Source organism: Ctenocephalides felis, unplaced genomic scaffold (assembly GCF_003426905.1).
Source record: "Ctenocephalides felis isolate EL2017-DRISC unplaced genomic scaffold, ASM342690v1 CF-g0.4_SCAFFOLD_03570, whole genome shotgun sequence".
Classification (NCBI taxonomy): Eukaryota; Metazoa; Arthropoda; class Insecta; order Siphonaptera; family Pulicidae; genus Ctenocephalides; species Ctenocephalides felis.
In genome coordinates, this window is record NW_020539724.1 from 25,214,240 (window position 1) to 25,286,328 (window position 72,089).

The following is a 72,089-nucleotide window of genomic DNA, read 5'->3' on the forward strand; positions in this document are numbered from 1 at the left end:
CATACACAAGGCTTACGATAATGTTGATCATAGCATTTTACTTAACAGACTTAAGAAGTTGAATATTCCCCATAATATTATAAAAGTGATAATTCTTTTACTAACGAATAGGTTGCTATATGTAAAATACAAAAATAAATTAATAGGTCCCAGAGTAGCTCTAACAGGCTTACCACAAGGATCGATTTTGAGTCCATTATTATTTAATATTTACATGTCGGATTTTTCTGCAGGAACCCAAGACGATGTTAGGAAACTACAGTATGCTGATGATTTATTTTTGTATATTTCTTGCAACTCGCTTGAGGAATGCATTCACAAAATGAAGCGGTCGATCACAGGTGTCTCAAAATGGATGAGGTCCAACCACCTAAACCTTTCCTTGATCAAAACAAAGGGCATCCTGTTCACTAGGCACAGAAAATTCCTTTACCCTCAAGAAATCAATATGGGAAATTGGAACTGTAAGATATACGATAGTCTGAAAATTTTAGGGGTTATCTTTGATAAAAAGATGACCTTCCGGGCGCACGTAGAAGAGGTGGTCAAAAAATGTGAAGTAGGTAAGAACATCATTAGAAGATTGGTTGGAACTGACTGGGGAGCCCACCCAAGTTCATGTTTGGCTATCTACAAATCCATAATTAGATCTCATATTGATTACGGATACATCATTTACGGAGGAATCTCAACTAATATACAAGGAATGTTAGATAAGGCTCAACTCTCGGCTTTAAGATTGTGTTTGGGAACTATAAGGTCAACTCCTCGCATTGCCGTTTTAGCGGAAGCCGGGGAAGCTCCATTGAATATTAGGAAACAAATATTAACCAATAGATTTTTAATTAAAAAACTCAACTCGGATTCAGCTCGAATCCCGAAGCAATTGGAAGATTTAGCTGTTCTGCATTTTAGAGCAAACTATTGGAGAAACAGACCTACACCTCCGTTAATAACTGGTTTTTATAATTTGAAACCTTTAGAAGATCTAATAATTACAAATGACAAACTTCCGTATCATAGTCATTCTTGGAAATACTCATTTCCCAAGAAATATATAGGGTTGAATGATTTCAATTATACGACACATTATTCTAACAAAAATATAATAAACTGGGAGTTTGACAATTGGTTAGATACGGAATGGAAAGATTTTACGGTTATCTACACTGACGGTTCCAAGTTAGAAAACAAAGTTGGATGTGCTGTGTATGTGCCTAATAGAGATAAACATTTACAATTCAATTTACCGGGTTTTGCCTCAGTCTTTTCGGCAGAACTTACAGGTATTAATGCTGCCTTAGACTTCGTTATACAAGAAAAGACTTCAAAAACCATAATCCTAACTGACAGTAAATCTGCACTTCTGGCTCTAAACCATCCTAAACAAAATTGCAATTTTTTAATATTTGACACTATCCACAAAATAGAAAGCATCTTAGCAAATAAATATGAGTTCAAATTAATATGGATAAAAGGGCATTCCAACATTCGTGGAAACGAATATGTGGATGGACTTGCAAAAGAAGCCTGTTTATCAGATTTTCCTTCAAGAAAGGCTCCTGCGACTGATCTTAAAAGCTGGGTAAGGAAACAAGGATTAAGGTTATGGCAAAATGAATATGATATGGAAGACAGAAAAGGAACCTTATTTAAATTTTGCAAACCAAAAGTGTCTTTCAGTACATGGTTTGCCAAATCCAGGTTTAACAGAAACGAAATAACCATCATCAATCGTATTAGATCTGCACACACATTTTGCAAATCTCATCTTTTTAGAATAGGTATGGCAGAAGATCCCTTCTGTTCGTGCGGTTTGGAAATACACAATCTTGACCACATCTTCTGGAAGTGCAAACTCTATGCTAGTCAAAGAACATCCCTACTACAAGAACTGTATAAATATAATTTCATTTTTCCTATTAACACCACAATAGCCTTTTCCTCTAATGATGAAAATATATATAAAATTTTTGTTAATTTTTTACAAAAATGTAACATTAAATTATAGTTATTAAGTATTAGTTATTAAGGTTTTATGAATTAAATCACAATCTTATGTTGTAAACAATTTGTAAAATATGTATATTTCTCTGAAAGTTATAAATTTGTAAAATATCATTTTGTAATAAGAGGCTAAATGACCACACGGTCAAATGCCATTAATAAAAAAAAAAAAAAAAAAAAAATAATGACATGCACACTTATGAATGGATTGCAGAAAGAGCAAGTTTGACAAAAAACATGTAGAGAGAAAAAATAGAAAGAAAACAGTTTTTGAGTGATAATTCGGTACCGTACAAATCTCTGCCGAAGTTGTAATTTTTTTCATACAGTTTTTATGTTCAAAACAATTCACGAACAATTCAAAAATCAATTTTCCAAATTAAAGAACAAAGGCCTTATTAAATTTTGTGTTTTGAACGGAGTTTTGTACGCCCATTTATTGCAAATTTTATATAACACATGTGATGAGTATCCTAAAAGTTCTGGCTTATGACTGTTGTTTGTAAGGCATTGGACGAGGGCCAATAAGTACCGGAATATCTGATCGTCCATCAACGTCTTAAATGAATGAAATTGTTGCTTAAATCAATTATGGTGGGGTTGTGTATTTAGAAATCGTTCTAGTTGATGGTTTTGCGGTGAATAAAGAATATCATTTGGAAGTTAAGCGTAATTTGCGTAAGATTGTGCTTAAAAAGCGATTAGGCACTGTCGCATAAAAGGCCCGTATTGGTAACTCTTTTTTGACCAAGAACTAATAAAATACCATGAGAACCTACGTATTTTCACCAGATCTGTCCCCCTGTAAATAATATCTTTTTCCAAAACTTAAATTGCACTTGTCATACATCGATTTGGGTCAACAATTCCCAGAACTTATGTATGTGCTCATCCAAAGTAAACCATCCAAATGATGTAGAAATAGTTTGTATGGCTGAAAAAAATCACATATATATATATATATATATATATATATACGCATTATGTCCTCCCTTTCTTTCTAATTTCCTAAACATAACTCAAAAAATTTATTAATTAAAATAGATATTAATGAATGCAAAAACTTGGTTCGCCTCCAATTTCATATTATTTATTCAATTAATGATTTACTTCTTCGTAATTGTCATTAAAATAAATGTTTAAATTTTAATTAAATTTTCAGGAAGTTTTAATTCCATTTAATTCCCGTTTTAATCTAATTTATTTCCGATTTATTGACCACCGCGGCCGTGTAGTAATAAGCACAAGGTTTCCGACTAAATCTAGTGATTCATAAGTTTAGTCATCGCACTATTATTTATTTTACGATTTTTTTTAACTTTCCGTAGGGTAAGTCACAGTAATCACCGGAACATGGGAATTAGACTTTATTAACTTTTACAGGATTTGCCCCAAAATATATAGCCGTTATATTTTGGACTATTCGAGAAATAGTCTCAGAACGCTTAGAAAATGCATGAAAGCTATAATAATAATAGAAACAACAAGCACATGTGTAAAATTTATTTGTTTCATTATATGACGAAACAAATAAGCATTATATTCTTTCAGAAAGATAATATTGAAGAATTTTATTTGCCATTGACTAAATAAATGTTCCGAACACAATTATATGGTTACTTAAAGTATTATTATCCTGCAAAGCAAATTCTTTTTCGATATGTGTATATTTTATAAATTAACACATAAGATGGATGGATCGAAATCATCTTAAATGTTAGTAACAAAAAGATTTACATGATATTTTATCTAAGAAGAACCATTGTTTTATATTTATCTTAATTATTAAACAGTTATATAATTTTGAACGTTCTAATCTTTTAAGGAAAAGAATGCCGACCCACAGAGGCGTAATGTGGTTGTTTTATCAATATTTTTGTAATGTTTTTATAAATCGCAAAGAAATGTTTTGCAAATTTTGACTTAGTTTTTAACTTAATAATCCACCAATGCTTTTCGTATACCTATTTCTATTACAACGGGTCAAATGATCAGACTTGCTTGAATGTGTGAAATATGGAAGTTAGATTGGAAATATATATGAAAATTCGATTTATTCCAAAATATTCTTGGAATGAAACGTAAAGATACATAAAAATTTTCATTTTCGATTTTTTGCGATTATTTTAACTTACACTACGGGAAGTTAATATTAGTATTAATTTTTTCTCGAGATAAATACCAGTAGTCCAAACAGTCTGAATCCTAACACTCACTTTTCATTGTGCAATGTGATCGTAAATGGTTTATAATATGTTCATAAATTATCAATGAAAATGCTGATTATAATGACTACGGCGAAGACAGATCCAGCTTTTTCGAAGATACGGGTCAAAAAGTGCCAAAAATAGTAATTCAGATTTTGAGCTAACGGAGCACGCGATTTGAATAATTCAAAGAACATTTTACTTCTAATGACAAAATGAACAATTGATTAAATTTTTCCAAAAGCAAATCTAGTGGTTTCGGAGATGAAGAGGAAAATAAAACATATGCACATCAGATATTTTATAGAGATTTTAAACAAGAGTACTAATTTTGTCACGAATTTTTTTGTTCCGTACCAAGATTTTTAATTTTAAAAGTTTACTCATACGGTTCAAAATTTTCAGATTTTTTTCTCAAAGATTTGCTCGACAATCGGCACAGCCGTTTCTTTATATTAAGCAGATAAGTGCAACAATTTTCCTCGACGGTTTCGCTAAAAATCCTGAACCAATTATGAAAATTTAAGAACTTAATGAAAGAAATCAATTATCATGCCGATTATTTTTTTGCATGGGTTGGTTAGGCTATTTTTTCGTAATTTAGTGTAAATATATTTTTTTACCTGTTTTGCGTAACCTAAGTAGTCTGAATAAATATCCTAAAATAAAATAGGTCTACAATATTTAGCTTAATATAAGAAATGTACTAAATTTTGAATTAAAGGACCGTTTTAAGATTACATAGTTGAATGGTTACTATTTTTAAAGTTAGTAAATTCTTTAAGATTAAAACAATTATTTACACATAGCAAGAAGTTCTTGCCACTTACCTTAAACAAAATGCCACTTACGCCTAGTGCATATTATCTTCGTATCATACATAAAATAATGATGGGCATTTTTGTGTAATGTATGTGGGAGCGGCGATCATTATCATAATACTTATGTAAAGTATGTGTTATTCGCATATTTAAGTCAATAATGATAATAAAAAACTCTATTCTAAGAACAATACATTAGAACAACACAAATCTTATATTTGTTTTGCCATTTTTTTACAATCCTTCTGGAATTTTATTGTAAAGATTTAGTATTTGAAGAGTACTTGATAAAAATTGCAAATTCTTCAACTTTCTATTGACAACTATGACGCCATTATGTAAAATTATCTACAACGTTTTTACAGTTAGGCATTTGAAAATATTCTAATATATAGAAAGTTATGAAAACAATTGATTATAAATTTTAAGACCGAATTTTAACTTTTCACTATCATCAAGATATGTTGATAAAAATATGAGACCAGGATATTTTTCTTTATTACCTTATAAAATAGCAATCAGTACAATTTTATTGGTAATTATCTATTAAATTTAGAAAAACAAATTGTAGTTTGCAATTTACAACCAAAATATTCGAACTTATTTTTTACGACAATGGTAACCCAATGGATAACGTATCTATATTTGATAGATTTTTTTCTAATTAGTATTTATCTAACATAGCTCTCACAGTTTTTACTGTCCCGGAAGGACTATTTACTTACATTTCCCAGTGAAAGGTGGAATTCAGAGAATAAAAGTCATTTAATGCTAAAATGCAATATTCCGGCGATCTTACTAGACTGCTTTTATGTATTGGGATTAAGAGAAGCTGGTGCATTAGTGCAAATACTAATGTATTACAAGAATTTATGACGTACCTTTAACACGTCACAAATAGCCCAAATTTCAAATCAAATTCAATCACATTAGGACGTAGGGGAAATACGGACAAAATGGTATGTAGGGACAAAATGACACAGTGACCTTATTAAATGGTCAGTTTCAGTAACGTTTCAGAAGTTCATTGTCACAGACTTGTTGCAGTAATTAATTTGAACGTGTATCGCGTCTTCTAAAGGTTATTATGATGGTGGTTTTCTCATGTTTTTTGGAGTATTGATGTTCGTAATTATTTCTATTAAAATCATTAAACTTATGCCAGTACTAGTAATTTGGATCAATTTTATTGCAATAATCAGGCGTTTGGTAGAATTTTGGTTAATATGTAATTCACCTTTGTTTACTTTTGGTTAAAATACCATATTTATATGATGGACATAATGACATAGTTGGACATAGTACTGGTTTGCAAGCATTACAGGACCAAGAAAAAAAAATAAATTTATCGAAGATGTTTGGTTTTTAACTTCTATTCCGAGTATGCAAAAATAATTGCTAAAAACAGACAAAAAGATCCAACGGGTATAAAGATGAGACTTGCATTTGTTGCAAATGATCTATTTTCTTTGGCTGATGTCCCGAAGAGAACCAAACCATTTATTTGTGAACTGTCTGCTTCAAAATTAGTATTTTAGTATGTCCATACTATATGGACAAAATGGTTTTTGAAATTGTTTGCATTTTTCCTTAATAAATATGTTATTCATAGATAAACAAGTATACAATATACAATAAATATACAATGTATATGTTACTATAGTTTCTATTTAATTAAAAGACTGGTAGTTATTATTGCTGGTAGTCAATGAACCATAGATGAGTAAAAACGATCGAGATAGCTTATTATCAAATAAATATCATTAAAAACTAAACACTGTGTCATTTTGTTCGTGGTTTCTCTACTTTCTTTTTATATTTAACAAAAATGCAATTTGGATAGAATTATGCAATTTCAATCTAACTTAACTAAGAAAACAAAAATGAAGTTAACTATTTATCTTCAACTATTTTATTTCTTATCTGGCAATTAAAAAATAGATTCAAGGACAATAACGTTGCTTAATGCTGAAAGCGTGAAACAAAGAGGTAATTGTTTCTTTGCGTATGCAGTAGTATGCACAAATATTTTATACTTGTTTAATTAACTGACAAACTCATTGATTATAATCATGATCATAGATCAGGCGAATGTTTACTAATATACTAGTCACACTTTTAATTATTTTTTTTAATTATTTATATTTATAGCTTGTGAAACTGGTAGTTATGCAAACTATCAGGTTGGAAACTATATAAGTACAGTTCTTTGTTGAAAAATCTAAGACATTTTTTCACGGAACTAAATAACTAAATTTTGTAATGTTTTGCTCATTTTGATCAATGACAAATGTAATCTTTCAAGCAGCATCATAATCCCACATTCATAAAACTTTCGGTTTTTATTAGCAAGAAACTAAACCAAGTTCAATTTGATACCATCATCATTAATAAAACTTTTAACATTCGAAAACATTTCTAAATCAATTTTTACACTATAGCTTCTTTAAAGTCATCTCAGAGAGAAGGCCGCACTTGGTTCAATATCATCATATTTTTTAATGATTTTATTCAATAGAAATATCTATTACAGATGCCAATCAGCATAAAGATTTATATCTTTTGTTCTGTATCCCCAATATAAACCGCATATATATTCTCTATTTTACATCTGCAGTTTTAATTGAATTGCATTGCAAAGTAATCAATTAAAAAATTGAATCATCGAACAAATTGAACAAAGTTCTAATAAAATTTAGAAAGAATTATGGAATGACGTGGTACAACGTAAAGCCTAATGCAAAAAATAGCTATTAATAATAAACAGATTTTTTTAAAATTCATTACATTTACAATTTTTAAATTCATATTTTAATCTTAAAATATTTTGGATTAGGTGGTAGATTTCATTATTTATTCATATTTATTCTGATTCATTATTATTAACTTCTCGTAGAGTAAGATATAAAAATCGAAAAAAAAATGAAAATGACATTTTTTACATATCTCCACGTTTCAGAAGTTTCTAAACATTTTCGCATACTTTGAAAAAAAAATGGGTGTATATATGTGTAGTGTGTATGTATGTGCGAATACAATTGTTTCCGACGTTTTTGAGAACACCAATTAACCGATTTAAATAATTCAAAAAACATTTGAAGCCTATTGATGGAAAGACGTCCTGAGTAGTTTTTAGCAACGGCAGGCATAGGTGTTTTTGAAAAATTTGAAAAATTAGAAATTCTGTAAAAACTAGATTTTTTTTAAATACATTAGTTTTTTTAGAATTTAAATAAAAATGTTAAATCAAATCAGATCAAATTGATTTTGTATTGTTCGCAGATTCAGAATAAATTAAAATTCAAAAATTAAAGATTAAATTTCGTTTTGAACTTTCTTCTGTATTAATTAATAGATAGAATTGTTAATGTATTACCTGGCAATAGTATATTTTTCATTAATAAATACAAGCAAATATTTCATTTATTTTAAGGTTCTGAAAAATATCATTTGCTGTTTGTTAAAAGAATAGAAAATTAACAATTTCATACACCTTCGTGCAGTGATAATTCCAAACAATTATTTATGATCATAAGTAATCTAAAGTTATTTTTGGAAAATACGGAATAGACCAATGTCAAAATTTATTGATTCTTGCGTAAATCGAGTGCAAAATAATTTATCAATGATTCATTTTATGATGGGTATTTTCTAATTCACTAAAATCAGATCCGGGTATTTCGGAAATATTATCGTCAAATCTTATCAATTTGTTATATCTACAAAAAATTTGCGACCTTTGTCAAATTAGTCTATAGCGATGACTCATTTTGCGAGACGATCGACCGAATAGTTTTTTTTAGAATAAGTACAAGAGGACAAAATTTTTCGTCTATGTTAATGCAAAAAATCCTGAATCGATTTTAATAATTTAGCTAGTGGGGCGCATGGCATCGTGCCTTAAGGCAAATTGTTGGAACTTCCGTACCAATTAACATTTTTAAAAAATTTGCTTTGATAAAATAGATTTTTGAGAAACTATAAATTTTTGACTAAAATTTACTTTTTTTGAAAAAAGACTCTTTGATAAATGATGTTTTGAATATTTTGAAATATTTTGGAAATTCTAAACTTTTTTTCCACGTCGCCGTCTAACGGATAAACATTGATACAGAACCCATAGTAATGTAAAAAAAATTATATTAATTGTTAAAATCTCTATATAATATCTGATAATTTTATGTGCATATGTCTAATGATCATTTTTAACCGCCAAATAGCATTTTTTTCACTAGATCTCCGAAACCGCTAGACTGGGCTTCATGAAAATTTAATCAGTTCTTCATCTTGCTAATACAAGTGCAATGTTTTTTGAATTATTGAAACCTCACGCTCCGTTCTCTTAAATACTGAGTTAGTGTTTGTGGCACTTTTTGCCCCGTATCTTCGAAACGGTTAAACCTGCCTATGCCAAAAACTAATCACTACGTCTCCTTATCAACAGGTATCGAATGTTTTTTTGAATAATTGCAATCGGTTGAACCGTAGTCCCGAAATTGTCGACGAAAATTTGTATCCGCATACACATACACGCACGCACACATACACACACACATGCATCTATTTTTTCGAAAGAATGCCAAAATATTCAGAAACGTAAAGATGTATAAAACTTTTCATTTTCGATTTTTTTGCGATTACTATAATTTACCCCACCGGAAGTTAATTACAATACGGGAAGTTAAAAATTGTTTTGCCGGATCATTTGTTCGTAATTAATTGTTCACATTTTTGCATGAATTTGATAAAACTTTGAACGATGATTGAGTTTAAAGATTAATAATAATATTCCTGAATGTTCATAATATATTTTACTCACAAAAATATAATAATTATTTATTTAAAAATAAAACATATAAATTCAAAAAAAAACTACTTAAAGAAAATGAAAGAATTAGAAAGAAAATACTTTTAATTTCCAGAAGGAGAAGTTTGTTTTAGAGTAAAAATCCGATTTGCTAATTTCATATTTTCTCCACGTCACTCTGAATCAAATGAAAAGTATGAGCGTGTGTATGTCAGCCGATTTTTGTCCTTTCGTCGACGTTTTATCTAAAATGGCTGGACCGATTTTAAATATTTAAAAGCCATTCGCATTTCAATTTGCGCGAGAATCAACCAAGCCATTAGCAAAAAAGTGTAAATAGTTTTGTCCACGTAAATAGTTTTTAAAATTTCAAAAGCTGTTCTAAAGATATTTAATTCATACAATAATAGATATTATAAGTACGTCTCAAAGTATAAATTTAAACTCGTTTTTAATAAAAACAAAGTCTTTATTTTCAAAATAACGAAATACCAAATCAAATTAGCTAATTCTAATTCTTGAGATTAAAGATGCAGCAGTTTTAGGGAAACAAACAAAAATGTTTGAAAAATATGATCATTAGATATGTACACGTTGATTTATCAGATATTTTATAAAAATTTTAATAATGAGTACTGATTTTGTTTTAATTTTTTGGGTTCGGCGCTTACATGCTTCTATATTTTGAATGTGAAACAGCTTCAAAACTTCAAAAATCAAATTTTCAAAATTTAAAAAAAATTAAAATTTCAAATTATTCAAAGTTTTTACAAAATTTTAAATCTTTTAATATTTATAGGTATTAACGGTACGGGAAGTTCAAGCATTTGCCTTAAGGTACGATTACTTTAAAGTAATAGTTTCATTTTATGCAATATTTATGTATGTATTAAGAAAAATTTGTTTGTATGTTTATATGTATATATGCACGACCAGCAGTGACATTGCACGTAATGGTCACGATTCAAGGATGACTTTTTCAATCAAAGTCTTTTAAGCGGCGGTCGTGTTTGTGTATCTTATAACTACTTTTCAATATTCACATCTTACATCAGTCTGTCTGGAACATCCGCACAGATATCATATATCACAATCGGATATTCTTTACAGAACAGAATTTTTTAGATTTATAATATTTAACAAGTTTTGTACCATAATTGTACTCATTATTTTTCACATTAACTTTGTTATATGATATATCAGAGTGAAATTTTCTTAAAGTCTACATCAGTTAATTTATAAAATAGTTGAGTGATTTGTTTTATATTGTGAAGTGATGTAGTGCAAATTTTGCAATTTTAGTAAAAAATTTAAAAGAGTGATATCATTTATTTATTTTGTAGCATATTATTAATTGCATAAGGTAAGTTTTATTCAAAATAATATATTTAATATTAATGCATATAATTTGTTTAATTTTGATAAATTATATTTATTGAGTATTCATAATTGATTGATTAATTGATTTCTACTTGGAAAGACACTTATATATAAGTATCTTTCCACGTAGAAATAAATCGTGGCGCAATATAGTTGCTTTAATAGTTTTTCAATATTGCCCTAATATTTTTCTGTTAACGTTTTTCTATATAAAACCAATATTGAAACCAATAAGGGCGCCATGTAATCCCAATATAACTATATAATATGAAACTCCCATGCAAAACTAAAAAAAATGAGCTCTTTAAAAATAATTACAATCAATACAATAATCAATGTTACAATCAATAATTATAATCAATATTTAACACACATTAGAAATCATCATAAAATCTATATAAATCAAAAATATTTACTACACATAAAAAACCAATATGAGTTCAATAAAAAAACAATATTTACCCCAAATTAAAATATATTATTTACCCCACATTAAGAAATATTATTTAATTTATATTGAAAAACAGCATGTAGATCATTTCTGAGTTTAGTGCGACGATCGGCCGATCTGTAAATCGCAGACAAATAGAAAAAAAAATCGTCCACGTTTAAGCCCGCCATTCTGAATCGATTTTGAAAATTCAAAAACCGTTCGATAGATATTGGTTGGGAATCGTGCTGATTAGTTTTTGCTAAAGACCGGCCGGGTGGTTTTCTTGTAATAATGTTAAAAAAAAATTCAACGATTTTAACTTCCCGTAGGGTAAGTTATTGTAATGGGCCGAAAATCGGAATTGAAAATTTTAACATTTCTCGACGTTTTGAAGGTTTCTGAACGTTTTGGCATACCTCAGAAAAAATGGAATTGTGTGTGTGTGTATGTATGTGTGGATACAAATTTCCAGTCACGTTTTAGAGCGCACGGATCAACCGATTTGAATGGTTCAAAAAACATCCGATTCCTATTGATAGGGAAAAGAGCTGATTAGTTTTTGGCAAAGGCAGGTCCAGCCGTTTCGGAGATATGGAGCAAAGAGTATTTTTGAGAGAACGGAGTATCCGATTTGAATGATCTAAAAAACATTCAATTAGCAATGATTGGGAGAAGTGTTTATTAGTTTTTGGCAAAGGCAGGCACAGCCATTTTGAAGATACGGAGCTAAATATGTAAAAAATGACAGTTTTTGAGAGAACAAAGCGTCCGATTTAAATGATTCAAAGAACTTTCTGCTTGTCTTAACAAAATAATCGATTTTGGAAAAAAAAAATTTGTCCCTTTTTTTTTGTATATCGAAAATTTCTAATTCTGACTATAGTTCTAATATACTTTACAAATAATATACTTTACAAATAATTTCAACTCTGCAATTCAGTTTATATAATATTTATAAATATTAGACAATGTTACAATATTTATAATAATCTATTTGAAAACATTCAGTAATCCTCGAACATTTCGTTACGGTACGGGAAGTTCCAGCAATTTGCCTTAAGGCACGATGCCACCCACCCCACTAGTTTATTATTTTTTTGACAGTAGATACCATAGTCTTCTAGATTATACTAAAATATTATGGCCCTACGACAACTCGTTTAGCTTTAAAAATTCGTCAAATTTTGCAAAAATTGGTATCGTTTTTTTGGCATTTGTCAAAATTAGACCTTTCATCGGCGTTTGCTCAAAAACGCCTGAACCGATATCAGGAATTTAAAAGCCATTTGATGTATCTCGATGAGAATTATCGTTTCTCAGTTTTGAGCGACGATCGACCAAGTCGTTTCTTTGTAATTTGTCCACATTTAAGCTCATACTACCGAATCGATTTTAAAAAATAAAAAACTGTTCGAAAGATATTATTTGGGAATGATACTGATTAGTTTTAGGTGAAAATCTTCTTGTAGTTAACTGTTTAAAAAAAATTCAAGCCGATTTTTATGGAACTTTTTTTGGTGATATATATAATGGTCTTATTGGATCTATATATATGGAGCTTACTGAAATATTACGGCCTTGCGACAAGTAGTTTAGTTTTAAAAATTCATCAAAGTTTGAGAAAATGAGTAGTTTTTTTGACGTTTGTTAAAATTAAAGTTAGACAATTTACTTGGTATAATGATAGAGTGCTTGGTCTTAAAGAACATACTAAACCATTAAAGTCCTACGGAAACTGGTTCAATTATGAAAATTGTTGATTTTTGAAAATTTGCTTTTAGAAAATACTCAGTTAACGTGATTGTTCGTTTTTAATGATATGTAATAAATGTACTCGGAATACTTTTAATCACTCAACAATTAATTTTATTAACTTCCCGTAGGGTAAGTTATAGTAATCGCAAAAAAATCGAAAATGAAAATTTTTACATATCTTTACGTTTCAGAGGTTTCTGAATATTTTGGCATACCTTAGAAAAAATGGATGTATGTGTGTGTGTGTGTGTGTGTGTGTGTGTGTGTGCGTGTGTGTATGTATGTGCGGATACAAATTTTCGTCGACGATTTCGGGAACACCGATCAACCGATTTGAATAATTCAAAAAACATTCGATTCGTATTGAAAAGGAGACGTGCTGATTAGTTTTTGGCGAAGTCAGGTCTAGCCGTTCCGAAGATACGGGGTAAAAAGTGCCGAAAACGGTAACTCAGTTTTTAAGAGAACGGAGCGTCCGATTTTAATAATTTAAAAAACATTTTACTTGTATTGACAAGGTGAAGAACCGATCAAATTTTCATAAAGGCAGGTCTAGCGGTTTCGGAGATCTAATGAAAAAAGTAAAAAAAAAATGCCATTTGGCGGTCAAAAATGATCATTAGACATATGCACATCAAATTATCAGATATTTTCTAGAGATTTTAACAATAAGTATAATTTTGGTTTACATTCCTATGGATTCCGTACCAATGTTTACGCGTTAGACGTCGACGCGGCGCTTACGCGGTTTGATATTTTGTCTTTATGCAGTTAAAGCAGTACGATTGCTTTGAAAAAAGTTTAGATCTTTCAAAATATGTCAAAATAAAGAAAACATTTTTTTTTTCAAAAAAAAAAAATTAAAAAAAAAATTAAAAAAAAAAAATTTCAAAAAAAGTAATTTTTTGTCTAATTGTTTTTCAAAAATCTTATTTTTTTGAAGTAAATTTTTTTCAAAAATGTTAATCGTTTTTAAAAAAATAATAATTTTTGGTACGGGAAGTTCCAGCAATTTGCCTTAAGGCACGATGCCATAATTGCCTTAAGACAGAATTCCACTTACAGCTAGTTTATTTTTTTATTGATTTACTTTTTATTGAATAAGTCGATTATTTGCACATATTGGAAAGTTGATGTAACTTGCCTCAAGGCAAAATACCAATACCAACTAGTTAACTTCCCGTAGGGCAAGTTATAGTAATCGCAAAAAAATCAAAAATAAAAATTTTTATATATCTTTACGTTTCAGAGGTTTCTGAACATTTTGGCATACCTTAGAAAAAATGGATGTATGTGTATGTGTGTGTGTGTGTGTGTATGTATGTGTGTGTATGTATGTGTGGATACAAATTTTCGTCGACGATTTCGGGAACACGGATCAACCGATTTGAATAATTCAAAAAACATTCGATTCGTATTGATAAGGAGACGTGCTGATTAGTTTTTGGCGAAGGCAGGTCTAGCCGTTCCGAAGATACGGGGCAAAAAGTGCCGAAAACGTTAACTCAGTTTTTAAGAGAACGGAGCTTCCGATATAAATAATTCAAGAAACATTTCACTTGTATTGATAAGATGAAGAATCGATAAAATTTTCTTGAAGGTAGGTCTAGCGGTTTCGGAGATATGGAGGAAAAAGTAAAAAAATGAGCCATTTGGCGGTCAAAAATGATCATTAGACATATGCACATCAAATTATCAGATATTTTATAGAGATTTTAACAATAAGTATACATTTTGTTAACATTCCTATTGGTTCCGTACAAATGCTTATGCGTTAAACAGCGACGCGGGGCTTACGTGCTTTATATTTTGTCCCTATGCAGGTAAAGCAGTACGATTGCTTTGAAAAGAAAGTTCAGATCTTCCACAAATGTCAAAATAAATAAAAAAAATTTTTTTTTCAATAAAAAAAAATTATCATTTTTTTTTTTTTTTTAATTTTTTTTTTCAAAAAAAAGTAATTTTTTGTCCAATTTATAGTTTCTCAAAAATCTTATTTTTTTCAAAGTAAATTTTTTTCAAAAATGGTAATCGTTTTTAAAAATATAATAATTTTTGGTATGGGAAGTTCCAGCAATTTGCCTTAAGGCACGATGCCTTAATTGCCTTAAGACAGAATTCCACTTACAGCTAGTTTTGTTTTAATTCTGGATAAAAAGAAGAATCGGATTTGATTGTATAAAATAAAACCTTTATCTGTTATAAATTAGCTATTTGTGTAAATCTCTAGATCGATAGCTTCTCTATGCCTAATATGTTAAAAAAAGCATGTAGAGCGATAAAACATAATTACAAATAAAAAACTTATTTCACGAAAGTCATTGACCGCAATGGTAAATCTAAATAAAACTGATTATTTAAATCGTCATTATAAAATTATTAAATAGATTTATATAAAGCATGCAATGTAACCTTAATGACATTTTACAAACAAATTTGATACAATTTCATTTATATTTTGCATATTAAATGCATAGTAAATGATATTTTTTCTATTAACGCAGGATATTGGAAATAAATTTGAAATACCTTAAAATGTTAATTTTTTGTTATTATAAAGTTTCATTATTTTAACATTTAATTTTAACGATAACTGAAATGATATCAATCAACAGTTAATATATATGTACCTTAATACCATTTTATGAACATGATTAATAAGTCCATTTTCTGTCAATTTCAAAAATAACTAGCTGAAAGCGGAATTTTGCCTTAAGGCAAATTGCATAAGCTTCCGGATACTTGTTAAATTTGACTTAATCAACTGAAATTGAAACTTAGATATTAAGATAAATTTTTCAACTGTTTATTTCGAAAATATAGTTTTGGCTTTCATTTAAATCTAAGCATTACGAATTTCAATTGAAATCTTTCAAACATATTTAAATCATCGGTAATTATATTAATTTGCACAGACACGTGCTTAAATATCCTAAAATTTTAGTTTATTATTCTACATTTGAATGAATTGACAATGACAACGTGTATGCTGTAAAAATTTTTAGTGTGTTTTTAGGCCAAGATATACGGATAATTACAAAGACAATGCTTGCCCAATCATTGTCCAAAATTAATCACCACAACTTCCAAATAATATTTTTCAAAAAAATTTTGGATTTTTAAACCGATTCAGGATTTTTGGCTTAATCGTGGACGGTGATATTTGGGTATGTTCTAGAAGACTATGATATCTATCGTCAAAAAAAATCATAAAAATTGTTGAATAATTTTTTTCAACAATTAATTAGGGTAGAGCGGGGCTAGTTGAGCATAGGGGCAAGTTGAGCAATCGAAATATCTCGAAAACTATTCGCCGTTCGTTTAGGCATTATATGGCGGAAAGATAGATGTTCGGGAGAAATAAACATCCGAGTAAGGCTCAAGGGCGTTTTGTTTCTTTTGAGACCAAAAAGTAAAAAAGTAATTCATCACGAGTTTTCGCCTGGTTTAGTCAAATGTTATTTATTTTTAATCAGGTAAATGTTATTTTTCCATATAATTATAGTACTTTTAATATGCACAGAGATTCTGGGTATAATTCTCACGTTTTCTTTTATAAACTCACTTTTATTTTGAAATTCCGAGTTGGGGTTAGTTGAGCATAGTTGCTAAACTTGTTCTGTCGCTAAGACAATTACCACTAACTTCCAGAAATTAATTATTATTTTTAAGATTTAAGCTAAGTCTATGAGTAAATATAAAGAAATAATGATCTTAAACAAAAATACTGAATATAATGGTAAAACAATATCGTATTGTTTTGTTGATTCTACTTTTGGTTAATTATTCAAAGAAAATTACTATAAGTTTTGTTTTCTCTGTCCATAAAGACTATAAATATAGAACTGGTTATTAAAAACTTATTTTATTTTATCTCTAATCGACATTGAACCTATAATTTCATTATACTTTCTTAGTGCTCAACTTGCCCTACCTATGGGGTACATTGAGCATACTTGACTTTTTGCATTCAAACAGCTGTAGCTTTTAAATTTTACTTATTACCAAAAAATAGTATTAACACTTTTGTTAAGCGATAAACTGCAAATCCATTAAGCCGTATAGAAACTTATTGAGACTTTTCTTTGAGAAGCTACATCCGTTTAAGTAAAAATTTGCTCAACTAGCCCCGCCCTACCCTACAATAACTTGCGCTAGCGAATTTTTACCAAAAACTGATCAGTTAAACCAATAATAATACCAACAATACCAAAAACCAATAACTCTCGTATGGTTTTTGAGTTTTCAAAATCGATTCAGAATTGCAGACTAGAGCGTGGTCAACATTGTTTTACTTTTCTGGTATTTACAAAGAAACGGCTTGGCTGATCGTCGCGTAAAACTGAGAAACGCTAGTTCTTATCGAGTTACATCGAATTAATGAAAAGATAAATTCAAATTGTTTATACACGGTTTCGTAAAATATCTTGAACTAATTTTGGAAATTTAAAATCTGTTATTTGTTATCGGAAAAATATAAGATGAAGATTGTCTTAATCAGTTACGAGCATAGATTGTTCTGACCATAATTGTGTTATGGTTATAATGCAACTTGTTAGTCGCTAGAGTTCATGGTTTTGTCTAAACAGAAATATAATGGTACGAAAATTGTTTGAATTATAAAAAAAATCATTAAAATTAGAAATATGCCATGCTTTTTGGACAAGCAACATCCGTTTGTACACTTTAAAATTCATGCAATTAAAGAAATTTTATTAGATTTAGTTTAGATTAGATTAGTTTTTAACTAAAACAGAAAATTTATTATTAAAACAATTGTTTAAATTTTGTTCTGGATAGATACATATTTTAATTATTATTGAATATGTCGACAATTTACAATTATCGGGCAGTTGCAACTCGTCTTAAAACAAATACACCTTTTTGTCTTCTGGTACAATTATGTTTTAAAAATTAGTACGTTAGTACATATATACATACTAAATAATTACGATCTTAATGACATAAGTTGTGATTCATTTTTGTTCCGGTAGCCGTCGTTCAACAATGATCAACATTGTAAATCACATTGAATTACATGTTAACATGTTAACATAAAATTAGCATTTTTAGCATCTATCTAAAAATTTCTTTTGCCTTGAAATAATATTTTACATATTTGCCAATGTAATATTGATACTGTAGATATATTTGTACTCGTGGCTAAGGCATTTGTTGATAAATTATTTAAAATTTGCGATTATGGGATAACACTGCAACTAGTATGTGATACTGTGAATCGTATTTTTTTATTATAGTTTGATTAGTATATTTGTAATTGATTAAACTTTCTCAATTAAAAAACCTGTCTAATTTTTAATTTCCCATAGGGCAAGTTATAGTAGTCGCAAAAAACCGAAATGGAGCTTTTGAAAAATTTCCCGATATGTGTAAATGATCGAAGTAATCAATAAAATATAAAAAAATAATTTGAGTGATTAAAAGTTTCCCGAGTAAATTTATTACACATCAATAAAACGAACGAACACTCTATCGTTATACCAAGTAAATCGTCTAATTTTAATTTCAACAAACGTCAAAAAAACTATTCATTTTCTTAAAATTTGATGAATTTTTAAAATTAAACTACTTGTCGTACGGCTGCAATATTTCAGTAAGTTTTATAAGACCATGATATATATCGCCAAAATAAGTTCCATGAAAATCGGCTTAAATTTTTTTCAACAGTTAATTACAAGAAAACGGCTCGAGGTAATCAGTATCATTCCCAACTAATATCTTCCGAACAGTTTTTGATTTTTTAAAATCGTTTCGGTAGTATCAGCTTAAATGTGAACGAAGAGTTTAACACTTTTTTTCTAATTATGAAGAAACGGCTCGGCAGATCGTCTCATAAAACTGACCGAAACCGATAGTCCTCATTGAAACACATCAAATGATTTTAAAATTTTTGAAATCGGTTCAGGCGTTTTTGAGCAAACGTCGATGAAAGGTCTAATTTTGACAAATACCCAAAAACGATACTAATTTTTGCAAACTTTGTCGAATTTTTAAAGCTAAACGAGTTGTCGTTGGGCCGTAATATTTTAGTATGATCTATAAGACTATGGTATCTACCGTCAAGAAAAAAATCATAAAAGATCGTGATAACACTATGGAATGCAGACTGCAAACATTTTTAACTTAAAGCAAAAATTTGAAATCAGTTCGATAAAGTCCTATTCATTTACTTATTTATATATTACTATAAGATATGAATGATTTAGAGAAAAATCAATTAATTACGCCTAATAGCATGGTAATATAACTAAAATATTTATGTATTTTATATTATTTAACTATAAACTTAATCTATTTTTACTATATAATATATAAAAATTTTGCTTTCACTCTATATTAGTTTTACTTACTTAATTAGCTCACCTAATTATAATTATAAAATATATACCTAAAAGTAACTTTATAAAGATTTTTTTAATTAATTAAGTTTATTTCAGACTTATAAAAAGCGAATTAATCTGGCAAAATCTACTGCTCTTTTTTATATCTTTTACTCAATAAACGAAAAACATTTTATTATTATAATTGAACGTAAACAATGCGTAAAATTTGCTCATCTTCTGAATAAATAATGAGCTCTGAAGAAGAGTGATTTTTACATTATACAAAATCAGGTTTTACTTAATAATTAAGTAGTATGTATGATCATTGTTTTTGTTATTGATTCGAGCGAAGATATACCTTGTTAATTTATTCATAATTATGTGTAAAATGTTTATTCAGTCATTAACTGGATTTTTATAAAATTTATGTATAGTAGTATTGCTTACGAGTAAAGTTTTTTTTGACTATGAAACTTATGTGATAATTTTAATCTTTTTCTATTCTTTCAGGTCTCTCACAATGAATTTGTGGTCTCTTTTTCTTGTGATCCAGTCGATAGGTTTTACTTCTATTTTAGCACAAGGTAATCTTATTAAATAAATTGATCACAATTTTCAAAGAGCCCTGCTCCCTGCTCTGTCTTCTATTGTAAAATGCCTAAAAGTTTGAAACAGATCTTTGTTATCCATGTTTCAATGACCCTGGTTTCTATTACAAAAACTTCTAATATTTATTTATACTACCTTAATTGCAAAAATTTAAAAACAAAATAGAAGCATTAGTATTTTATATAATTTTAATAGGCATGCTCATATATCAAGTAAGAAATGAAAAGCACGCGTTTTATACAAATAATAAACATTTCGTGTCGAGCTGTAACCTCAACCTCAACTATTACATTTTGACTAAACTTTATAAAAATATCATATTTTGAAATTTATGAGCCGATTCTGCCGTAAAATAAATCAATGATATGGCAGTACTATGTTACACTCCAGTTTTCAAACAAAATGATACCGAAAACTGTCAAAATTCCATGTAGTGCGATCAGGCGTTTTACACATAAAATGCAACTTTACTCATATGTTATCAAGTCATATCTCAAAGATGCAGTTATGATAACATCGTTTTGTTTTTGACATTTGCGCGTTTTCTAAATTAGGTTTTCTATCTAAAAAGTCTGACTGCACAGTAACCACATTGGATTTTGATAGATTTTAGTACTACTTTATATGAAAACTGCTACATAACATAGCCTTGCCATAACATTGGTCTATTTTACGGTAGAATCGACCCCTTAATAATAATCCAGATCATTAGTAATAGAACGAGCGAATTATGAGATGTTTTTTTAATTAAATATAATATAGGGCTTGAAGGCCCGCGGGCAAAAAGGTAGTCCACCATTATTTCAAAAACAAGTAAAGTTAGGAATTTACCTAAGATGTGAAAGATCAGGCGACTTTGCTAACACGATATAGAAAGATCGTCATATTGTCAATTTTATACAGAAAGCAATGTTGTTGCTTTGTTTACAGAAAGCGAGGTTGTTTAGATTATAACTGCATATAAGTTTTAAGTACACTTTATTTTTTGTTTTATAACATATAAGTTGGCCAGGTCCTTTCTTTGAAATAATTGTTGAAGGATTTCTAGGCTATATAAATTTTCAAACAAACATTCCAAAACATCATAGGTTTATGACAATAACAAAAGCTTTTAATAATTTGGAATGAAAAACTGCGCCCTTTGGCCATACACGATATATGTTCTAAGCCAGTGTTTGAGCACTATAATTATTATTAAGAACTATTGTGTTCTTATATTATATTAAAATATTATAATATTTTATGTTTATCACATTTTCATTAAGATAAGTTTGTATTTTTATGTTGTAAGTTGGTACCGACAATAAGGGTCGAATCAGGTAAAACTGTAGATCATTGAGCGTGGGTTAACCCGCTAACAAGTACAGATTAAAAATATCAACACTCAATAATGTAAGTCACAATTGAAAATAATATCAATAAATCTTAAAAATGTTTGTTTTTACATATCAAGACGAGAACCAATAATTAATATCTCTTTATTATATATTAAAATATATTTATATAAACAATCACAGATATTATAAATGTGTTTGTGAGATATCAATTAGAAATCAGACGGATTAGTTTTTAATGAAAGTTTAAAATAATTATTTTTGGAATAGTTGTAAACTTTATCATCATTTTAAAAATTACTTAAACCCACTTCTTGGTGAATAGATCAGTTATATACACATGTTGAAAAGTTCATGCAGCTTGCCATAAAGCAAAATGCTACTTACTTATCTAGTTGAGTTCCAGTCGTTCAAAGCGATTGCTTTTTTAAAAAAAGTTTCCAATTTCCAAAACGATTCAAAATACAAAAAAAAACATTTTTTTTAAAAGCCTCTTTTTTTAAATTCTCAAAAATCTATTTCTTTCAAGTTTTAAAAAAGTTTTGAATTATTAAAAAATTCAAATTTTCGGTACGGAAAGTTCCAGCAATTTGCCTTGAGAAACGATGTCATGCATCACTATATAGTTTTTTTTTTTATTTTTACAATGTTAATCCTGTCAGATGTTGATCGTCATTGTCACAGTCTTGTCGAAGTAGTCAGTTCATACGTGTATCGCGCCTTCTAAAGTTTATTTTGAAGGTGGTTTTGTCATGGTTTTCTGCGTGATTTATTGTTATTCGCAATTAATAACTTCCCGTAGGGTAAGTTATAGTAATCGCGAAAAATCAAAAATAAAAAATTTTATATGACTTTACGTTTTATTTTGGCATGCCTTAGAAAAAAATGGATGCATGGGTGGGTGTATGTGTGTGTGTGCGGATACAAATTTTCGTCGAAGATTTCGGGAACACGCTTCAACCGATTTCAAATATTCAAAAAAAAATCGATTACTGTTGATAGGGAGACGTGCTGATTAGTCTAGCCGTTTCGAAGATACGGGGCAAAAAGTGCCACAAACGGTAACTCAGTTTGTAAGAGAACGGAGCGTCCGATTTTAATAATTTAAAAAGGATTTTACTTGTATTGACAAGATGAAGAATTGATCAAACTTTCATGAAGGCAGGTCTAGCAGTTTCGGAGATCGAGTGAAAAAAGTAAAAAAAAGCCATTTGGAGGTCAAAAATGATCTTTAGACATATGCACATAAAATTATCAGATAGTTTATAGAGATTTTAACAATAAGTATAAGTTCTGTTTACACTCCTATGGGTGCCGTACCAATGTTTACCCGTTAGACGGCGACGCGGCGCTTACACGCTTCGATATTTCAACTCTATTGCTTTGAAAAAAAGTTCAAAACTTCCAAAATATTTCAAAATAAAGATTTTCCAAAATATTTCAAAACAAAGAAAACATTTTTTTCAAAGTCTTTTTTTCCAAAAAAGTATAGTTTTGTCAAAAATTTATATATTTCAAAAATCTAATTTTTTTGAAGCATTTTTTTTTTTCAAAAATGTTAATCTTTAAAAAAAATTTTTGGTACGGGAAGTTCCAGCAATTTGCCTTAAGGCACGATGCCATGCGCCCCACTAGCATCTATTAAAATTAATCAGAGCTTATTAGTACTAGTGATTTTAATCAGTATTTGATAAAAATTTTATTATTTATTCATTTTTGTTTACTTTTGGACTACAAGACGGTTCAATCGAGACCAAGAAATAATAAAACTGAAACAGGTCAAAGGTAATTGGCTTTTTACTTTTTGTCTAACTACAAGGTAAATATTACTTTTAAAAACAAACCACCGGTTAAAAGAAGAAACTTGCGTTATTGCAGAACCCTCTTTTCCCATTATGAGCCTGGAAAGCGTTTTTGTTTTTTCCACTGTCAAAACTATTATTTATATGGGTATTTTCCGAAGTTAGATATTTTTTGTACGCAAATTACCCAATCGTATTTCCACATTTTCACGTGGCACGAATAAAAACAGCAAGTGCAAAAACCATGACATTGTGTGTCACATTAAGTTTATCAATAAAATTCGAGGACGCCATAGTTCAAGGTTCATTTATTACGATAATAAAACGTGAAATTAAATAAATATTGCTGATGAAGATGTTAATTATTGTTTTTATTATTATTTTATCTGCTTTTCATCGAAATTGCCAATTGCGCGATAATTAATTTAATATGCTTCGCGAAAACGATCTGTTATAATTTGTTATTACATTTGAATAATAAAAATGCTTATGTGATTGACAATTTCAGTGATAATAATATATTTATGACTAAAAATCCATTTACTTGTTTTTTAGGTGAACAATCTCTATAATACATCAGCTAATACGGTCATATTTTAAAATTCATTTTATTTTAGAATTTATTGAAATTGTTTGTTATATTTTTTAATGAGTATTTAATGTTTATTTTATGATCCGCATTAAATAAATTGTTTGATTCAAGTTTTATCAACAAGTAGTCTGGCAGAATTGATTTATTTAAAAAATACTTATAGATGATTTTTACGTAGGTATCTTTAGTACATTTTATTTCTACTTGTACTTATGATATTATTCAATAAATTTACTAGCAGGGGGAAGTCCCGTAATGCCGGACGGCACTTAGCGCCGGACACTCTATTTAACACGTATTATTTAAGCAAGTATGAATCGTTTTATTTTAAAATACAAGTGTAAGGAGCGCGGGGGGCACACAGGTGCTGGATAACGCGCCAAGACTCACCTGTGACGGCGGGAGGAACCCTTTGCTGTTTTAGGCGCAAAATCACGGCGTCACCTAAATATCAATGGAAGTAATTCTAGTATTTTCATGCATTTACATTTGAGTGGTATGTAAAGATAAAAGTAGTACTTGATTGTTAACCGTAAGATGGTAGAATATTATTAGATCTTTTACGGTACTAGGTGCCACTTTTTAAAATCATATTTTGTGCTACCAATGTTTGATTGATAGTATTAATTATTCTTTAGCATAGGTTGCGTTTTTGTTATTTTAATTTGACTACTACCTTTGTTATTTAACACAAATCATAATTTAATAAACATTTCGTAAAATATTTTTTGATTTATTTATAAATAATCTTAGGTGTCCGTCCACTTGGGGACTTCTCCCTAACATTATAGGATTTATTTAGTTACAATACATTTGACTACTATAATAAAAGTTTTAGTATTTGTTGAATTGTTTGTCAAGCTTTTCTGGACATTTTGGCCAGACATTATCATATAAGAAACAAACACTTAATTAAATTATATATTAGCTGTCGCGGTCCAATAATTTTTGCAATCACTTTGGTAGAAACAATTTTACGCTCATAAAATCTTTGGCATTTGCTGACAAAAAATCATCTCGATGGGCTTTGTTTGACCTTATCATTTAAGGTGATTACTTGGCCATCTTAAAGTTTTCTAGTGACCATAACAAATAACAATTTCATGAAGCAATATCTGGAGCATATGGTGGGTATGAACAAGTTGTAGAAGATTTTGGCGAGTGACTGCATTTAGTTTTTCTAGCTGATGATAGTAGACTTTTCAAATAATCGAGTGTAATCTGGTGAAAGCTTAAAGCTTAAAGCTCAAACGATTTTTTTAAGTTCAACCACACAGACTATATATATATCACTTTTTTGAAGAATATTGTTTCCGGAAGTAGTTTGGGCTGGTTTATCTTTTTTGCATGACCTTTATTGCATTTGATGTTATTTCATACGAGTAATATTTTGTCACCAGTGATAATGCCCTTCAAAAGCGAATTATTTGCAGATAAGAATTTAGTGAACCATTTTTCATAAACTAACCATTCTCTATGAACATTGGTCATTTTCTTGCTGGTTTGAACTGCATTTATATCCTTTCCTCAATTGCTCATATATCTTATTAAAACAATGAAATATATGGGCAATTACCAAAGAACACCAATCAAGAAAAAAATAGTTTTTTTCAGGCACAAACCTTTCTATATAAGTCCGCAAAACATAAACATCTTTATACTATCTGAAAACAAAAAACAAATTAATTTTCCAAACAAGGTATTTTTTATACGTTTAACAAAACATATTGTATAAAATGATATCAATTACAATTTTTGAGAATACATATTTTTTAAAACGCAAATTATCATGCACATGTCACAATGTCTTCTTAAAATTTATAAAAATATTTACAACCTCGTTGTGTTAATGACCTATTTTGCATATATCATAATTACAAAAAAAATATTGTGACATTACATATTGAACCTTGCTATAAAATTTTCATGAGTGTCGATGATTTTTATTATCGCACAAAATAATTTATTATAGTGTAAAGAGTTTTTATTTGCTATACCGACCTTTTAGTACGATAACAAAAGATAATCTATGGACAACGCCAACAGACCATTACAAATCTGTAATTATTAGTAATTATTAGTAATTAATTACATTCAGAGCGTAAATACCTGGTAAAAGGTATATGTGTGAAATATTATCCTTCGTCTGTGCAATAATAAGAATTTTGTTAAAATACTGGAATAGTTTACGTAAATCCAACGAACATATTTTCACAATTGTCATTATCTGTAACTCAGTTTTTAAGAGAACGGAGCGTCCGATTTTAATAATTAAAAAAACATTTTATTTTTTTTTGATAAGATGAAAAACTGATTAATTTTTTGGGAAGGCAAGTCCAGCAGTAATGTACTCTCAAAAAAAAAGTTATTTGGCGGACAAAAATGTTAATTGGACATATGTACCTTAAATTATCAGATATTTTATAGAGATTTTAATAATGAAGGAAGATCCAGCAATTTGCCTTAAGATACCATGCCATGCACCTCACTAGTTATATTTTGAGATTCACCGATTATATTTCTTTCTAAATGCTGTATATATTCCTCTATCTAATCAAGTAAAATTATCTCAACCAATGCTCATTGTTTTACAATGAATCCTACAAACCCGGTTTTGGGGCTAAAATGACAAAAATTACCTCAAATCATTCAGTTTTAGTTTATTTTAAAAAATATGAAGTAAGTGTAATACATTGCTCCTTTAACATATCCTACATGTGCCCACAACTTATAAATGATGCACTTTACCTAACCTACGTTATATTCACCATAAGCCAAAAAATACCACTCTTCTGATTCAGTTTCTGAATTTGAGTATTATCTTTTTTCCTTCTATTTCTTTCCTATTATTGTTGAGTCAAGTTTTGTTGAGTCATTTTATTTCCTATTTTTTCTTCACCTTCTGTAAAACATCTTTTTCAGGAAAATCCATCAATACTGTAAATATTGTATTTATAATAGATTTTCTTTTCTTTCATTCGCCCACTAAGACTAAAGTAGTCTAATCTTCGATGCCAAATAAGTTTTTTTATAGATTGGAGCAACTAGGAGTTGGTTTGTTCATAATTTCAATCAAAAACGGCTGCACCAATTTAAGTTAAAAACCATTTGATGTGGTCTTTGCGTATCTATTATCTAGGATATAATTTAACCTTTGAAGCTGCGGACTGTATAAAACAATGATTTGTTGGTATAATTTATGTCTTTGTTGCAAGTTCTTATTACACTAATGATTTGTCATTAAGTTCTATTTGAAAAAGATATTTGTTTCACTTCTAAAACTAAAGTCAACAGTAAATATAAGTGCGATCCAAATCCACTACCCTCTCTACTAGGTAGCAATCATCCGGTGTAAAAGCTCAATGTCATGAAGATTGCCGCCTTCATGGCCAATATAATAGAATGTACGTATATATAATAAATATAATAATATAATAAAACGTCCAAAGAGATGCAATTCGAGACAATCGGGCAAACTGTTTTCTTTTTACAAAAAACAGAAACCAAAAAAAAATTGTCTACGTTTTTGTAAAACATTGTGAACCGAAATTAGAGCTGGTTGACAATTTCCAAAATTAGACTTTTGGAAATTAGACATAATGTATAATATCCAAAATATTTGTTAGAATTAACATGTAGGTGCATGCAGTGTTAGAAGTATCGAGGCAAAGTATCGATACCAAGTACTGAAAAAAGAATCGAGGCAAAGTATCGATTCCAAAAAGTATCGTGGCAAAAGTATCGATACTACTCAGTATCGAATATTGAGTACTTTTCACCAAAATCAACAAAAGTGCAAGAGAGATCTAAAACTCTCTACAGATCGAATTACAATATTATGATAAATTCTATTGCCTGGATTTGATGCTGTTAAATCAGCATCATTTTCAATATTTTGAGAAGTCTTAAACAATAATTTTTCGATACTAATTTCAAACTCGATTTACATAGAAAAGAAAACTGCTCATTGATTAAAAATAGTATCGTTTTGTGACGAAAGTATTCATTTATAATTTAGTATCGGCTAATTTATATCAAGAAGAAAAATACTCAATAATTATAAAATAGTATCGTTTTGTGACGAAAGTATTCATTTATAATGATAGTGTCGGCTAATTTATATAAAAAAAACTCATTAATTAAAAAATAGTATCGTTTTGTGACGAAAGTATTCATTTATAATAATAGTGTCGGCTAATTTATATAAAAAAATATTCATTAATTAAAAAATAGTATCGTTTTGTGACGAAAGTTTTCATTTATAACAATAGTGTCGGCTAATTTATATCAAAAGGAAAAGTACTCATTAATGAAAAAAAAGTATCATATTATAAAAAATAGTATTATATTATTTTATGAAGTTGCAAAAGTATCATTGTTTCGAATTAATTATGATTCACCAGAAATATTTGACGATTAAAAATATTTACCTATCTACGAAAGTGACGACTTTCAATAGAAGTATTCAATGATTTCATTGAACGACTTTAATTTAGAATTGAAAATATAACTTTAATAGAAATACTTAATGAATATAAATTAGTACTTATTTTCAACAAAAGTATCAAATTTTGAATATAGAAACGAAAATATAATAATTTTAATAGAAATACTCAATGAATATGAATCAGTTTTATTTTTTTATAAAAAAGTAGCGACTCTTAAATAAAATTACGCTATATTGTTTTGAAATAGTTATTTTTATTCAAATTAATTACAAAAACTATACAATTATAATCAGAATTTTTAACACCGCGCATAATATATAATGCAGGCTTACAAAACTAATAAATATTGAGAATAGACAGAGAAACAAAATAAAATTTAACATTACCATAATTACTTCTATTATCATTAAATACGCAATATAAAAATTAAATTTAATAATATTGTAGGGTATGTATCTTTCGAAGCATTCACCCTATATAAACTAGGCTTCATAAAATGCAATCGAACTTTTGGTGGGGTCAAAAATATAGCCGATACTTTTTGAGTAGAATCGGCGCAAAGTATCGATACCGCCAAAGAATCGGCCTGAAGTATCGATTCGAAAAGTACTCAGTATCGAAGTCAAAGTATCGATACTTACTCAGTATCGATATTATCGTTCTAACACTAGGTGCATGCACATAATTGAATAAATAGAAATAATACAATTGCTCAAAGTAAAATTGGATCTTTGTGCCCCACCCTACTATATATATATATATATATATATATATATATATATATATATATACATAAATAAAAGATGTAAGATGTGTTAGTCTCTGTTTGTGAGTGCGTATAATATATTGTAAAATTTAATGACGCTAATATGGGGAATAACCATCTGATATTAGTACTTCTTCATAAATACCTGCGCAGCAAATCACAAATGTTATGGGAACTGCCAATATTTAATTTGATGATTTTCAATTCTTCTGACCGAGCGATGCGTAACCAATTCTCGCGAATGCCTTCTAATAGACTCGATTAATAATTATTTGAACTTCCGCGCGGTAATTAGATGCTGGGAAAAATATTTAATACTTTTAACGATATGACGCATTTTATTTAATAAAAAAATTAAACATATGTTTTAAACAATATGTGTCGCATTCCGATTAACTTTACACCCTCAAACTTTTATATTTTTGTTAATTAACTTCCCGTTGGCGTAGGGTAAGTTATAGTAATTGCAAAAAAAAACGAGAATGAAAATTTCTATATATCAAAGATACCTGAACATTTTTGTATACCTTAGAAAACTAGTGGGGCGCATGGCATCGTGCCTTAATTGCTGGAACCCCGTATCAAAAATTGACAAAAATTTACGTTTTTAGAAAAAAAAAACTTGAAAGAAGATGTTTTCTTCATTTTGAAATATTTTGGAAATTCTGAACTTTTTTTCAAAGCGACAGTACTGCTTTAACTGTATAGAGACGAAATATCGAAACGCGTAAGCGCCACGTCGCCGTCTAACTGATAAACATTGGTACGGAATCCATGGAAATGCAAACAAAATTTATACTTGTTAAAATCTCTTTAAAATACATGATAATTTGATGTGCATATGTCTAATGATCAGTTTTGGCCGCCAAATAGCATTTTTGTTTTACTTTTTTCACTTTATCCCCGAAACAGCTAAACCTGCCTTCATGAAAATTTAATCAGATCTTCATCTTGTCAATACAAGTTTTTTGAAATACTAAAATTGGACGCTCCGTTCTCTCAAAAACTGAGTTACCGTTTGTGGCACTTTTTGGCCCGTATCTTCGAAACGGCTAGACCTGCCTATGCCAAAAACTAATCAGCACGTCTTCTTATCAACAGCAATCAAATGTTTTTTGAATAACTGAAATCGGTTGAACCGTGTTCCCGGAATCGTCGATAAAAATTTGTGTCCGCACACACACACACACATACATCCATTTTTTCTAAAGTACGCCAAAATGTTCAGAAACCTCTGAAATGTGAAGATATACAAAATTTTTCATTTTCGATTTTTTTGCCATTACTATAACTTACCCTACGGGTATATATCCGGGTATATCTTCTATATATATAAAAATAAGTCGGGTTTTCCTTCCTGACGAAATAACTCCAGAACGCACGAACCGATTTCGACAATTTTGCATTCGTTGGAAAGGTCTCGGTCTCCGCAAGGTTTATAGCTAAGAAAATTAGTTGTGCATGGCATCGTGCCTTAATGCAAGCTGCTGGAACTTCACGCACCGTAATTAAAAATTCGAGTAATAAAAATAATCAATAACTGTTTTAAATAATTTCAAATAGATTATCTTCTATATACATAAAAATAAGTCGAGTTTTTCTTCCTGACGAAATAACTCCAGAACGCACGAACCGATTTCGACAATTTTGCATTCGTTGGAAAGGTCTCGCAAAGCTCAGCAAGGTTTATAGCTAAGAAAATTAGTGGTGCATGGCATCGTGTCCTAATGCAAATTGCTGGAACTTCATGCACCGTAATTAAAAGTTCGAGTAATAAAAATAATCAATTGTTTTAAAACATTTCAAATAGATTATCTACATATATCTACATATGCAAAAAAAATGTAGTTTACCAAAAGGCTCTTCAATAAAACATATAATTTGCAGATTCACTTTCATTTTCTCAGAGAAGTTCAACTCATTTTTGTAATCGAAATAAATTCATTAATGTTGTGTAATAAAATCAAATTTCTTCCTTTTCAAATATAAACCAAACAAAAAATTTCTTCATCTTTCTCACGAAACCATCTGGTGGCGAAAAGGAGTTCGTCGGGTTTGCTAGTATATGTATATAAATAAGTTGGGTTTTCCTTCCTGGCGATATAACTCCAGAACGCAAGAACCGATTTCGACAATTTTGCGTTCGTTGGAAAAGTCTCGAGCTCCGCAAGGTTTATAGCTAAGAAAATAAGTGTGCATGGCATCGTGCCTTAATGCGAGATTGCAATTTCCAGTTTGCCTTGCGTTCGCAATGACAACTAACATGCCGCAAGGCCAATCGCTTAGTGTTTGCGGGATAAATTTCAAACAGATTATTTAGAAAATCATTATCTATCACATGGGCAGTTATACGTTGCCTGTTCACGAGTTGGAAAACCATCCGCTTTTTTGTGTTAACGTCAGACCAAAAAACAAAAAATGTGGTTTACCAAAGACCACTTCCATGAAACGGATAATTTGCGGATTTACTTTTATTCACTTAGAGAAGTTCAACTAAAAAGTACTTCATTTTTGTAATCTAAATAAATTCATTCCTGTTGTGTAATAAAAAAAATTCCTTTTCAAATATAAAACAAACAAAAAAAATCATCATCTTTCTCACGAAACCATCTGGTGGCGAAACGGAGTTCGTCAGGTTTGCAAGTATCCCTATAAAAAAAAACGATTCCTATTGATAGGGAGATGTGCTGATTAGTTTTTGTCAAAGACAGGTCCTGCCGTTACAGAGATACGGACCAAAGAGTGCAGAAAATAAACATAGAGTTTTTGAAAGAACAGAACATTCGAATGACTTAAAAAACATTAAGTTTGTAATGATGGTGAGAAGTGGTGATTAGTTTTTGGCAGAGCTGTTTCGGAGATACAGAGCTAAATGTGCAGAATATGTCAGTTTTTGAGAGAACTAAGCATCCGATTTGAATGATTCAAAAAACTTTCTGTTTGTTTTGCCAAACGATTGGTTTTAAAAAAAGATTTTTTTTTATTTCAAAGTCTAATTATTTTTAGTTTCTAAAAAATATTTTTTTTTGAGTATCGAAAATTTTAATTTTAATTTTAATTCTAGCTAAAGTTCTAAAGCTCACTTATATTCTTCAAATAAATAATATTGACTTATCAATTCAGTTTATATCGTTCTTTTAAATATTAGACAATGTCCTTCATTTCAAACCCGATTGATTAGGTTTTGTTTAATTGCTTTTCTGGAAACATATATAATTATCGTCGTCCAATTCATAAGTTCTTATATTTTATCTATAAAATATGAATAATGAAAGTTACAGTATTTATAATAATCTATTTGAAAACATTTAATATTTATCCAATATTTCATTACGATACGGTAAGTTCCAGCAATTTAACTTAAGCACGATGCCATATACCACTAGTTGTAATATTTTGTTGTTAAATTAAAATTGAAATCTGATAGTAGACATGTATTGTGATTTAATTCACATACCTCGATAATAAACGCGATCAAACCATTTCGTGTTCGTAATTGGATCTAATTAAAATCATAACAATGGTTTTAATGGATACATGGGAGAAATTTTCGTTGAAATCTTAATATTTCTTGGTATTGATTAAAAATTTAAAGTAGAATGTGTAATTTTTATTTACGTAATGCCTACCTTTATGTTTGGAAACAAGTATTGTTCCAACATACAACATATAATTAAAACATACTAATTATAAATAAATAGCACTTCTTATTCATGAAACAAATGACAATAAATGTTAAATATATACTGAAAAAAAAGATTTTGATTATTTTATGTAGGTTAGAGCGGGGCTTGAAGGTCCGTAGGTATAAAGGACCATGCGCCGCCGTTATCGCAAAAACAAGTAAAGTTAGGAAATATTTGAAAGTAGAGGTCCAATGATGAATAACCAGCCAAAACAAAAATATTTTCTGTCGTAGTTAGTTTTTTTGGTTGTGAGCACTGTTGTTTAGTTTTCCAGACCTTAATATAATTTTTAAGTATATGTTATTTTATTGCTTTATCAGATTGTTATTCTATGGTTTTATCCGTATTGTTATTTTTAAATTAAACAGTTTTTATATGACCTCTATAAATGCTTACATGTGGGTGGGGTAAAAAAGACCAACTAAATATCTTTTCAAATGTGTAAATAATGAAACATAGTAAATAAAAAAGTGAATTAATTTAATAAAGCAATTTTACAAGAGAGAAATTAAATTAATAATTATTTCAAATCTGCTGATAAATAATTCTGACTAAATACTAGATCAGGATTATATGAGATGTGATCTCTTAAAAAATGAGCTTCTGAAATTTATATTTTGCATTTAATAATGTAGCAATCCATGGTAGCAATTATTTTATAAAAGCTCGTCAAAATTGAAAAAGGATCTGTTTGATCCCTGGCTGTCCCTTTTTACCCCGTCGATATGGGATAAAAATGACAAATTTTTGAAAAAATATTAAAAAATTACATCTCTATAATCAGTTGAATCAGGTTGAAGCTATAACCATTTTTCTGTCTTAATATCTTTCAATAGGGTAGGGCCGGGCCCAAAGGTCCAATTTAGCTTTGAGCAATCATATTGTAAAAATCAAATACATAAGAAATACAAATTTTACATATCAAACAAGCAACTATCTGACTAAATTCAGTAAAACTCCAGCTAATTCTACATTGTAAAAATCTGTTTTTTGCTGTTTTTTAAAAACTGTCATCTGATCCTTTTTACCCCACAGGCGGGATAAAATGGCGGTCAGGGATAAACAGGTACAATGTTTAATTTTTAATTTTAATGGTTATTAAATAAGGAAGTAATTGCTACATTATTCAACCAATGCAAAATATAAATTTCACGGGTACATTTTTTACAGAGATATCAGTGTATATAACCTCAATCTGGTACTTTGTCAGCAATATTCATCAGCAGAGTTAAAATAACTATTCATTTATTTCATCTCTTGTAAAATTGCTTTTTTACCTCAATATAATTTTTTATTATTATTTTACCTTTGCCAGAGTAAAGGTTCTGTCGGTTCTTTTTACCCCACCTACGTTTAAGCTTTTATCCACAACCTAGAAAAAACTGTTAAATCTAACTTAAAATTAACAATACGTTTTATAAAACAATTAAATAACGTATAACGAAAATTATATGAAGATCTTGTAAACTAAACAACAGTGCTCACAACCAAAAAAAGTTACAACAAAAGAAAACACCTTTATGATGGATTTTCAAACATTGCCATTGACCACGATGGTCAGAATCAAGGTCGCTGAATACAACTTTTTTCCTCTAAGTTAAAATTTTTAACATTTTGAACATCTGTATTTAAAAAAAATTCTGAGATACAGGTGGTGGATCTTTTTACCTACAGACCTTTAAACCCCACTTTACGCTATCGCAACTTAATTTCAAAATAAATTCGACCAAATCGAGTTTAGATAAACTTATCTGATGAGAATTTCTTTCCAAATTACGTTTGATCATTATATGTAGTTTGCATTTTTGGAAAACAAATCTCTAATAAGATATATAAATACTAGAGTAGCATTTTATTAAAAATAATATACACATTTTTTTGGCGACACAAATGGATAATGATAAACGATAATCCTCATCGACATATATCAAATGGCTTTTAAATTTCTGGAATCGGTTTAGGGGTTTTTGACCACGTCGATGAAAAGTCTAATTTTGACAAACGCTAAAAAAACGATACTAATTTTTGCAAACTTTAACGAATTTTTAAAATTAAACAACTTGTCGTAGGACCATAATATTTCAGTATCATCTATAAGACTATGGGATCTACCGTCAAAAAAAAAATCACAAAAATTGTCTTCAGAATTACGGGCTAATAAGTGGACGAAAAATTTTTCACTTTTCTGCTATTTATAAAGAAACGGCTTGGGAAAACTGATAAACGCTAATCCTCATCAAGGTGCATCGAATGGCTTTTACATTTTTGAAATCGGTCCAGCCGTTTTTGAGAAAACGTCGATTTACGACAAAAAATGTCTTCACATACACACACACACATACTTTTCCTAAATTTGGTCTCATTCTCCTTCAGAAAGTTAAAAATAAAACCTAAAAGTCAATAAAACAAAAGCTTAAAAAAGAGGAAAAAATGTACGAAATTCGAATATAAACTGGTTAAATCTTAAACTATTTTTAAAAAATAATAAAAAACGGAAACCTTTTTGTTAGAAACCATCAGCTCAAAGGCAATTATCAACTTTGTATATAGTAGTTGCGAACAACTGCATAAATCAAGGTTATTTGGCATGTGTTAATTATTTACTTCAATAGAATTTTATTTTTATTTATTATTCGAGACGTCAGTTATGATTCACATTAAGTAGATACGTATGTAAAATTATTTGAATAAAATTATTGTTTACGCAAAAATATTCTGGACATCTTGAACTACACGTATAAATTGTGTTAGAATAATAAAGCATATTGTGGAAAATTATAGGCAAATGTAAGGGATGTTTTTTAAATACTTCAATCTTTCCTTCTACAGATTAAAATTCATATTAGTGATGTTTTTATTTTTTCTCCTAACTTTCTGTACTTATATAAAGATGGGGTTTACAATAAGGCGGGTCATTAACCCATAAATCCCCGTCGCGAACAACCCTAATTTTGTGCAGTAGCGATATCAATTTTCACTTGGAAATATAAATATTAAATATGTTCCCAAGTAAAAATAGCCCACTCATTAGAAAAATTCTGATATTAAAATAATCAAATATGGATTGAACAACCGTTGGGTTAACTAAACTCCGAGTGATCTAAAAATACGACATAAGGAGAAATATCAGCCCAAAAGCTTATAGAACGTAAGGTTTCGATTGCTGTTAAAACATGAATATATTTATATATATATATATATATATATATATATGTGTGTGTGTTCTGAAATATTTTTTTGAAAGATGTACTCATCGCGCTTTATAAGTATAATTAAACATATTTTGTTTAGGTACATATTACATAAAGTTGATAAAATGTGATACGAACGCAATTTCTAATTAGAATACGGATTTTATTTTCAGTTATGATCAATTTTCTGTGATTACTGTTAACCAAATACTTTTCAATGGCAAACTAATTAATAAAAAAAAGTTTTGAATGTTTAAAAAAATATATTGGATTATTAACCAAAATCAGTTAGTTTGAAATTATCATTTAAATATATAATAATTGTAACCTTTCGCAGCCTTGCTTTGCTTGATTCACCGAACGGAATCCATTTCTTTGTTTAATTCGACCCTGGTGAATAGTTATATTTGATACAAATTAATTTTTTGTGCAATGACCGCCACAACAAAAAAAAAATTATATGAACTATTGTCCAGGCGACAACAATTGCAAATGACAATAATTGTAACGCTTTTATTGTCATAGTTTACCTATGGATGCTCTTAATGTACTGTAATCAGTCAACGGCCACTATATCTGTGGTCCAGATCTAATATACATATAAAGTATTATTTGCAGAGCAAAAATTATTATAAATATCAGTGCATTTAGTCTAAAATGATCAGTTTTCTATATTTCTGTGCAAAGTGAATAGTGATACACTATTATGAATTAGGAATTTTTCTAAATTGAACATTAATTGTTTATGAACCTCATTTAAATTACGAAATTTATCAATTAAATATTATATTTTTAAACAAAACTATAATAATAATTTAATTAAATTATTGAAATGTGTATATTAATTTAAATTATAAAAGTGAATTAAAGATAAACGTCAATAAGTGTTAATATTTATTCTACTCTGTGCTTTATATAAGCCTGATTATAAATGTAATAATGTTTAGTGAAAACCATTAAATAAACTTTTTTACAGACCCTTGTAGTTAATTAGTGGCCAAAAATATGCTAATTAAATTTCACATTTAAATACTTGAAAATTTATACAAATATTTAAATAAAGTTACTTATAAAGAATTATTAAATTTCAAGTGTTTGTTCACACTCACCCTTACCATGTTTTGGGCATATGATATTTGTATGAAACTGATGCTATGGCCAGCAATGTTGCAAATAGCACAAATGAAAGGACTATGTCGTCCTCAACAAATTGTAGTTGTTCCCGCTCCAACCATAATCATGCCAACTGTGCCTCCTCCAGAACCAACCGTTGCTCCGGAAACCACTACCATTGGCATCATAGATGCATCCACATTCCCAACAGTACCTCCTGGAACAGATTCCTGTGTGGATTGCGCCACAGAAACTACGGTACCTCCTGTTACTGAACCTCCTACGGAACCTCCAACAGATCCCGCAACACCACCAGTTATAGACGCATCATCATTTCCCACTGTTCCTCCAGGAACAGATGCATGCCCAGATTGCACCCCTTCTACCGAACCTGTTCCTACTGAACCACCAACTGAACCTCCAACTGAACCTGCCACTGAACCTCCCACTGAACCTCCTACTGAACTTCCCACCGAACCTCCTACAGAAGCTCCTGCACCAACCGACCCTCCCGTTATAGATGCTTCATCGTTTCCAACGGTACCTCCTGGCACAGATGCTTGCCCAGATTGTAGTCCCTCGACAGAACCTATGCCAACAGAAGTAACCGATTTACCAACAGAACCGCCTTCCCCTACACAGCCCCCAGTTATAAGCCCGTCTGCTTTTCCTACTGTACCACCAGGTCCTGACGCTTGTCCAGACTGTTCGCCATCTACCGAACCCGTTCCTGCGACTTCGCCGGATTCCATGGAACCCCCCGTAATAAGTCCCTCGCCGTTTCCAACAGTGCCTCCTGGTACTGACAGTTGTCCGGATTGTGATACAACTGTTGCTCCCGAAACCGAAGCTCCACCTCCTGTACCTTCACCAGAACCTCAGCCATCTCCACCTACTCTAACCGCTTCTTCTTTTCCTACTGTACCTCCTGGGGAAGACGCTTGTCAGGATTGCGCCGAAACTGGAAATGTAGACGAGAGAGCGCCTATGTTAAGAGCATATCAAACTACCAAAAAGCCGTACAAACCTGTTGTGTTTCCGGGAGAGGTGTCGGTGCACACAGGTAATGCAAAACGGAACAATGGCCTAATTAAATTCTCATTAAAAACAGTTCTACAAAGCGGCGAATTGGAGAATGCAAAATCATTTGCTAAAAGATCATTGCTTCAAAATAGTAATCATCTAGTACAAAATTACATAAATCTTAGCTATCCTCGGCAGTCTAATATAGTACAACTGCTGCTAAGAAATCATACAAAAATTACTCGAATACCAAACATAAATAATATAGAAGTTCTCGATAAAATTAAATATAACTCACATGAGAGAAATAAAGCGTCTAACAATAAAAATTTGTTCACATATAAATCAAAACTACCGAATGAAAACAAATCTAATCATGAGTATAACCATGAGAAAATTAGACGAGAAAATAATGCAATAAAGAGCAATTTATCAGAAGCATTTAATGAACGTTGGAATTATGATAATAATAAAAATTCTCAAATTACATTTCCACAGTACGCTAAATCATTTCCTTACATTCAACCGATAGATATCGAGCAAATAAAAGGACATATTTTAGACAGTATTGAAAATAAAAAAACAAAGATTTTAAATATTCTAAAAAGTAATTTCTCGGCCATCACTTTATAGTTTTTATGAGTATTTTATATTATAATCAATCATTTACTGACATTTACATTTATCATCAATCACAAAGTTATGTTTCAAAGTAATTAAGTCTCGAAATAATTTCTAAGTAAACTACTGACAACTGCAGTCATTTTTCTTGACCAACAATCTCATCTACCATTGTCTAGAAGCACCATTGACTAAGTAGCTGATTTTTTAAAAAGTTAATTGCATATCACTAATAGATTAAATATATTATTTTGAAATTTGTTTTTTCGCGCAAATATAAAAGGTACAGGTTTCCTATTCCTTTCCTTGTTAATCCTTTAACCCATCGTTTTATAACAAAACCTAAAATCCTTGGCACTACTCCTAAAACAAAATCGCGACCAAAGATCCATCTTCCTCAAATCCTTACAACAACTAAAAACAAAAACAAAACTAAGCAAAATCAACTGTGATACAAGAAGTTTGGTATGGTCTTCACAGGCGGAGATAGATCAACGCCTTGCTCGACTCCTGAACGTAGGCAGGGTGCGTGCGTCAACATCAGGCGTTGTGTTCCCTTGATCAGAGTTCTTCAGGCTGCTGCCAGGCAACCAGAAGCCGCCGTCTATTTGAGAAACAGCGTTTGCGGGTATGAGGGGTCCGACCCAAAGGTAAGGAACACTCGTTGATTTTAGATTTATTAACTTCCCGTAGGGCAAGTTATAGTAATCGCAAAAAAATTGAAAATGAAAATTTTTATATATCTATTATCGTTTTACGTTTAATACTACTATTATCATTTTATTTATCATTTATTCGCTTATTTAATCTTTTTTATTTTTATTTTAAATTTCCCTTAGGGTAAGTAATAGTAATCGTAAAAAATCGGATTTTTTCGCAAAAAGTTAAAGGTCGTATTTTATGTGATATGTCATATTTAGTTTCATGTTTGATGTAACTACTATCTGTATTAGCTAGATAAAAATAAAATTTTCAAAAATATGACGAATACTGAATTAGAAAAAATCATATACATATTATGAAGTTCGATCATGTACTCATTTACGCCCAACGCTGCTTCTATAAGCAAAACTTGAAAATGGAATGTTAGATGTTAGATGTCACCGCTTCGTATACCTGCGTCACGTTAACCTGTAATCGCCGCACAAACCTGAAAGAATTTTACCTGTCTCGGTCAAAACGTCGTTTCGTCAAGATCATACTTCACAGGATCATTTCTGTAGTATGTCTTCACAATCTCTTCACTCAAACGTGGAGTTGATGCGACCTCGACGATGAGTTTTAGCATCGCACCCTGAGCGTGAGAAAGGTGGTCGAACTTCATTTGGAGTTTGATCATCATCGATGACCGTTCGCCAAAATCCCTCGTGGATTTTGGTCATGGGTGTGATGCTTTCTGAGAGGTCTCCATTTAAACATTTAAAGTTATAGTAATCGCAAAAAAAAACGAAAATATTTTTTTTTTTATATCTTTACGTTTCAGAAGTTTCTGAACATTTTGGCATAACTTAGAAAAAATGGATGAATGTGTGTGCGTGTGTGTGGATACAAATTTCGTCGACGATCTCGTGAACACCGATCAACCGATTTGAATCATTCAAAAAACATTCGATTCGTATTGATAAGAAGACGTGCGAAGGTTTTTGGCGAAGGCAGGCAATTTTAATATGTTTATATATTTAGGTCTGCTGCGCTCTAGTTGCAACACCAACTACTAGCAAGCCCGCACCAATAACAAAAGGTTTATTAACTAAAGAAAATGGCTGTGGATTCAGTAATGCAACTCATCCGAAAGTGGTTGGTGGTACGCCTGCTGAATTGAGTAAGTTAAAACTAAATGTGAAGTTCAAATCATTTACACAAAGTACAAATCATTTAATCGCATCTATAAATAAATTTTAAATTAGATGAGAGCGACATAAGCAATGATATTTTCTCACATAAACTTTCTAAATTGTTATACAGTAGAACTCCAATTATCCGAATTAATGGGGACCGGAATCCATTCGGATAATCAAATATTCGGATAATCGGAGTTTGTTTTTAAAATTGCCATTGGAGAGAAAAAAAGTTACGTTTTGATATTGCACTATTTTTTTATTGAATTAAATGAAAGAAACATGACATTTTCACATGTTTTAAATATAAATAAAATGTACTTATGTACAAGTTCAGAAATAAAAAGCATTGTTTTGTAAACATCAAAATCAATTTTTGTATCAAATCAAAACAAACAATGTGCCTACACTGGCTTTGCTGGTGGAAGAATAATAGCGCACTTAGACTTTTTTTGGACAATTTTGTTTCTGAAAGTGATTCGGATAATCGGCGATTCGGATGGTCGGAGTTTGGATAATTGGAGTTCGTATGATTGGAGTTCGGATAATTGGAGTTCTACTATAATATAATTACAATAAAGTAGGAAAGACGCCTGTATACGATGCATATCAGAACTCTTGACAATTAATAGATGATCATTATTAATTTTTTATTATCGGTCTAGTTACTTTTTTATAAATTATTTTTTTTATAAAAACTAAAAGTTGAGAGAAAATTATACAACTGTTTTAATAAATTACCCATCCTGACAGTATGCATTAATTTTATTTTTCAAGCTTTTTTCATTACTATCACAATTACGTTCGGTAATTGTGTTGATATCTAGTGTATGACTTAGTTTTGGAAGGCACCCTAATAGATATCTTATCCTAAGTATTTTTACACCTGTTTTTGGAAATTTGATATCGTACTGACTCATAGCGACCTGACTAGTTTATGCTATCTCACGTCTTTAACCATTTACACCACGGCAAAATAATTAAAAATATATTGGTATTTTTGTTTTTTTTTTTTTTTCGTAAAATCGCCATTAATGGTAAAAAAATATTTCCATAGCTTATATGGTTATAGATTTGTATTCTCATTTCAAAAAGTATACCACTAAAGATTTTAAAAATAATACATTCTTTGTAGCAGGAATGTACTATACATACAAATGTTTTTTATTTATCAATTTAAATAATTTCCAGTATTTCGAAATAATGAAAACGAATTAATTTTATTTTTGTATTATTATATTTTGTATTTATATTTTTATTAAATTCTTTCCCAAATTATATATCTGACAATTTGTAGGTCGTAGATACATCACGATTCAGAACGATGATATATTTGTTAAAAAACTTAATTGTACAAAATGTCAGATAAAATTAAAATATGTGATAAAATCTAACATATTATTTTTATAAATGAAATTATATGAATGTTGCCATTTATTATATTATACAGTACCAAACCATAAAATATTTATAAAAAGTATTATATTTTAATTAGCCTTCAATGCAATAAATATAAAACTATATAGGATTCGGTTTGTGGTCAAATTTCTCTAATTGTTAGTTCTCAAGTCGAACATAAATATTAAAATAACACCGAAAACGAAAGAATAAAGAATAAAGCTAAAGCCATTATTTGTTGCATTCACTTGGTGTTACATCCAATTTGAGCAAAAATTATGGAAAATTGTATTTAACAATCATTTTTTCATCTTTAACAAAAAATATCACGAAACGCTCCTAATTAATTATGATTGGTAACTAATAAATAACCATACGCATACAGTACCATGCCATAAAATAATTATGAAAATGATTATGATCCAAAGTAAACTTCTAACAGAAACTCTTACTTCCTTATATGCCATAGATTCTTGGCCATGGTTAGCAGTTTTAGGCTACAGAAGAGGAGATGGTACTTACCGTTGGCTATGTGGAGGAACATTGGTTTCTGACAGACACATCGTGACGGCAGCGCATTGCGTTTTTGGACGAGACGATCTGTGAGTTTAAATTACGAAAATTTAAATTATATTAGTTAGATCAAGAAATACATCAATGATGTTGAAGAGTATTAGTACATATTAAAATTGAAGTTTCTAGAACATGACTATTTTTGTTTAAATTACATTTAAATTTGAGTATCCTTAAAAAATAGATTTTGTACGCCTGGAATTCAGGCGTATTTTCAACATTTTCAAATTACGGACGGACGTGGGCTTTTTTATTAGGGGACGTCCATTAATCACGTGATCGACTTTTTAAGGATTTTTGGACGCCCCCTCCCCCTTGGTGATACGTGATGATATTCAAAATTAACCTCCCTGTCCCACCAAAAATTACGTGTATTTTTAGTTAGAAGAAACAATCGTTAATTTTTTTATTTTTTTTTAAAAAATATTTGAATTTTTTTGACAAATCTATGTAAAAAATAAATATACGTGATATCTTACTATACTCCTGCCTCCCGCATGTGATATTTCATGATTTTACCCTACGGGAAGTTAATAATGAATTTTTAAGACCTATAATTATTTAGATGAAATATAAAATTCATTTCATTTATCTTCATTAGGGAAATGGTGCGTCTTGGAGAATTGGACTTAGCTTCCACAAATGATGGTGCACATCCAATAGATATTCCGATAGCAGAGAAAATCATGCACGAACAATATAACAGAAAGTCTTCTACAAATGATATTGCTGTTTTAACATTGCGCAGCCCTGTTACATTTTCTGGTGAGCATAAGTATATTAATAAAGCACAAACTCATGCAGTCTAATATGACATTTGAACATAAAATTCCTAATTAAAATATAATAATAAATTCGATGTTTTTTGAATTATTATTAATTCACACTTTCTAGTGCCAATTTTATTTTGAATTTGAGAAAATCTTGTATGACTATTAGAATTAAAAACATTTATAATTTTCAGAATCTATAAAACCAATATGTCTACCAACACCAAGTGATGTTAGAAATGATGTCTATGTTCGCAAATTTCCATTTGTTGCTGGATGGGGAGCCTTACGATTTGGTAATTTTGCAGTTTTAGTTACATCTTAAATAATTTAAGTAAGATTTAAGAATAGGGTAAAGCAGGGCAACGAGTAAAATTAAGAATTTTTTTAACAGCAATATTTGAAAGTAGAGTGAAAATGATGTATAACTAGTTACAATCTAGATTTTTACGTCATCTCTATCTTGAGATAAACAGAAATGTTGGGAAATTTATAACAAAAACGTGATGGAGCACTGTGGTTTAGTTTACTAGATCTTAATATAATTTTCAACTATACGTTATTCAATTATATTATAAGATGTATAGTTATTTTAAATTTAGATTCATCAAGTTTTTATATATAATCTCTATCAACGTTTACATGTACCCACGTACCGTAAAAAGGACCAACTGAATATTCACGTTGGCATTGGTTAACAAAAAGAAATAGTAAATAGAAAAGTAAATTAAATTAAAAGATGCGATTTCTACCAGATTACCCAAACAAATATTAAAAAGAATTACGCGGGAAATTTTCTACTCGAAGATCGCAAAAAATATACGATCTTAAATAAAATGTCAAAAAATAAAAAAAGAGGATCTCATAGGAGATAATCTCTTAAATGCATTTACATCCAATATATTGTCTTAAAAAAATTATATTATTTTGATCGGCAATAAATCTATGCAAATAAAAATAAGAAGCGATTTGATTCCAACCCTGCTGGGAAAAGTAGAACAAGGTGAGAAATTTATGACAAACAGCAAAAAACACATTTCTATAATGACGAAATAGCTGGGAGGTTTATATACTGAACATAGTCAGATTTTTGTTCGTTTTATATTTGTTATTTGTTGCTTGGTTTTTGCAAAGTTTTTTGCTTGGTTTTTGTAAAGTAATAGTTCAAAGTCAAATTGGATCTATGTGCCTCTCCCTATCCTATAGCTGAATAGTTTATAACTGTCTAAAAATATGCATAAATTTTCTATAAAATATTGGTATGGAACATATAATTATGTTTTTTATTATTATAGTTAAAACATTTATCATAATAGTAAAAATCTTATAATTAGATGTCATATAGTTCAAATCCCTTTATTTGCAGAAAGCTTTTAAATCAGTACAAAACTCATTGCTTTTATTTAAAAATTTTCTATGAAAGTGACTATGAATCTTTGCTGAACAATTTTTTTCAACACTTGATTCTAATATACATATTTAAAAATCATATTACAAACAAATGCGCACAATTACTCTGTTTTGAACCGTAAAGATATCGATTTTTTACGATTTTAATATATAATTTTATGTTCTTTGTAAGTATGTTAATTATTACATATTAGTTAATTGATAACAATTTATTCGGCAAAATGCATTATGACCCTTTACTATTTTTGTTTTTTCAAAGAAATTTTAACTTGTTTGAAAATAGAAAGTAGGAACAAAAGTATTACAATGATACAATAATTATAATGATATTATGGATCAGAAGGTATTGCACAAAAATTGTATACAAAAGACATTTTTTGAAAATAATTCTTCAGTATTTTCTGACGATGTAGATATTATTTGCTCATTTTGATTCTATTACTTGCTAAATTACAGTATAAGTTATTGTATTTTTCACTATTTGTTTAGGTGGGCCTTCAGCTACTAAACTTCAAGAACTTCAAATACCAGTGGTGACCAATGAACAGTGCAAAGAAAACTACGCGAGCTTTAAAGCTCAGATTATCGATGAACGGGTTTTGTGCGCTGGATACGCCAATGGTGGCAAAGATGCTTGCCAGGGCGACAGCGGTGGGCCACTTATGTTGCCAGTGGTAAGCAATCTATGAAAACATACCTAATTTATTGACAAACATATCATGATATGTTTAATAACATTTTCATTATCATGGCATTCATTTTACACTGACATTATGATCTACATTCGTGACATCTGTAAAAGGCTTGAACAAAAGTCTCACTTATGTTTTCAGTGGTAAACAATATATGAAAACATACGTTTGACAAACATATTATGATATCAATATTAACATTTTCATTATTGTAACATTAATTTGTCGCTGAGATTATGATCTTACTTTTTGACATCTTTCAAAATAGAAGGCATGAATAATTAACATATCTATTAATATTTAAGATGTAATGATAAATATATTTCTAACCCGTAAAATAAACAAGTATAAAATCTTATTTTATAATAGCACTAACCGTTTGAGTTTAGTGCATAGCAACTTTTACCATATAAATATAAAGTTTGGCTTTTATTAATTTCGCGAGTTTCTGAAACGGTAGTCATATTATACTTTTAGCATGATTTATTTCTTGTTATAAGATATGTCATATTATCTGCACGATTTATCTAAATCTCAAAACGAAAGTTTAAAGAAGTTTTAAATTTCTGATAGTATTCTGAAGAATGTCTGGCTCTTTGGGAAAGGGTAGTGAAGATTACGTGTTTTTTTTTACCATGATCTGTGTACTGTTTTAACTAGTACCATATTATCTGTACCATTTATATAAAATTCAAAACAAAAGTCTCACCCACATGGACATTTTCTAAAAGACACTAATGTGTGGTTATATGGATCTCTCATTTGGCTATATACAAATTAGTTTCAACATCATATATTGTTATAGCTACAAATACTTAAAAAGTGTAATTTATCTACAATCTAGTTAAATTAGATTTTATAAACCAAATTAAAAGATTATATTTGTCGATCACACAGTAAGTTGCGCTGGTCTTACCAAATATAAGTTAATCAAATTAAATATGTGGGTTTATTTTTCAAAATTTTACAGTTTTACAAAAAAATTATTATATCTATATTATAATTTTTTGTTACCATAAGCATATATTACTTACGTTTTCAACTAAAACATTCAATGGAATATTGTACACATAAAAGTAAGAAAAGTAACCACTACTGAAATATTTCTAATTATAAAATTATTATTTCTTGTAAATTGTACTAAAATACTAATATATTCTACTAACTCTATATTCTCTCACAACACTAATCCACCATCTTATGTACAACGTACTAATCAACAAATCATTCTCTAACTTCATAGCCTACTTTTATTAGCGAACAGAACCATTAAAATTTTCATTACAATTAAACTTACAACTATTAATATAATCTTAATATTGAAAAAATCGATTTTTTTATCAAAGTGTTACAAAAGTTATTAAATATTATAGAACCACGAAAGAGGTTTAGTTATAAAAATTTATTGAATTTTGAATTTAATTAGATATATTCTCTTGTGTTATTACCTAATAACCACAAATACCTAGTAACTTAAAATATAATGATAGTTTGTTTAATACTTTAAAATATATCTATTAAAAATATTATTGATCAATTTTACGTGAAATTGATTGATTGATTGATTTTAGGTGAAATTCAAAATTATTTTAGAAACAAGCAGTTTTAATTTAAATTAAAAGCTAAATCTCAATCCTAATGGTTGGGTATATTACTTCATATTTCGAAAAGTACATGGAATTGCGTTTATGATAAAACCACTCTTACAACTACTTGGTTTAAATTGTACGTGATAGCCTCAACATACTCCCAACATTCTAAAATTTTAGAATACGAAACTCGTATATCCTGAATGCCAATGACCATTTTCTATTTAAAACGAAATTTTTGGAAGTAAAATTTATTCTCAAACGCCAAGATGTTTAGAGAACTTTTGAAAATATTACTATTTAAAATAGTAGGGAATACAATACAAAACACTGCCATTTTTGCATTACTTTACATTTCATATATTATCGTCAATCACAGTTAACTTGTTAGAAGACATCATTCTAATATCCTATTGTAATGAAATTTCTAATTCATGTCACAAACTCCTTGGCTTCACATATATTCTAAACCAAAACTCAATTTTTTAAGTAGTAATTTCTGGACTCATCTTTTGTATATAGTACCTAGACTCGATCCGAGTATTTTTTCCATGTGAATCTGCTAGCATGATTAGTGTTTCAATCATTCAAATCGGATGCTTAGTTCTCTCAAAAACTGCCATTTTTTGCACATTTACCTCTATATCTTCCAAATGGCTGGACCTGCCTGTGTCAAGAACTAATCACCACTTCTTCCCATTATTACAAATTGAATGTTTTTTAAATCAATCAAATTCGATTTTCTGTTTTTTTAAAAACTAGATTTCTATTTTCTGCACTCTTTGCTTCGTATCTCCGATGCGGCCGGTCCAAACTTTATCAAAAACCAATCAGCACGGTGTTTTTGAATCATTCAAATCGGTTGTTCCGTACGCCCAAAATTGTCGACACAAATTGTATTTACACATACACGTACAAATCAATTTTTTTTAATGTATGCCAGAATATTCAGAAACCTCTGAAACGTGAAGATAAGCAAAAATTTTCATTTTCGAGTTTTGGACGATTACAATAACTCACCCTACCGGAAGTTAAAAATATTGTCCTTTTAGTTAGAATTAGGAATGAGTACTGCTTTCCATCTATTTGCATCATCCATTTGTCGAACAGTCATCATTCATATGTGGAATAAATCATTCATTAAAAAATTAACATTGATCATTTCTATGTTTAATCGTATAATGAAATTGATTAAATTATAGCTTTACGTTTTTAAATTTAGATCAATGATAACCGGGACGGATACCATTATTACCTGATAGGTGTGGTTTCTTACGGATTCAAATGTGCTGAACCAGGATTTCCTGGAGTCTATACCAGAGTGTCACAGTTTTTGCCATGGATAGAATCAAAGTTGCTTTAATTGTTTCCCTTATTAACTAAGACATCCTATTCATTACTAAAAATTTACCAGACATTGATATTTATTAGAAAATTTTGAGAACCCAAAAATATTTTATATACGAGCATAAGAAGCCGATTCTACCGTGAAAAAGACAAATGTTATGGCAAGGCTATGTTATGTAGCAGTTTTGATATGGAATGGCACTAAAAACTGTTAAATGTGTATGCGCTGACAGGCGTTTTAGATAAAAAAACTTAACCTAGAAAATGTACAACGTCAAAAATTGATGTTATGATAACTGGATCTTTGTGATATGGTTTAATAACACATGAGTGAAGTCGCATTTTATGTATAAAACGCCTGATTGTACTGCAAATACATGGTATTTTGACAGTATTTAGTACGATTTGGAATGAAAACTGCCACGTAACATAGCCTTGCCATAACATTGGTCTATTTTACGGCAGAATCGGCCCATAAGTATTACTATTTTCCAACTATTTTTACTGAATTGGGCTAAACAGTTCATTTATAAATTTATCATAATCAATTATCATAAGTTTAGCGACATATACTATACTTTATAAGATAAAAATCATTACATCACTTAATATTTAATGGATACACATTTCGAATAAATACAATAATTTGTACTAAAATATTATTATAGTACATATGCAACAATTGGTCAACATTTTAAAAAGTGATAATATCTTGAATTGAACCTGTTCTTGAATTTTGGTTTACAATAATTTGGGTCAAATAGAGTCTAACAAAAAGAAAGGTTTAAAAATAACTTCAACTTAACTTCAAAGTATTATCACAATGTTGAAATGCTGTAATCATTTCCCATTAAATACAATTGTAATCGAACCCATTTACCTCATCACAAATTTGACCAATTATTTTATCCTGATCAACTCGGTCAATTCAATTATATTTCTACTTAATATATTTTATAAGAACTTAATCGAATATAATCCTTTTTATATTTATAAGATAAAATAAGGATTACAGCTAATATATTGAACAGATATTCAGATTATCCAAAATATCTACAATGTTTAATATCGCTGTATTGTGATAGAATTTAAAGGAATAGAATAATATATTATAAATGTATATACAACTATGTTATTAATAAATAATAAAAACTTTTGATAAAACAAAAGACAGGTAGAGCAAGATTAATTTTGACGGAATTAGTTTATAACAACATTCACCTTCTTCAAAGATAAAACATTGAAAAAAATCGAGGTCGAGGATGAAATTCGTTGGACTATTTATGGAAAATCTCTAGACTTCGACAATATTTCTGTTATACTAATGAATTATTTATTTGATATGTGATACAGATTTCTAACAATTAGTATTAGCTATTTCCAACCAATTGAAAACCAGCAAAAGTAATTCTGATTCCAAAACCTGACCTTCAGATATCTTATCAGCCACCTATCAATGATATCAATTTTTTTTGGAAAACTGCTGCTGATGAGAACGCGACCATCATCATTTTGGTTTCGAAGAAAAACAGTCAACTCTAGAACAAATTCACCCAGAAAAGATTGAGGACTAATTACAATTACAGCTATTCTGTTCTGCGATATTTCTTTGGATAAGACCCCTTTGACAAAACTATTATAAGGTTTGACATAATGGCCCGCTTTATAAATTAAAAAAAAAATGCAACCGTTTTATTTCAAATATTATAATTCTCACATATCTGAAGTCGAACCATTATACTTGTCTATCTATGAGTCGAACATTGGTTAAAATTTTGGATATTCAAAGATTGGAAGATTTATGGAGATTTTGAGTAAACAGTTTGAAGTCTATACATATAGATTTACCCTCAGGAAATAATCAAGTCCATCAGTTAAATTTTTCAATCAAATGCTACCGCAAGTAAAAGTTGTTGCAGGTAAAAAATTTACTTGGAAACATAATATACAAAAAAAAGCGTCCACAACTAGAAACAAGAAGAAAGAAATTATGTTGGCTGCTAAATAGAAAATCGATCTTAGAATAAATTCCAGTTATATAAAGTATCAGGTCCAATCGAATGCGCAAGGTAAAATTTTATTTGCGTATACAGAATAAATTAGAAGAAAAATCAAACGTTTTATGTCCTATAATTTACAAAACTAATGGTAAAAAACAACGATCAAGTATTGGGTAGGGCGGGAGTCAAAGGTTCAATTTGATTTTAAGTAACTATAATGTCAATGAACTAGATCACAACACATAATACTTATCAAACAAACAACTATCAAACTATGTTCAGTAAAGTTCCCAGTTAAATTCTTATTTTAGAAATGTTACTATTTTTCTAAAATCTGTCATCTGCCTTTTTTACCTCATAAGCGGGGTAAAATGGGACAGGCAGCCGTCAAACAAATCTAATGTCTTATTTTTAATTTTAAAGGAATTTAACAAAATAATAGCTACAATATTTAATCCATGCAAAATATAAAATCCATGTGCACATTTTTTACATAGACATCATTATACATAACCTTGATCTGGTATTTTGTTAGAAACATTCATTAGCAAAGTTGGAATGGCTATTAATTAAATTTATTTCTTGTATTTTTTTAAACTGAATTTACCTTTAAATTTTTAATTACTGTTTCTAATAAACACTTTATAAAGTAAACCAAAATCTAATAATCTGAAGCATAATCCTTAATTTTTTGGGATTTCTATACGATATCCAATGATTATCTATAAAAATATTCGTTTCAATAAATTTTTGTACTATGGCAATGTTTCTGAATTGGGCTTTTGTAATATTACCGAAATTAAAGAAAACAAATAAATAATATAATATTTATTTATTTGTTTCATTGTAGCATTATCTAGAATATATTCTTATCTAAAATTATTCTAATTTGCAACCTGAGAATAATTAAAATCGACCTTCGAAATTTTTGTAGAAGGGCTACAAATTCAACAATTTCTTAACAAAATTATATACATAAATTTGTATTTTTTATTCGTCTACACATATATTTAAATTATAGATTGGGACATATTTTAAGAATTTGAATGGCTCAAAAACAGGATTTATTCAAATTGATACATCGTCAATAAAAGTACTGTATATGTAGGTAAGTGTAAGTATAGGTATGGATATGGTGTAATAATCTTCTGCTATATGACGCACAAACTTTCGGATTGAAATAAAAACTTGTTTCGAATCGCCCTGTGATTCTTAACTATTTCTTCTTTAACCATGATATTTTTTAAATTGGACAAAATATATACCATTATATCGAGTTGTCCGATGCTGGAATCGAATCCGGGACTTGTTTGTGTTAGCACACGTACTTATTATCTATTGAACCACGATAAGTTATTTTTACTTAATGAAATAAAAGTAGCAATAAACTTTGCATCAAATAAATGTTGCATAGTAGGGCGGGGCACTAAGGTCCAGTTTGAATTTGAGCAATTATATTGTGAAAACCAAAACAATTATATCATAGCGAATAATACACATCAAACAAGCAACTATTTGACAATTTTGAGTAAATATCCCAGCTAATTCATCGTAGAACAAATGTGCTTTTTGCTGGTTTTCAAAAATTTGTCACAATGTCTTTTTCACCCCATAGGCGGTGTAAATTGGGATAGCCAGTGGACAAACGGGTCTAATATCTACATACATCTTTTTACCTCTACTTTCCAATTTTGTTATTTAAAAATTGCTTTCTTAAGTTACTTTACTGGTTTTTAAGATATCGATGGTGATGAAACCTTTAAGCTCCACTTTACCCTAAATTTATTTTTGAGAATTCACAATTCATAATTTTGAACTTTTATAATTATTCGTTATACTACATTGAGTGTTATACTACTATTATAATACATATATATATATATACATATATATATATACACCTAAGTCTGTTTTTACACGGTCTTTTTGTACACGGTTTTGATATAACACGGTTTGAAAATTGAATATTTTTAATTATTTTACACGAATTTATTCCATTTAGCACGATTTGAAATTTTATGTACCTAATTTTTTTTTGTCAAATTAAATTTTTGCGAAGTATGTTCATATCACAAAAAAGTATTTATGAAAGAAAAAAGCCTGAAACCATCGATAGTATCGATAGTTTGCGAACACTAGCTTAAAGATTTAAGTGAATTCCCCTTTAGCGCGTACAAACAATTTTTACTGGTCAAAGCAAATCTGAATAGCACTAATTTAATTCTTGTTCTTAAAAATTCTTGTTTTTCACCAATTTTAATAGGTTTTAGAGATTAGGAACAAATCACCCATTTTTGTATAAGATCAATGTCTTTTTTTACACGTTTTTTTTTTTACACGGATTCTTCTGGAACCAATCTCCGTGTAAAAACAGACTTAGGTGTATATATATATATTATAAAAAAATATTCAAACTGTATGGGCGAGGTAGGAGTTTATTGTAACAGTAGTAATAAACATTTTTCAATACGATCTGGAACGATATAAAATATTTCTCTATATTGAACGATGTAAAATATTTTTCTATACATATTAAACTTGTGAACCGTCCTCCATATTATTATCATCAGTATCCCGCAGACCGACGAAGTAATCAGAATAGTACAGTTGTTTGACGGGTAAAATACAATTTATCTTATTGAAATTTAAATTGAATTTGTCTAAAGTCCAGAATTTTCGGAGATACGGAAAAAAAGCGCAAAAAAATAAAAATTCAGTTTTCAAGAGAATGGAGCATCTGATTGGAATGATTATAGTTTTGAAGAGAACGGAGCATTCGATGAGAATAGTTCAGAAACGATGACACGTATTGACGGGGAGATGTGCCGATTACTTTATTTGAAAAGCAGGTCCAGCCGTTTAAGAGATACGGCCCAGCTATCAAAGAAACGATGCAAATAATAATCTGATCATCTGATTAGAATAATTCAAAAAACATTTTGCTTATTTTGACTGTGAGAAGAAATGATTAGTTTTTGGGGAAAGCAATTATTTTTTCAATCAAAGAAGTTTTTTTTATAATTTCCAAAAATATTTTTTTATATATAGAAGAAAATGATTCAGAATTGGTTTTAATTTTGATTCTAGCAAAAATTCTAAATCTCTCCTTTATACTTGCAATAAATAATTTTAACTTTGCAATTCAGTTTATATGATTTTTAGAAATATGAGATAGGGTCCTTTATTCTAACTCCGTTTGATTAAGATTAGTCTATTTTCTTCACATCTAAACTTCTATAAACATCGACGTCTAATTTATAAGCTCCTATATTTTATCTAAAAAATACGAATAATAATAGTTACAGTGAGTTACAGTATTTATAATAACATATTTGATAACATTTAAATATCTTCGGCTATTTTTATTACGGCACAGGAAGTTCCAGAAATTTGCCATAACGCATAATGCCATGCATCTCTAGTTTATTATTTGTATTAACAGGAATCATCAAATTTTAGTTTTAATGATCCCTGAAAAATTTCAAAATTTTATCACCACACTTACACATATCGGTAAGTTTTTGGTACTTCTCTTAAGGGGGTTGTTCTTTTTTTTGTTACAAAATATGCAAGGTATTTGTTTTTGTTTTTCTCGAAATGTATTTATCATAGAGATATGCTTATATGTTTTTTTTAAACAAAAATTACAAAATCATAGAATATTAAAAAAAAATTTACAGTTATTTTTTCGCCGTCATTTTTTAACCAGGGGGCGCTAAAGTGTGCAAGGCAAAATCAATTTCTTTTGCGGTGCCATAGATAACTCCGTTGCGCATCGCCTGAAACAAAAAAAGAGAAACTACGTTGAAGAAGAAGTTTGAATCCAGTCCCCCTACCAAAATGAAAGAAAAAGAAGCAAGAAGGAAAAAAATGGCAGCTATTTAAAAAAAAGTGTCAAAAAGGGCCTTTTTTGGGACGAAAAGCTTCGCAATTTTTTTTGCGTAATGTTATGAAATTGTTTAAGGTAGCGGGACTAGGTATTGCAGTGGTGAACAGATTAAAAAAAATGCAAGTCAATCCGACTTGTAGTTTTTTCTAAATTTGTGGCATTGAAAAAAGTCAATTTGAGAAAAACGTATTTAAAGTTTTTAATATGATGTACTAAATACACCATTTAATTTAATGTACGAAATACACCATGGTGTTCAAAGATGCTGACACATTAAAAAGGTCATGTGCATGAGGTATTATAATGAAAAAGAGGCAGCTGGCATACAATAGCTCGCGGAACGATAAAAAAAAACACTTTCAGAGGATCCCTACGTATAGAGATATATATATCTGTAACTTCGTCAGAAAAATAGATATTGAGATGATTTGCTTTTATTTTTTTAAGATATTTTACATGATGATGCCAATTTTCAGATAGAATACGAATGTTATGCTAACGCTATGTTACAGGTCTATATTTGTATAAGTTGGTAGTAATAAATTGACAAAATACTATGTTTTTGCTTTGCGATCAGCCGTTTTACACATAAAATCTAACCTACAAAACGTACAAACATCAAATAACAAATTTAACTTAAGTTTATAGTTTATGGTCTATAGTACAGTAAGTGCAACTTTCTGATGTCTCTTTGATGACATATACGTGAAGTTAGGTTTTATGTGCAAAACACCTGATCGCACGCAACTACATAGCTTTTTGACGGTTTGTTACTAGCATCACCATAACATACCTAGTTTATCCGAGAATTGCTTGATGCCCATTTTTCTTTAATATACTAGTGCATATGTAGTGCCTTATTTTTTATGGGTTCTATTTTAATTTAATGTATTAAAAAAAAATCAAGTACTAACATAAGAAAAATATTCTGAGTACTAACCGAAGATTCTACTTCAAATTATAATCGACTAGTTTAATCAAATTAATATCATTCAAATGATTCAAAAGATTATGCTTAATACGATTTCTCGCATTATACGTCACCTTACACAACATGCGGTTCACGGGTTGGTGAGCTTTCGGAGATTGACCGAAAATATCTCATAAAGAAGAGTCATCCGTTCTTCTTCGACCTTCCTCAACATAATTCGCATATACGTATTTTTGGGTAATGGGACGCGTTATTATATTGAGATATGCCGATCTGCCAAAAGTCATTCTGTTTGTGATATTGCTCGAAACCAAAAGATAATGGTCGTGTTAAAATCTAAAAAATGTGTGATTAAAAGCAAAAATAAGGTTAAAATTATGTAAAACAAAATCATTAAAAAACTAGTGGGGTGTATGGTTTAAGGCAAATTGCTGGAACTTCCCGTACCGTAACGAAATGTTTGAGGAATACTGAATGTTTTCAAATACATTATTATTAATATTGTAACATTTTCTAATATTTATAAGAATTATATAAACTGAATTGCAAAGTTGAAATTATTTGTTTAAATAAAGTATATTAGAACTACAGTCAGAATTAAAAATAAAATCTGAATTATTTTCGATATACATTTTTTTTTTTTTTTTAAAAAGTTGAAACAAATTTTTTTTCTTCCAAAATCAATTATTTTATTAAGACAAGCAGAAAGTTCTTTGAATCATTTAAATCGGACGCTTAGTTCTCTCAAAAACTGACATTTTTTACATATTTAGCTCCGTATCTTCGAAATGGCTTTTACCTTTGCCAAAAAATAATAAACACTTCTCCCAATCATTACTAATTGAATGTTTTTTATATCATTCAAATCGGATACTCCGTTCTCTCAAAAACTCGATTTCTATTTTCTGCACTCTTTGCTACGTATCTCCGAAACGGCTGGATCTGCCTTTGCCAAAAACTAATCAGCTCTTTTCCCTATCAATAGGAATCGAATGTTTTCTGGACCATTCAAATCGGTTGATCCGTGCGCCCGAAAACGTGACTGGAAATTTGTATCCATACATCCATACATACATACACACACACACATTCATCCATTTTTTCTGGGGTATGCTAAAATGTTCAGAAACCTTCAAAACGTCGAGAAATGTAAAAAATTTCAATTTCGATTTTCGGCCCATTACAATAACTTACCCTACGGGAAGTTAAAAAATCTTTATGCAAATACAAAGTTTGCAAATATGTTTCAAATACTTGTTCTACCTTCTATTTTATATAATAAATTTACAAACCTCGGTATATAATCAATTTGTTATGCAATAATTTTGTTATTGCATAACAAAAACTTTTTTAACTTCCCGAAGGAGAAGTTTGTTTTCATCAAAAAATCCGATTCGCTAATTTTATGTTTTCTCGATGTTTAAAGCCATTCTGAATCGAATGAGACCAAATTTGAAAAAAGTATGTGTGTGCGTATGTGAACAGATTTTTTCCGTAAATAGACGTTTTCTCAAAAAGCGGCTATTAGACTGATTTCAAAAATTTAAAAGCCATTCGATGTCTTTCAATGAGGACAAGAGTTTATCAATTTTGTGCGACGATCAGTCAAGCCGTTTCTTTGTAAATAGCAAAAAAGCGAAAAAAAATTCGACCACGTTTTGAAAATTCATAAACCGTTCGAAAGATATTGGTTGGGAATCGTGCTGATTAGTTTTTGGTAAAGATCGGCCGGGCCGTTTTCTTGTAATAGTGTGTAGTCGTGTCGACGATTTATTAACTTCCCGTAGGGTAAGTTATAGTAATCGCAAAAAAATCGAAAATGAAAATTTTTATATATCTTTACGTTTCAGAGGTTTCTTAACATTTTGGCATACCTTAGAAAAAATGGATGTGTGTGTGTGTGTGTGTGTGTGTATGTGTGTGTGTATGTGTGTGTGTATGTATGTACGTGTGTGTATGTATGTGCGGATACAAATTTTCGTCGACGATTTCGGGAATACGGATCAACCGATTTGAATAATTCAAAAAACATTCGATTCGTATTGATAAGGAGACGTGCTGATTAGTTTTTGGCGAAGGCAGGTCTAGCCGTTCCGAAGATATGGGGCAAAAAGTGCCGAAAACGGTAACTCAGTTTTTAAGAGAACGGAGCGTCCGATTTAAATAATTCAAAAAACATTTCACTTGTATTGTCAAGATAAAGATACGATAAAATTTTCATAAAGGTAATTCTAGCGGTTTCGGAGATATGGAGGAAAAAGTAAAAAAAATAGCCATTTGGCGGTCAAAAATGATCATTAGACATATGCACATCAAATTATCAGATATTTTATAGAGATTTTAACAATAAGTATACATTTTGTTAACATTCCTATGGGTTCCGTACCAATGCTTATGCGTTAGACAGCGACGCGGCGCTTACGCGCTTTATATTTTGTCCCTATGCAGTTAAATCAGTACGATTGCTTTGAAAAAAAAGTTCAGATCTTCCACAATATGTCAAAATAAAGAAAAAAAAAAATTTTTTTCAAAAAAAAAATTTAAAAAAAATTTTTTTTTTCAAAAAAAAAATTAAATTTTTTTTTTTTTTAAATTCTTTTTTTCAAAAAAAAGTAATTTTTTGTCCATATATATAGTTTCTCAAAAATCTTATTTTTTCAAAGTACATTTTTTTCAAAAATGTTAATCGTTTTTAAAAAATTAATAATTTTTGGTACGGGAAGTTCCAGCAATTTGCCTTAAGGCACGATGCCTTAATTGCCTTAAGACAGAATTCCACTTACAGCTAGTATGATTTTGTTTTTGACGGTAGATACCATAGGCTTCTAGATCATACTAATATATTACGGCCCAACTACAAGTCGTTTAATTTTTTAATTTGGCGTTTGTCAAAATTAGAACTTTCATTGATATTTGCTTAAAAACGCCTGAACCGATTTTAAAAATTTGGGAGCCAATCGTTGTATTTCGATGTGGATTATCTGTTCTTAGTTTTGTGCGATGATCGGTTGATCCGTTTCTTTATAAACAGCAAAAAGTGGAAATTTTTTTGTCCCGCTTTTAGCTCTCAATTCTGAATCTATTTCAAAAATCAAAAACTGTTCTAAAGATATTGGTAGGGAATGATACTGATTAGTTTTAGGTAAAAATCTACCGGGTTTTCTTAAAATTAAATATTTGAAAAAAAAAATTTGCCGATTTTTATCATTTTTTTTTTGCAATAGATATCATGGTCTTATAAAACATACTAAAATGTTACAGCCCTACGACAAATAGTTTAATGTTAAAAATTCATCAAAGTTTGAGAAAATATTATAGTCAAAATTTGTGTCAAAAGTTGCTTTTTCGATGTAATGGGACAAACTCTGTCAATTGATTAAAATTTTAAATAATAAGCTACAACTTTAGGGCATACAAGCACGTGTCTGTGAATGTGCAAATGTGTTTGAGAAAATTCTATTCGAAATCGCAATGTTTAGATTTAATTGATATAAATAGTTGAAAATTTTATCTAAACATCTAAATTTCAATTTCAAATGATTAAGTCAAATCTTTCACATTTCTGGAAGTTCATGCAACTTGCCTTAAGGCTGAATGCCACTTTCAACTAGTTTTATTTTTGAAATAAACAGTTAAAAATTTTATTATAATATCTAAATTTCAATTTTGGTTGAATAAGTCAGTTCTTACACATTTCGGGGAGTTCATGCAACTTGCCTTAAGGTTAAATGCCACTTTCAACTAGTTTTTTTTTTTAATATTGATATGTTCATACATACTTATATTTATAGTGGCTATATTCAGACACATTGTCAGGTGTAAGAAGTCACAATCAATATATTTCATTCTCTACATCTATTTAATAATTTTATTTACAAGGTTATAAATACATACCCTGTATATGTAATGCAGGGTGTCTTATATCTTAAAGTCAAGCCGAACATTTTGTATAATTGCAAAAAAAATGTATGTGTTTGTGAGTATGTGCGTGTGTGTGTATGTGTGGATACAATTTTTTGCTGACCATTTGGGAGGTACGGAACAACCGATTTGAATGATTCAAACAACAAAAAATGATGAAATTGTTAGATTGGCAAGTCTAGCGGTTTCGGAGATGCAAAAGTAAAAAAAGCCAGTTACTGGACAAAAATCATCATTAGACATATTGCACATCAAATTTTCAGATATTTTATATATACTTTAATAATAAGAGCAGAGTTTTGACTTTGAAAAATGCTCAAAATTTTCAAAATATTTCAAAGTATAAAATAAATTCAAACCTTTCAAAAAGGGACTCTCTTTCGAAAATTTTAAAAAATTTAAAAATCTATTTTTTTTCTAAGTTATAAAAAAAATTTGAATCTTTCTTAAAAAATTCAATTTTTGGTACGGGAAGTTCCAGTATTGTGCCTTAAGGCACCATGCCTTGCTCCACTAGTTTTTTTCAATATCGTATAAGATCCTGTTGAGAAACGCCTGTTACTAGTTACCCCTGTTACAGATAGCCCCTAGCTCCCCTACGTATTTCAAAATGGTTCTTTCCCTGCCCCTAAAGCCATCATTAAAATAAAACTACAAAAAATACGTAGTCATGTAAACAAGATTGAAGAATGTCAGTTCGGTGCGTAATCTCTTACGCGGAGGTTCAATGCGAATTTATAATATCAATGTTATCGTTTAATTATATATTATCAGATGATCAATCATAAATAAATTACATTGAGATATAAATCTAGTTTAATGAAATCCTTACAAGATTGTGTGCAAATCCATGTTAGTATTAAAAAAATGTTTAAGTTTGTTGAATTGAATCATTAAATTTAATTTTATATTACCTGGAGGTTAATAAAATGTTATGTGCTTCTTATAAGAACTATAGTTTCATGTTGATGAAAGACTATAAATAAATTTGATATATAATTGTTCCTGGTTAAGAACGAGACTCCAAATTAAAAATGGGACTCCATTACAAAATCTTTTTGTGTTTGGTGTTTTCTACATATTATGTACATGGTCAAGGTAGGTCAATTACTTTTGTTAAAAATTACACATACATGCCGTTAGTACATAATATATTTATCAATTACGCATCTATAATTACTATTATTAAGTTAAGATGTTTCTTGATGAAATTCACTGAAGTATCTTTTGGAATGTGTTGACTTCTACATTTAACAATGATCTTTACTTTTTTACTCTTTGCGTTACTGAAGACATTGAACTCATTCGGGTGAAGATGTCGAAAACAAAAATTGAAAGTGAACTTTTTATATCTTTATATTTTAGGATTTTTTGCTCCTTAGAATGATGGAGCGATGCGTGTGCCTGTATATTGAATCTGCCACGTATCTTGAAAAAATGGACAAACCGATTTGTATAGTTCAATTAACAATTCGGTCAGAACGTTAATTTTTGGGGAAGGAGATTTTTTTTTCTGTTGTTCTGTTGAAAATTCAAGTTGCATTACTTTTTTTCAACTTTGATAAGTTTTCTGTTTTGTCTTATTTTTAAATTACTGAATGAAGAGTTTTTGTTTTTCCCAGAAAATCTTAAACATTCAATATCATTGATGAAGTTCTATAAGGACTCTTGTTGATTGGTTTGATAGGCAATCGATAATTTCTTCAAAAAAATGTCAACATTTAAATACAAACTGCCGATCTTTACCAGTTAAACTGATCAGCGCGATTCAATCAGAAACAGCTTGGCCGATCGTCGCACCAATGCTAGTTGTCAGATTAGTATGCTAGTTTATAGCCAGGCTTTTAAATTTTGAAATCAGTTGAAAGGTCAGAAATCGGCTCACATATATAATAGACTTGTGGCCTTCAGAAAGCGGAAAAGCGAATAGGACCAAATTAGGACGAATTAATTAAGAGTGAAAAATATAGACCTCTAAAGCCTCCATGAAGTGATGCCAACGGCGTTTTCCATGGGGACAAGAGGTGATAGAAAAGCGGAGGTTTTAGTTGGTATTATACACCAGCGGTATTGGCCTCGACATACCCAGACAAAACACCTGGTCTGATATGCATTTCTTTCGATATACAAACAAAAAATACACCCGCATACTTTGTCCAAATTTGATCTCATTCGATACAGAATAAATGACTTGAAATGTCGAGAAAACATAAAATAGCACATCGAATTTTTTCGCGAAGATATAAATTTCTCTTTCAATAACTCAAAAATCATTCGAAAAATATCGGTTGGGAATTGAAGTGATTGGTTTTTGCTAAAGATCGCAGTTCCGCTCCATGTTCCGTACTGATTACCGTTGATGTTCCTACTTAAATAAAATACATTTCTAGAGCAATACGTTGAATGAAATATCTTGAATAAATTAAAATTAATCAATACAGATATCAATTGGAAATCGCATAGATTAATGAAAGTAAAAACTTTATTTTTGGAAATAACTTTTGGAAATTTTATCTAAATAGCTAGAAACCGAATTTTTATTGATTCTATTGAGGTTATCATTTACCCGTATTGGAATATTCATGCAAGTTGCTTTGTGGTAAAATTCTTCTTACAACTATTCATTACTATTAACTTTTTGTAGAGTAAGTTTATTACCATAACTCACTCTATCAAAAAATCAAAATCAAACATTTTTGCATATCTTTACATTTCAAAATGTATATATATTTTTGGCGATGACAGGTTCAACCTTTTTAAAGATATAGGACAAAAAGAGCAAAATATGGCAATTTAGCATTTGAGAAAACGCGGCGTCCGATTTGAATGATTTAAACAACATTTTACTTGTATTGACGAAATAAGATTTGATATAATCTTTGAAAAGGCAGGTTTTATCAAGCGGTTTCAAAAATCCAATAAAAAGTTTGAAAAAATTGCATTTGGCAGTCAAAAATTATCATTATACATATATCAAATTATTAGATATTTTATACAGATTTTAATAATAATTAAAAATTTTGTTTACAATATTATAAATTCCGTATCACGATTTGTAACCGTAGCAATGCGACGCGGCGATCACGCGCTTCAATAACTTGCCTCTTAAAGAGGAATGTAGCGATTCCTTTAAAAAAATTCTAAATTTTCTAATGTATATAAAAACGATAAAAAAATCAAAATTTTCGAAAACTTTAGGATTGTCAAAAAATTTCCCTTTTTAATTTCCCGTAGGGTAAGTTATAGTAATCGCAAAAAAATCGAAAATGATAATTTTTATATATCCTTACGTTCCAGAGGTTTCTGAACATTTTGGCATACCTTAGAAAAAATTGATGTATGTGTGTGTGCGTGTATGTGTGTGTTCGGATACAAATTTTCGTCGACGATTTCGGGAACACGGATGAAGCGATTTGCATAACTCAAAAACATTCGGTTCGTATTGATAAGGAGACGTGCACATTATTTTTTGGCAAAGGCAGGTTTAGCTGTTCCGAAGATATGGGACAAAAAGTGCCAAAAACGGTTTCTCAGTTTTTAAGAGAACGGAGCGTCCGATTTGAATAATTCAAAAAACATTTTACTTGTATTATCAAGATGAAGAACTGATCAAATTTTCATGAAGGTAGGTCTAGCGGTTTCGGAGATCTTGTAAAAAAAATAAAAACATGCCATTTGGCGGTCAAAAATGATCATTAGACATATGCATGTCAAATTATCAGATATTTTATAGAGATTTTAACAATAAGTATAAATTTTGTTTACATTCCTATGGGTTCCGTACCAATGTTTATCCGTTAGACGGCGACGTGGCGCTTACGCGCTTCGATATTTCGTTTCTATGCAGTTAAAACAGTACGATTGCTTTGAAAAAAAGTTCAGTTTCCAAAATATTTCAAAATAAAGAAAACATTTTTTTCAAAAGGTCTTTTTTTCCTAAAAAAGTAAATTTTTGTCAAAAGTTATATATATATATATATATATATATAAAGTTAATAAATTATAGTTTATAGTTTATTAAAAATCTAATTTTTCAAAGTAATTTTTTTTCAAAAATGTTAATCTTAAAAAAAAATGTTTTTTGGTACTGGAAGTTTCAGCAATTTGCCTTATGGCACGATGCCATGCGTCCCACTAGTTTTTTTTCAAAATCCTCAATGTTTTTCAAACCATGAACTTTAAAAATTACGGTAGGAAAGGTCCAACATTTTGTCTTATGGCACAATGTAATGCACCACCAGTTTTATAATAGCTGCTAAAAAGAAAATATAAAAAACGATACTAATAATGCATTTGAAATTTTAGCATCTTCCATATAAAGTTGTGGATATACTAACTGGTTCTTTTCTTTCAGAATGCTACCAACCATGCCTAACGGCGCATAGCATACCTGGAGTCTGCGTACCTTTGCCAGAATGCGAGGGAAGCGTTCAGCTTACAGATCAGGTCGCCTCCAATAAGACGATTAGAGACTATGTTGTAAGATCATATTGCGGAAGAAGAACTAGCCAAATCGTGAGTTAAATTTATATTACCAAAATTGAATTTAGATTACAGATTCTGAATTGCTTCTATCACTTTCTATATCTGTTTATTAATTTTTCGTGAGGTATGTTATAGTAATCGTAAAAAATCGAAAATGATTTTTTTAACTTCCTGTAGGGTAAGTTATTGTAATCGTCAGAAAATCGAAATTGAAATTTTTTGCATTTCTCGACGTTTTGAAGGTTTCTGAACATTTTGGCATACCTCAGAAAAAATAGATGTGTGTGTGTGTGTTTTGTGTGCCCGCATTTTTTCGTTCACGTTTTCGGGCAACCTATTTGAATCGTTTAAAAAACATTCGATTCCTATTGATAGGGAGATGTGCTGATTAGTTTTTGGCAAAGGCAGGTCTAGAAGTTACGGAGATAAAGAGCAAAGAGTGCAGAAAATAGAAATCGAGTTTTTGAGAGAACTGAGCATCCGATTTGAATGATCTAAAAACATGCAATTAGTAATGATTGGGAGAAGTGGTTATTAGTTTTTGGCAAAGGCATCCCAGCCATTTCGAAGATACAGAGCTAAATGTGCAAAAAATGGCAGTTTTTGAGAGAACTAAGCGTCTGATTTAAATAATTTAAAAAACTTTTTGCTTGTTTTAACAAAATAATTGATTTTGGAATAAAATATTTGTTTCAAAAATTTTTTTTTCAAGTTTTTTTAAGATTTTTTTTGTATATCGAAAATAATTCTGATTTTATTTTTAATTCTGACCAAAGTTCTAATGTACTTTAACTTTTTTTTAATAATTTCAACTTTGCAATTCAGTTTATATAATTTTATAAATATTAGACAATGTACAATATTTATAAAAATCTATATATAAAACATTTAATATTCCTCGAACATTTTGTTATGGTACAGGGAAGGTCCAGGAATTTGCCTTAAGGTACGATGCCATACACCCAGGGCCGGATTTAGAAATTTGGCGCCCCGGGGTACTGACAAAAATGCCGCCCCATCCCTTAAATTTTACGAACTTTCGAACTTTTTTTAAAGCAATCGCGCTGCTTTAGCTGCGGATGACAAAATATAGAAGCGCGTAAGCGCCGCGTCGCAGTCTAACGGATAAACAATGTTACAGAACTTATATAAATGTAAACAAAATTTATACTTATTATTATAATATCTTTAAAATATCTGATAATTTAATGTGCATAAGTCTTATGATCACTTTTGTCCGCCAAATGTTTCTTTTTCAAATTTTTTTATTGGATCATCAAAACCGCTAAACCTGCCCCCACAAATTTAAGCAGTTATTTATTCTGTAAAATTTTTTGAATGTTATTGGACGCTTTTTTTTCAAAAACTGAATTATCATTTTTGGCATTTTGGCTCGTATCTTCAAAACTTATGGACCTGCCTTGACCAATAACTAATCAGCACGTCTCCTTATCAATAAGAATTGAATCATAAATCGGTTGATCCGTGTTCTCGAAATCGACTTGAATTGAATAATTAAAAAATATTAGATTTGTATTGATGGGGATACGTGCTGATTAGCTTTTGGTACAGGCAATTACGAAAAATGGTAATTTAGTTTCGATATTTCTTCTCTGAAACAGTTACGCAGCGCGATTGCTTTGCAAAAAGTTCATAGTTTTCGAAAAATTTCAAAATACAAGAAATGTGTTTTAGAAGTCTTTTTTTCATTTTTCAATAAAATTTAAAGCTCTTTATAAAATGTAATTTTTAGTACGGGATGTTTCAGTAATTTGTCTTAAGGCACAATGCCATGAATCACTAGTTTAATTTTTTTTTTTCGACGCTATAAGCTTGGAAGTGCACAAATACGTCATTTTAAGAGGGCTCGAGAACTGAAGAAGATCTTTATATTAGCCAAATTGCCAAATTTGATAACTTATTAACCATTTTGATAATTTACGTTTGGAGAGGGAGACAAGGCAAAATAATAAATTTTAGTTATCGTTTATTTCAACCCAAATTTTGCATTGCAATCGTATTATGTTTTGTTAATTATATTTCTTGAAATAAAAAATGTTGTTAAAAAAAGTTGATTATATTGTATAAAATTTTTTTTTCACTATCCAAATTTTGCCGCCCCTCAAAATTTGCCGCCCTGGGCGGTAGCCCCGACTGCCCCTACTGTAAATCCAGCACTGCATACACCCCACTAGTTTTGGATATCTTTACGTTTCAAAGCCTTCTAATACCTTAAAAAATTTATGTTTTTTTGTATAGAGGAGGATATGCGTTTATGCATCCCAGATTGGGTCTTTTGTCTGAGTATGTCATACTCAATAACGCCTGGGTATAATTCCGACTAAAACTTTCGCTTATCTTTTGCCTCTGGTCGCCACGCCATGACTTCATGGAGAGGATCCAGAATGCTATAATTCTCTCTCTCCGAAATTATTCTTTTATTCTAATAATTGCCATTCGCTTATTTTAATTTCCCATTGCGTAAGTTCTAGGTTCTAGTAATCGCAATACAATCAAAAATGAAAATTTTTGCATTTTTTACGCTTCAAAGATTTTTGAACATTTTGGCATACGTTAGAAAAAATTGATATGTGTGTATGTATGTTTGTATACAATGTTTCGTCCACAATTTGAATGATTCAAAGAACCTTCGAATCTTATTGATGGATAGTGAATCATTTCTCTTAAAATGTGAGTTTGAAAAATACATGCATGCAACCCTCAATTTTCACACTTCTCAAATTCATAAATCATTTTTAACCGAATCGATAACTATTAATTGACTATAGTCAATTATCGTCTTTTTGTGGATGTTTTTCACTAAATTTTTTAAAGAAAAGTCTCAAAAATATTAAAATTTTAAGTAACGAATAAGATTAATATATAATAAATAATTATATCCGGTATCGTTTAATGCACATTTTGTATATTGTTTAAAATTTTGTATTATAATTTGAAAAATATTTAAATTGGAAAAATAAAAATCGAATAAAAGTACCAAAAATCGAATATTTTTGGAAAATTCTCAATGATATAATAGATGTTCTGCATTATTTCCAATGAAAATATGAGAAAAATTAATCGCTATGCCAAAAGGGATAGTTTAAAGAATTTATAGTATGAATGTTATAATTTTGAGAAATAATCAATTAATTTGCAGTCATAAATTACAAGAAAAAATACAAAGGTGCCAAAAATCAGGCATTCGATATATGTTCTCACAAACTACAGAACCTGATCCATACTGGTCCTAATAATAGATTGAATCTTAATTTGAGATCGGAAAATTACATAATGATTTAAAGTCATTTATATGTAACAACAAAATTCAGTAAATTTGATCTGTGTCAGATAATTCACAAAGTAAATACTAAATGCTTTAACAAATGCCCATTAATGCAATTGTGACCAATAAACCCATTCATAAATGCCTTACCATAAAACATGTTAAAATGATATCAAGCAAAATAATAAAATACCACTACCATTTCATACTATTTATTGAATCTAACAAATAGCAAAAACATTTTATAACATGTTTACAAATATTTAAATTCAATTTAACAAATATGGTTATATTTCATTGATTTTCATCATGCTTCGGACTATGAAGGGCCATGTGTTTCTTCAAATCGTTTAATTGAGTAAATTTCTGTTTGCATATTTCACATTTATAAGGATGCTCTCTATTATGAATCAGCATGTGTTTTTTCAGAAAACTTAATCGTATGAATGTCTTATTGCATATGCTTCATTCATGCGAACCCTTATGAATGATCATGTGTCTTTTTAGATCACTTAACTGTATGAATGTCTTATTGCATATATTGCATTCATAAGGGTGCTCACTACTGTGAAAGAGCCTGTGCTTATCTAGATGTTCTAATAGTGTGAATGTCTTCTTGCATACATTGCATTTATGAGGTCGCTCAGCACTGTGAATAAGCATGTGTTTTTTAAGAATACCTGATTGTGTGAACGTCTTATTACAAATACTACATTCATGAGAGCGTACTCCGCTGTGAATCAGCATATGACTTTTCAAGCCGTGTCCTTGTGTAAATGTCTTTTTGCATATATCACATTCATAGGGGCGCTTATCATTATGAACGAGCATGTGTCTATTCAAACTACATAATAGTGTGAATGTCTTCTTGCATATATTGCATTCATGGGAACGCTCACCCTCATGAATGAGCATGTGTCTTTTTAGATCACTTAACTGTATGAATGTCTTCTTGCATATATTGCATTTATGAGGTCCCTCCGCACTGTGAGTGAGCATGTGTCTTGTAAGACTACCTGATTGTGTGAACGTCTTATTACAAATACTACATTCATGAGGGCGTACTCCGCTGTGAATCAGCATATGACTTTTCAAGCCGTGTCCTTGTGTGAATGTCTTATTGCATATATCACATCCAAAGGGGCGCTTACCATTATGAACGAGCATGTGTCTATTCAGACTACATAATAGCGTGAATGTCTTCTTGCATATATTGCATTCATGAGGGCGTACTCCATTGTGTGTCATCATGTGATTTTTCAGATTATATAATTGTATGAATGTCTTATTGCATATACTGCATTCATGGGGACGCTCAGCTTTGTGAAGGAGCATGTGTCTATTTAGAACAGCTAATCGTGTGAATGCGTTACCGCATATTTCACATTTAAAGAAACGTTCTCCAGAATGTATATTCATGTGAGACTTCAAATGTTTTGATAGTTTGAAAGTCTTATCGCAAATTTCGCATTTAAAAGGGCGTTCTTTGCTATTACTAGGCATGTGATCAACCACATGCTCTTTTAAATGGTGTGATTCTGCAAATGCTCGATTACAAATGTCACATTCATAATTGATGTCTCGATTAACTCCTGTTTGACTTCTTCTACTATAGTCACTTCGGAATTCATGAATCTTTCTAAACACGTTTCATTATTCTCAGAACAAGATTCAGATTTGACACTATCATCAAAAACGTCAAATTCATCATCATTTTCGCTTTTAATGTCTTCTACTGAATATTCTGGTGGTTCAATTTTAATTGCCCTATCGTTTATGGGCAAAATTGTTTCTTCTGACATTTTTAATTATTTTACTGCTGCTACTGTGTGCTAAATAAAAATCAATAATATTTTAAAATATGATTATTTTAACTAAATTTACTAAACCAAATGTTATTTGACATTTGAAGCATAGAGTATGCTTTTAGAAAGATGAGACTGTAACAAATTCGTTCAGAGCGTGACTGCAGCGCCCATGCAGCGCCGTAATAAATGAACTAATTGTGGCTATCAGTGTGTGGTTTTCATGTGTTTTATATGTTTATTAAAGAAAAAAGATATTAAATAATTGTTATAAATAATAATAAACAAGATACAGTAATAATGTGAACGCTGAATGTTTATTCAAATTATTAAATTTACTTCAACGTGCTTAAAACATAATTAAGTATAATGATTAATTAAATGATGAAATGCAGTAAACATTTTTAAGGTTAAGTGCCTCAAAGCTTAATCTCGGAATAGTTCTTAATAAAAACAATATAATAATGATAATAATATTTTATCAATAGAATAAGTAAATAATAAATTAATTTACTCATTTTTTTATTATTTTTGGTCCAACTAAAGACTTACAATAGACATTATTATAAAGACATGATTTGATTCCATCATCCATCAGATAATATTGCAGGAAAAAAAACTACATTAACTTTTCGAGGCTTGTAAATTGAAGGAAATATTGTTGGCAAGTAGATAGGACTCAATACCTCGTCCGATTTTTTTCCTCTAATGAAATGTTCACTGCAAATGCGATCATAGGGCTTGGGAACCCACGGCGGTGTATTTCAGCAATGTATTGATTGAACTGTTTGCAAAATAAACATTTTAGCGCTATGTGATAACTTTTATTTTCCTTTTAATCATAAAATTACAATTATTATATAATAAAATGTAATTAATATATAGATAATAGTTATACATAATCAATATACAATATATAAATATATATTTTTCTATATTTCAGTCTTGTATTAATTACATTGTTTGCAAAACAATTTTTTCTAGTAAGCATTAAATTTTGATAATATAACAATTTATTGACTTATAATTTTTCTTTTTGCTAAACATAACAATTTTACAACTATTCATAGTACTTCGAATTGAATTTTTATAACAATAAGGTTATGATACTTACTTTATTCTTCTAACCGCAGCTATCCACTTTTCCTTTGATTTTCTTTCCACTTAGCTGTAGAAAATGAATAGAATTTGCAGTCACTTTTTCTGCCGGTATTTCTACAATCCACTACACAACAGCTTTGGTGGCTCATTTTTAATTATCTTATTTAAATTTGAAATAAACAAATATTTCATGTGTTTTTGTTTAAAATTTCGGTTATAATAGCTACATTTAATGCTCAAAGTAGCCACTACGAACGCTTCGGTCGATTTGACTTCCCCTTCCATGCCTTCGCACATAGCCAATAGCGTTGACATTTAACTAGCGGCGCGTTTTTTCAAAATATTATGATTCTTTTATATTGCAACTGTCCACAAACGTTTTTATTAACGACATTAAAGTAATATGAACTGGTGATGCATGGCATCGTGCCTTAAGGCAAATTGCTTACCGTACCAAACATTATTTGTTTAAAAAAAGATTAAATTTTTTTCTAAACTTTGAAAAACTTTACAAATTACAAGTTAAAGTAAAAGTTACAACTTTTGAAAAAAGTGACATTTTTGGAAAAAAGACTTTTCGAAAAAAAAAGTTTCTTTATTTTGAAATATTTTGCATAGCTGCATAGAGTCGAAATATCGAAGCGCGTAAGCGACGCGTCGCGGTCTAACGGGCAAACGATGTTACCGAACCCTTAGAAATGTGAACAAAATTAATACGTAAAGATATATAAAAAAAAATATTTTTGATTTTTTTGAATTTTTAAAACCGCTGCACCTACCTTCCAAAAAAATCAATAAATTTTTTATTCCTTTAATATAAGTGATTTTTTTCGGAATCATTCAAATCTTTCGCTCTTTTAAACTGAATTTATTATTTTTTTTACTATTTGTTTCTCCGTTTCTCCACCAATAAAAACTGAATGTTTTTGAATCGTTCAAATCGGTTTATCAGTGCTCTCGAAATCGTGGACAATAATTTGTATCCAAACATAGATTCGTACAAGATACACACACACACATACGTCCATTTTTTCTAAGGTATGCAAAATGTTCAGAAGATCTTTAAACGTAATTAGTGGGGCGCATGGCATCGTGCCTTAAGGCAAATTGCTGGAACTTCCCGTACCTTTTTCCGTACTTTTTTGATAATTTAGATTTTTTTCGAAGCTTGGGAAATTTTTGAAAATAATCGATTTTTTGAGAATTGGGAAATTTTTGAAAATAATCGATTTTTTCGTTTTTCTTTCTTTTCTTTTGAAATTTTTAAAAATATTCGATTTTTCTTTAATTCTTTTTTTTTAATTTTTCGAAATTTAGTTTTTTTTAAAGGTTGAAAAATTTCGAAAATTTGAATTTTTTGAAACTTTGATTTTTTTTGAAAATTTTGATTATTTTATTTGAAAATTTTGTTTTTTTTTTAATTTTCATAATCAATAAATTTTCTGTAAATGTATTTTTTGCACACCATCTACTCAAGCAAAATGTTTTTTGAATTATTAAAATCGGACGCTCCGTTCACTTAAAAACTGAATTACCGTTTTTGGCACTTTTTGCCCCGTATCTTCGGAACGGCCAGACCTGCCTTCGCCAAAACCTAATCAGCACGTGTACTTATCAATACAAATCAAATGTTTTTTAAATTATTCAAATCGGTTATTTTATACTGTCGAAAATTTCGAGAATATTTGTTTGAACTATATACATGAATTTTAAAATTAAAAATTTTGGTACGGAACCCAAAAAAGTTTACGCAAAATGGGTACAAATTGTTAAAATCTCTATAAAATATCTGATACTTTGATGTACATATGTACAATAAACTTATTTGACCGCCAAATGCCAATTTTTTAACTTATTTTTATTGAGAATCCATAACCGCTAGATCTGCCTTTCCCAAAATTTTACAAGTTGTTCATTCCGTCAATACAAGTAAAATGTTTTTTGAATTAATAAAATCGGACGCTTCGTTCTCTTCAAAACTGAGTTACCGTTTATGGCACTTTTTGCCCCGTATCTTCGGAACGGCTGGACGTGCCTTCGCCAAAAACGATAATCAGCACGTCTCCTTATCAATACGAATTGAATGTTTTTTGAATTATTCAAATCGGTTGATCG

The 72,089-nt window shown here is 29.7% G+C and overlaps 3 protein-coding genes and 1 non-coding gene across 4 annotated transcripts in view; 3 read left to right on the forward strand and 1 right to left on the reverse strand.

Moving 5' to 3' along the window:
* The first annotated feature begins 11,145 nt into the window (after window positions 1–11,145).
* On the forward strand, window positions 11,146–48,572 carry LOC113383652 (venom protease-like). The gene is made up of 9 exons (XM_026621902.1): window positions 11,146–11,205; window positions 20,265–20,338; window positions 39,420–39,589; window positions 40,623–40,761; window positions 42,645–42,777; window positions 43,350–43,513; window positions 43,713–43,814; window positions 45,418–45,602; window positions 48,432–48,572. The coding sequence occupies exons 2-9, from the start codon at window positions 20,275–20,277 to the stop codon at window positions 48,570–48,572; spliced, it is 1,098 nt and encodes a 365-aa protein (XP_026477687.1). The 5' UTR covers window positions 11,146–11,205; window positions 20,265–20,274.
* LOC113383867 lies at window positions 40,132–40,344 on the forward strand. Its single transcript, XR_003367826.1, has one exon. It is a non-coding gene; the product is annotated as a small nucleolar RNA U3 (small nucleolar RNA).
* Window positions 48,573–67,533: 18,961 nt separating the features above from the next.
* LOC113383653 (zinc finger protein 665-like) lies at window positions 67,534–68,571 on the reverse strand. Its single transcript, XM_026621905.1, has one exon. The coding sequence runs from the start codon at window positions 68,569–68,571 to the stop codon at window positions 67,534–67,536; it is 1,038 nt and encodes a 345-aa protein (XP_026477690.1).
* A 2,450-nt stretch (window positions 68,572–71,021) lies between these two features.
* LOC113383654 (putative uncharacterized protein DDB_G0282133) overlaps window positions 71,022–72,089 on the forward strand; it is a 4,336-nt gene continuing 3,268 nt past the window's right edge. Inside the window, exon 1 of the mRNA XM_026621906.1 lies at window positions 71,022–71,042. Within this exon, the coding sequence (XP_026477691.1) occupies window positions 71,022–71,042 (21 nt within the window). The remainder of the gene's footprint in view (window positions 71,043–72,089) is intronic.

What these genes read in the sequence shown, in the direction of transcription:
- LOC113383652 (XM_026621902.1), top strand. Translation starts at nt 20,275, where the DNA reads ATGAATTTGTGGTCTCTTTTTCTTGTGATCCAGTCGATAGGTTTTACT. An exon ending in TACTTCTATTTTAGCACAAG is followed by an intron (nt 20,339 to 39,419) that starts GTAATCTTATTA and finishes TGGTCTTCACAG; the next exon opens with GCGGAGATAGATCAACGCCT. An exon ending in ATGGGGAGCCTTACGATTTG is followed by an intron (nt 43,815 to 45,417) that starts GTAATTTTGCAG and finishes CTATTTGTTTAG; the next exon opens with GTGGGCCTTCAGCTACTAAA.
- LOC113383653 (XM_026621905.1), bottom strand. Translation starts at nt 68,571, where the DNA reads ATGCCTAGTAATAGCAAAGAACGCCCTTTTAAATGCGAAATTTGCGAT.